The sequence below is a fragment of the Podarcis muralis genome, chromosome 14 (assembly GCF_964188315.1).
Source record: "Podarcis muralis chromosome 14, rPodMur119.hap1.1, whole genome shotgun sequence".
NCBI lineage: Eukaryota > Metazoa > Chordata > Lepidosauria > Squamata > Lacertidae > Podarcis > Podarcis muralis.
In genome coordinates, this window is record NC_135668.1 from 36244716 (window position 1) to 36316387 (window position 71672).

The window sequence follows — 71672 nt, forward strand, 5'->3', positions numbered from 1 at the left end:
TTGTGCCATTTCGATGCTTTTGAGTTGCAAAATGCAAAAAGGAACCAAGTTGAAACAAGAGCACTCTATCCTTTTTTACCAACACACTTCCCTCCGTCCCATCACCTTGACAAAACAATGCCTCAAAACAATGGAAGAAGCCAAACATTGAACATTGAATAACCAGATTCAACAGTGGCTGGTGATCTTAAAATGAAGGCTTTGTTCCATGTGAACTTGAATGTGCTGCCCACCATGGCATATAGAGTCTCAATCTTAGCTGGCATTTTACAAAAACCTAAAGGTCCTAGTCCTCATATCTGCAGGCTAAAGAGTAAAAATGCAGGTGCAGCATCTTCTAAAAGGGAAGGTATGGAAGGGGAATCTGATCAGAACTTCTGGTCAAAAAAGCTTTTCTACACAATCCCTTTCTATGATCCCTGGTCCCTCATACCTTTTCCCTTTCATATCTCCTCCCATTAGTTTCCAGCCTTTTGCCAACATTGAAGGGCAAAAAAAGTTAATTTAAGTTTCTGTAAATTTACCCAGGATGGATAACCTAAGTTTTCTCTGGTGCAGAGTTCAGGTTTTTGATAAGTACATAGCCCTGTTCTAAGGTTAATAAGAAAAACATCAGAGCCCTTCTGGGTCAGACCAAAGGTCCATCTCTTCCTTCTTCCTACAGTGGCCAACCAAATACCTCACAGACCTGCAAGGCTTTGAAGGCAATAATAGCACACCACCTCTGAATGTGTAGGTTATCGTTATTTCAATTTACCTACCTTTCTTCATATAGCACTAACAGCTGCTGAAGTCATTGATGTACTTTCCATGAATGCATCTAAGTTCCTTTTAAAGACATCTAAGCAGTGACCCTCACCACATTATGGCACTGTATTCTATGAGTTAATTGTATGGAGAAGTACTTCTGCTTATCTGCCCTGAACCTCCCACAAATCAACTTTGAGGGATGAACTCAAATTCTAGTACTGAGAGTAAGAACAGCTGCTTTTTAAAGGTTTATCCTACCTTGCCTTCTGTTCACAAACACACCTGTTCATGTGGATAGCCGTGTTGATCTGTCATAGTCATAATAAATAACAAGATGAAAGATGAAAAAATATTTTTAAATAATTCCATTGGCAACTTTAAGATCAACTAAATATAAGCTATGGTGTATATATATACATACTTCTGCTTCAGAGTACCTGACGAAGTGTGTATTACACATGAAAGCTCATACCTTGAAAGCTTATATTTAGTTGATCTTAAAGGTGCCACTGGAATTATTAAAAAGATTTTTTCATCTTGTAATTTCTTACACCTGTTCATGATAGCATCTTAAGCTCCACCCCCAGCTCAGAAATGTGCTTCTGTCATGTGGTTAGAATAGCTCCTTAACCTTCTATTAACCCCAATAACATAAGAGTATGGTTGCAAAGCAAATTCACCCAGACCCAGCAAGGAGATTGTCTCAGATCACTTGCAAATGCAATGGCTTAGTCTAGCGAAACAGTCTCTGGCAGACTGACACGCTGCTTATAAGTCAACTGACCTGGTAAACCTCTTCAGTACCATGCTCTGAGTTGGCAGAAATAATACCTATTACAAGGGAAGTGTCACGGCACACACAGGGGTGAAAACTACCCTGTCCAGCCAGCAGCCTGTCAGGATGACTCTCCCGGCCGCCTTATGGGCCACCTGGAGCAGGCCAAGGAGGAGGAGGAGCAGCCAGCGACATGGCCTATATGGTCCGGTCTGCACCCCTGCACTCCCTGCCATTCAGGTCTCGCTGAGGGAGCTGTGAGCGCATCGCTCCCTGCTCAACTCTCTTCCTTCCCTCATCTATTTTAAAACTATGCTGAAATGGGGCAGCGGTGATGTTTCAGCTACTAAGTCTGGAGCTCTTGGCCCATTTCGAGCAGCAAGCATGTCAGTGACCGATTTGACAGAAAAGCTGGTACAAAATGAACAGCTGGCAGCAGGACTCAAAGAACTTGTCAGGGAAAAGGATAATGAGTTACGCCTTAAAGCACAAGAATTAAAGAAAGAAAAAGAAGCACCTGAAACCAAGATTTCCAAATGAAAGCTGCAAAACAAAGCCAAAGTAATATCCTCAACAACACAATTAGAGGAACTCAAAAAGCAATTATCAGGAGATGAAATCCAAGAAGGAATATCCAAGCAAAAGAGAGCTGCAAGTCATGGAAAAATATTGGTACAATCATACCTTGGGTTAAAGTTGCCTCAGGTTGACTGTTTTCAGGTTGCACTCTGCGGCGACCCGGAAGTAACGGAACACGTTACTTCTGGGTTTTGCTGCACACACATGCGCAGACACTCAAAATGACGTCAAGCACATGCACAGAAGCGGCGAATCGTGACCCGCAGACGCAGGTTGCGTTCTGCTTAGGAGGTGAACGGGGCTCCAGAACGGATTCCGTTCGCATCCAGAGGTATCACTGTACTTAAAAAGAAAGTTGAGGAACTTGAAAAACAGAATGCCCCCCCAAAATGAAGAGCTACAGAAAAAGGAGGTGGCTGCATCTTTGTTCTTGGTCTTCAACTTTCTTGATAAGGTTCTGAATCAGAAATTTCATACTCCGCAATGAAGCCTCCTTTGAGAACTGACCTGCTGGGAGCCTGAAGGGCCCTGCCCTGCTTCTCTCCACCTGGCTTGGGGCGAGGCCTGACAGGCTCCATAAAGGACTGCTGCTGCTGGGCAGAGTGTGCTCCGTTTTTTGTTTTTAATTGCTTTTATTTTTTATCTATGTCATTTTAAATTCTTATTGATATTCATGCTGTATTCCTAGTTTTAGATTTTATGATTTATGTGGAAATTGTTTTCCATTTGGTTGTGTACTTTTTGATGTGTTTTATTTATTGCTTATGACTTTTGTTATGTTGGTAATTATGGAAATCTTGTCATGTTGTAAGCCATCTTGAGCACTGTTTTAACTATGGAAAGGTGGCATACAAATAAAATGATGATGTCAAGGATGGCTATCTTTTCAGAGAAATCTATATCTGACCTGTGTGGCTTTTGTGTAGTTGCTCCCCGCACCCCACCTCCTATGTTCTGTAAAATGCCTAACACACTTGTGAACATTATTAAATTCTAAATATATAGTAGCAGCAATATTGTACTTGAGTGCACCCTGGCCCAGGATCCAAGCACTGTTTACCTGACTATGGTGGGAGCAGGAATCACTGAACACAGCAAGAACATCTCGCCTTTTTCATGTTGATAAGGGGAATAAACTGATAGTAGCTTGGGCTAGATTCTAAATTATAGTTATAAAAGCAGCTGAATGAAAACCAACCTTCCTAAAGAGCAAGTCCAGCTTTCTGCAATTAGAAAAGACTTGTTGATGAAACTTTGAATGATTATTTAGCCAACTCAGACTGCTTTAAGCATTTAAGTAAGGGGGGGGGGGCAGAGAGCCCTTTTAATACCACTGCGCAGTTAGTCTCTAGAAGAACCAAGCTAGTCTCAAAATACGTTTGAGGAACCGCTAAGCCCCCATATTAGGCCCAAGTTTCCATCAGACATAATCAATGTGAGACACTATAAGAACAAAAGAACTTGCTGGATGGGGCCAGTGGTAAATCTAGTCCAGCATAATGTTCTCCCAGTGGCCAACCAGATGCCCTAACAGGAAGTCCGCAAGCAGGATCTGACCACAACAGCACTTTCCCCTCTCCTGTGGTTCCCAGCAACTGGTATTCAGGGGTATGCTACCTGCAACAGTAGAAGTAGAACATAGCCATTGTGGTGCTCAAGGCACTAACAAGACTGGGCACGTGGAATAATGAGGACTGGCAAAGCTCCCCACACTTGTGCACCAGCAATTTGGAGTGTGCCTTAGACAACTAATAATGGATGTTCTTTCCATGCTAATAATAATTAAAGGTTATAGTCTTAAAATACTTATTGTACATGGGATCATACATTTTTACTTACATTTATATCCCATCTTTCTTCCATGATGGAACTCAAGGCATGATGCATGGAGTTTTCAGGCAGCCTCCCATCCAGACACTGACTTCTGCAAGGCTACTACATCCTTTGTGTCCAAACTATGCCCTAGGGCCCATTTGGGCAAACAACACATATATATATATACCTCTGTTTTTTCCAGCTTACAGGTCAATATGTACTGGGATCTACAATGAGATGGAAGACTACGGGCAAGGCAGGAAAATTATAGGTAGAAGCAAAGGTTGGCTGCCATAGGAAGTCAGTAAGATAGAGCAGGCTGGTTCACATACCAAAGCTGCCACCCTCTTCAGAGGTTGACTCAATCAAGAACTAGGCTGTTTGTCAATTAATAGGAAATTCAGGTTGTCACAGTTAAAACTGGGTTGGAGGAGAATGGGAAGGGACAGAGGACTCTTCTTCCTCCACTGACAAATGGTCGAGAAAATTGTTTTCCCCATCAATATGGGAAGGATCAGTTCAATTATATTGGTCATGACAGGGCATCTCCAATCTTCATCTCCTTATTAAGTCTCTGCACACAAGCTTCATTCATAATCAACAGCATGTTTGCATAGCCCTCTACCATCCTTCCTGTCCCTGTCATTCATATTAGATTCACTCTTGCAGAACAGAGGTGCTGATTAAGCAGGCCCTAACCCTACTAGGTTGCAGGAGAAACATCCTCCTGAGTCTAGACTCGAGACTCCTCAACATCTGAGAAGGAAAACAAAAATAAAGCTTTAGATAATATATGCATTTATAAAGCTGCCGTCATCATTTATGACACGAAATAGGTCTTTAAAATGAAGCACAATCTGACAGTAACCTACAGATTAAGAAGTCTGCTGAGACCTTAGCTGAGGCAAATCACAACTTGCTTCACTGTAAGGATACTTAAAAGCGGAGCTGGAGACCCTCTTCATTTTCATGGGAAACCTAAAGTACCCTGGTCTTTCTTCCTCCACAACCCTTGCAACATTTTTGAGATATGCCATTCCCAATACAGTCCAAGAGAGAGAAAGCAGCCATAATTTTCCTTTAAAAAGAGAACTGGAACCATCTTAGACTGGGTATTATTCCAGCAAAGTTGGAATTTGCTTTAAGGATTAAAGTAGATGTTACACCCAAAATATTAAGAAAAAGCAGCCTCAGAAGGCTATGACAGGAACCGGAAGAAAACTAATGTTTATGCATGCGGTTACCGATAACTCTTCCTCTCCACTCTCTGGTTTTTCAGCTCAAAATTGCCCCCTATCTACCTGTTCCCTGCCCCAAGCTGCTTTTCATTAAATCTCCTCTCAGGAGACTGCATGCAACATTCTGCCTTGCACTAAGATAAAGCAACCGAAAGTGTTACTTACACATTACAGTATTTCCTCAAAAGGATTGCTTGGAATTAGGCTTCTAAGGCAAGCTTGGGCAGCTAATTCCCTGCAGTCCCTCTGCACAGAGAAACAGCAACACTGACTGGTCCTGCTTGCTTCCATTTTCTCTCCCCAGCACTGCAGTGCACCTTTGAACAAACACACAGGCAAGTGAAGGCAGCTGGAATCTCAGCTGATTTGTCTTCTTACTTATCCCCTAATTACAGAAAGTAAAAATAAACCTTGCCAAGGAGAACTCGTGTTTCATGCATACTCAGAAGTATCTCAACATTCACCTCTCCTTTTCTTCCCTTTGTATGTAACTTCACAACAATCTTATTATCAATAAACCATGCCCACCCCACAGTGAGGTTTGTGCAGTCCCAGGTGTTATCGTTCAAGGGCATATAAATTTTACAAAATCAAGGTCCTTAATTATTCAGGGCCATATTACCAGAGCAGTTTTCCAGTTACAATGTAGGCCACAACCTTATCAAACTCAAAAGATTAAATGGAGACCTGTGCAGGTTATTCTGCATACTGCAGTCCTGTGCTCCAAAAATATCCAGTTACGAAACCATGTTTCAGTGAAACAGCCTTACAAAGCTGAATATGATCAGAATTCCTCCTTCTGGCCCCAAAAGATCAACACACCAAAAGGGAGGGGCATATTTCATAATACATACTTGAGTTGTACCTATAAAATGATACAAATAAGTTATTAATTTAAGTCTTAATCTTGTTTGAATAAAGAGAAATTTTCATATATTCATGCACACACACACACACACACACACACGTGCACGCGCGCACACACACATACTCTCTCTCTCTTAAAGTGCCCACCCCAACTTTAATTTGTGCCTGCTTTCAAAAATAAGAGCTTCGTCAACACTGTGGAGTTGTTTTGTGCCTGTAGAAATTAAATATTGCTTTGCTTAGCCCTTTGTAATGGAATTCACTTCCTACCCTGAGAGAGGGATGGGGCAGAGATCTACTCATTTATTGCTCATAGACCTGAGAAAAAAATGGGAGTGGGGTGGGGGGAGTATCAGTGCTTACTCCTTTAAGAAAGAAGGCGTTTCTGTGCACTGCAGGAGAAACTTATGTACATTTTTGGGGTCTCTCAGGGATGCCAAAGCATGTTAAGCTAGCTAAATCTAGGTATCTAACCTCAGATATGTTTCCTACTTGAAGTAACCTGGAAACCTTGTTTCCTCCCACCCACCCCCATCTATTTATGTACATATTAGCAGTTTGCATGTAATCCCTGCTACCGAGGCACCTTATGCATCTTGTTAAAACACAAATGGCACTGGCTGATGCCCCGGTGAAACTAGACTAGTTTTTGCTACACATAAGAGACAGCTCTACAGGTCCTAATAGGTAAGGCAACACCAGATAGCTCTACATTTACGTAGAGTTAAGTTGACTGGAAAGAGCCCTTTAAACCATAGGAATCACGTAAAATTCATGCAAAAGTGATAAGCAGTCTAATGCACAGATTTGTTAATACACGGTCCAGGAAAATCAGTCTTCAAGGTTTAGAAGCTGCAAGTCTATTCCCGAAAAAGCAAGGATTTCAAGCGGCTCCCTAGAAACATCTTTGTGTCCAAACTGCTGTTACTTGTGTTCCCCTAGAAGGCCATCCCTAGGCATTCTGCCACAGGACTCTTTGGCTCGTTCTATGGAGCAGACCTGAGGAAAGCATCTCAGCTGAGCAGTTCATTGATCAGTGTTCAGCAAGTTCCTAGATGATGTTATCTAGAAATCAGAGAGCTGCTCTGCGATTGGTTGGAAGATGTTGTTGCTCCACTGAGCTGTGAAAATCCACTGTTGCAGGATTCCAGACTTGTCATGGACCCCCTGGAATAGAAAAAAAGATGAAAGTTAGTGGGTTGGGGAAGGGTCAACAACCAATTCACCTTCACTTCTTCCATGTAAACCCCAACAGGACTGGTAATCTCTCATTTGCTGCCAAAAATCTAATTCCATCTTGAAAGAAAACATTTTAAGTGGCAATCCTGATAAATCCTATGAAAGCTGAAACTGGTAGCAAGATTAATACCATCACCATTTTCCATGCTTACAGCTATCCAGATATGCTTAACTGGATCACCTGGAAGACACATACCAACAGTGGAAAGAGACTGATGGCAGAGCTCTGTTGTCCTGGAGAACTGAGTTCACATGGTGATGCTCCAAAGCAGGGTTAAAAACTTTGGGAGTGCATTCACACTATTGGCACTTGTGAACTACAGGTGTGTTGCAAGCTTTTGTTGTTGTTTAGTCGTTTAGTCGTGTCCGACTCTTCGTGACCCCATGGACCAGAGCACGCCAGGCACCTCTGTCCTCCACTACCTCCCGCAGTTTGGTCAAACTCATGCTGGTAACCTCGAAAACACTATCCAACCATCTCGTCCTCTGTCGCCCTCTTCTCCTTGTGCCCTCCATCTTTCCCAGCATCAGTGTCTTCTCCAGGGAGTCTTCTCTTCTCATGAAGAGAAGAGAAAGCAAGCTTATTATCTGATTAATTGAGCAAAACATTATATTGGATTAAAGGGCAAAGAAGTAGATCAAAGAAAGCAGCAAGGCAGTTATTAGAACTCCTGCTATTAGCTTTCAAGAACCATACCAAGCACGGACTGATGCCCATCATCCCCACATATAACAAGTCATGTAATGGCTCCTCCTGCATCCCCCCTACCTGAATTCCTTGGATGCAAGCACCTCATAGTAATACATGATCTTGCACTTGTGGTTGGAGACCTGGAGTGTAGCCAAGACATCATCAACCCGAGAGAGGCTGGTCCCAGCACAGGGAGTTGGGCTATGCATTTTCCACTGGAGGATATAAAAGCCAGGCCAACGAGTCACATGAGAACCCTGAAAAGTGATAGATAGTGAGAAAACCAATCAGGTAAACATAAAGGATTTATGTTTGATTGGCTTTGTTTCAAAGCCATCTTGGCATCTTGAAACAAAGGCCAAAAACTGAAGTAAAACTGATGCATGCAGGCCAGGGGAAGTCAACAGGTAGAGTCGTTAACACTTTCCAACTAACTGGGTCTTTTTAGCTGAAACAGGGATTTGCAAAGTGTGATCCAAATGCACCCAATCTGAGGTTCCTTGCAAGTTTATCATGGGCTCCTCAATGACAATCTTAGTAATGGTAGAGAAGCTTGCTGGGCCAATACCAATCTTTCCCTGCAGTGTGCAGTCAAAGAATAATATTGGGTGTGTACTGGAATGCACCTTCAGTTCATACAGGGCAATGGTGAAGCTTGGCCAGGGCCCTCCCATGAATTGAGCATGTGACATAAACAAGTTCCAGAACCCCTACAACATGCCAGGGTTCCATTGCAGATTTGCAGGGATTCCTTGGCAGATATTGATATGGGAAGATCTTAAAAGGAAGAAATTTTGAAACCCATTCCTCTGAGACATAGAACTTAATTCTATGCAATAGGTTTTCCTCCTGTGTTTAGTCAACAGTAATAACTAGGGCATTCTACTGGATAAAGTATACTGGGCTTTAATATGAGAAGCCTGGATTCATGTCCAGCCATTGACGTGTTAGAGGCAATTCACTACTATCTCTGGTTCAGTTTTCCATCTATAAAAGGTAAACAGCAGCAACAAAAATAAAATGCAGTGAGAGGAGGTACTTCACTGCACATTTAATATATTATAAAATATGTAACACCCCAGAACTAAGTGCCACAGGAAGCCTTTTTTTCACAGGACAGTTGGTGGATCAAATATGCTCACTAGCAGTTGATATCAAGAAGCTCCTCACCCATGTTGGAATTTCACAGAACAATGAAATGGCCTTATTTCAAAAACTGTTTTGAGTTTGTAAGCCACCCTGGGGATATTTAATGATGGGTACCTACATTAATGTAATTTTAAAAATGAAAAAGGAAGTTCCCAAATATTTATGACAATCAAATTACAAAGGCCAAGCATGAGATCGTAGGCACGGAACCGCAACTGACCTGGATGCTCTCGCCTTCACGACACACCAGCTGGGACTCCACACGGCTATAGTCCACCCCCAGGACCCAGCTCTTGCCTATTAACTGTATATTATCCCCCGCAGTCAAAGCATTTGGCACTGTAGGCTCCTTGCGGCAAATCTCAGGTGCTCTCTTGGAATGGAAGAGGCTGAACACGACATCTCCTTTCAGAATGTCGAAGTCCCAGGTGATCACCGATTCACCTTCCAAGATTTCCACAACTATCTGGATTAGATAACAAACGACAGCATCCATCCTGTTCAATTCAGTGCTGGCATTGTCCCAAAAATCAATTAACTAGTGCAGCAACATCTGGCTCTAAGCAACACAGAAATGATTCTCCTTTTTGGGAGGAACTAGCAAACTCAATAAATATATTTTTAAAATTATTCCAATTTTCTCCTGACTGTGCAGAACCTAAGCACAAGATGCCAAGCCTCACACACTAGCTCTGTATTTGTGGACATGGGGTGCCCCAGTTCAGAATGTATATTAGTTGGGTAGTAGGGCTTATGCCAAAGCAGGGAAATCTTAAGACACAACCATCCACCAGCACTCCTACCAATACCAGACTGAGCACTTCTTAGAGAAACTCAGAATAACTATGAGTAGGAAGAGTAGAGTTTTAATTCTACGAAGAATGAGGTATTTGGAGCATATACACCAGGAATTTGAAGAAATGCTTCTAGACCCCAGGCAATGTTCCTTTCCTTTACAGCATCTCCAAAATCCCACCTAAACCTAACTGCCAAATCTAGAAGAGCACAGAGCATTCACCACATAAACATACTTTTTGGTCTATTACTTTTAACCCTTCTATTGACCAGAATAACTTCCTCATCCTACCTCATGAGGAGCACCTTTGAATATATTTGCAGAGTGATAGATGGTTTCTGTCCAGAGGCGGATATGATCAGAGATTTCAGGCTCTTCGTCTGTTTGATAGAGTGATTTGGGAACAAGGCCACCTTCAGGCACATTACACTGTGGGATGGGGGAGAGATGGGGAGTGAATTTCAAAATGCAGATCAACACTTTAAAACAATGCCAACTGACAGAATATCCCCTGCCATTTCATACAGCACAGCCTCACCTTCCTACTATTTAGCAAGTAAAGTGAGAGAACAGAAACAATATCATCCCCCACCCTGCCCACTAAAGCACCTTTTAACTAGATGCAAACAAGAATAGATATAGCAACCAGATGAATTCTGAAAGCACTTTTATTATTTCTATCTCACTCATTCATCCACATATACATATACATATGCATATGCATATACATACTTTAGAGAATGACCATTATTCAGACTCGCATGTCCTCAATCTTGCTGTCAATGAAGTAGAAGGCTGGCTAATAAAAAGGCTTTGCCAAACTAAGAAGGTAAGAGGGTCTACTGTAAATAGTAGGAAGCCTAGTCCAGCCTAGAAGCCAGACAGCAAAAAATCATGGAAGCATATTCTACATATTTAAGACAGACACTGCAGTCTGTCTGCTGCTCCTTCAAGACGGAACATAGCAGAAAATGGGGCAATGCAGTTATGCAGTTTGTATGAATGTATGCAAACATTAATTTGCAAGGCTCATTTTGGGGATTACGGTTAAAGAGCAAAAAGGCAGATTCTGAAGAATAACAGGGAGTTTGGATCTTCAGTTTGGTACAGTGTGTCTGTATGCTGCTAGATGAGCTAGAATGCACTGTGAATAAATGTGCTGCTCAGTGAATTTTCTGCTTGTTTATTAAAAATATGTACCTAAAATAGCATAGCATTTAAAAATAGCATATTTTTAAATTGTCTAAGTTTGAATTTTAAATTGCTGTAACCTGCCCTGTGACCTTAGGGAGAAAGGCAGGCAAGAAATCAAATCAATAAATAATCTCCAAACAATTAACAAAACAATGCAACAACATTTAATAACACTTATGTTGAAGAGGTCACTCACTCATTTATAATTGAATCTGTACTATGATAAACCATCCAGTCTGAATTTTTACAATAGTTTTGCCAATTGCCATAAACAGTACAAGTGTTAACTGAACTATGATAAATGATTCATAAGGCAAACCAAGCAGTTTTTTTGCCAACTGCCTGAAGGGGAAAAAATAACTCACCAAAGCATCTTGAATTCTAGAAATTTTAGAAATAAATCACTAATTCTGCTCTAAACAGGGTGCCCCCTGAGGCAGGATAGAGATTACAAATTACAACATTGACAATTGAATGGATCTTACATCAAGGATATAGACAGCATTTTTCTTTTGGCAAACGAAGGACACAGAGACAGTAATGTCGCTGCAGGCTACTGAAAACATTTTTGTTAAAATAAGTAATCTTTCCAACAGAAATATTTTGACTTTATCCAAAGGCCCACACACTGTCCTCCTCCACTGTGTAACAACCCAAGTAACACTGTACAGCAAGTACTAATAATAGCAAAAGTGCAGACTACCATGCCATATTTGTATACAGTTATTAAAACTTCTCTAGCCTTCTCTCCAAAACTAAGAGTGAAGGTTATGCCCTGATGTTCATACAGAGCTCAGCACCAACAGGAGCTTGTATCTCAATTGCACACAGCACACTAATAGAACTAAACATTTTATAAGGATGTAATGTAAGATAAGCAAGATAAAATCTCACCAAAGAATTTTGTAGTACACACATTCTCCAAACTTACCACACATTCTCCTCCAAGGAAGTCTGGAATCACATCTTTGTCAAGATAATCCACAAGCCCTCCAGGTCCCTGATAATTGTTGCCACTGTAAATGAGGAACTTCTGCCTAGTGTTCTCATTGATAAAGGGACTCACCTGAAATAGAATGTAAAAGCTATTCTTCTCAGGACTCGTAAAAAAAAGAACGGTCAAGTACCACCAAAAAGCATTTTAAAAACTCAACCCGCAAGCCAGTCCAAACAAGTCACTCTTGGTCTTTAACAAGTCTCCAACTGGAGGAATATTTTCTTGTGAATACCTCCAGAAAAAAGCACTGGGTATTTTAGAGGAAGACTAGAAAGTTACATAAACAAATCAACAGGGCCAAAGTTAATCAGCGCAGACCTTGCATTTTTGAACCCAAGGACTATCCCAAACAAGATATGGCATTATTACCTGTAATACAGTAACTCTCACTGTAAAAAGTGTTTTACAGTTTACAGTTATCTTCATTCTGGCACCAAAATATAAATTCTGCATTAAATAAGTTGCTACTACCTGGACAGGAACCTGAACCCAGAAAAGACATATCCTTGTCTGTCAAAACAGAACCCATAGGCTTGCCATTTTCATTCCTTGGTGGCACCCAACAGACTAGCAATATCTTCTCGTTAAGGCCATAGCCAAGAGTAGGTAGTGTCTCCCCAGCCCATCACTCACCAGAGTCCATAGAACAGGGAACACTCTGGGTGCTCGCACAATCAGAAGCCTTCCCAAGGTCTCTGGGTAGTTTTCTTCAACCACTTCAATAATCCTAAGGAGCGCTTTTACTCCAGGGCGCCAGAGGTGGCGCATGTTCAGCCCTTCAAGGTCAACGAGACAGGTCCAAGATCTGAAAGAGGTGATATCCACAAAGCTGTTTCTCAAGCTACGCATTTGGCATTCAAAACCAGAAGCAACAAATACAATCTTCCTGTATGAGGCTTAACGGTGTTTTCACAAGTGCTGCACAGAACAGTGCATCTGTAAATGGCACTCCCACAAATTTGTAAAGTGTGAAAAAAGCTACCGTACGTGGTTAAGGACCCCTGGATGGTTGAGCCAGTGTTTGTCCACAGACAGCTTTCCAGGTCATGTGGCCAGCAGGACTGAACCACTTCTAGTACAACGGGACACCATGACGGAAACCAGAGTGCACAAAAATGCCGTTTACCTTCCCGCCGCAGCGGTACCTATTTATCTACTTGCATTGGCATGCTTTTGAACTACTAGGTTGGCAGGAGCTGGGGCAGAGCAACAGGAGCTCACTCCATTGCGGGGATTCGAACTGCCAACCTTCCGACTGGCAAGCCCAAGAGGCTCAGTGGCTTAGACCACAGCACCATAGAAGTGACAGGTTCCAGATTAAAATGCATCCTCAGCTGTGAAAAGAATTCTGCTCTGAGGACAAGGCATCAACATGCTTTTAAAAAACATTCTCCTATTGCCAAGGTTTACATGACGCAAAAGAAGAAAGGGGTCATTGCATAACTGGGTGGATACTAACGTGATTGGGCGGCCAAATAGATTGGTGTTTTCCTCACACCTCCTTTGTCCTTCCTCGTTAATTGACAGTACCTGAAAGGAGAACAAAGGATTGACTTCAGTTACTAAGGAACATCCTCATACCTTCTCTAAATTTTAGGCTTTGCAAGTTATGACAAAATTTTACTTAGAACACAGCAAGACCAATTAAGACCCTGTTGTAATATTTCAGGTTATAAATGATAAAATCTCCCCATTGTGTATTGTTGGCATCAGTCTGTCTTCAGAGACAATGGAGTGCCCCTGGGGGTGATGTCAAACCAAAGGGACCTTCTCAGGGCACAAGCCTGGGCACTGTGTATGAAAATCCTGGGGTGCCCAGACAACAAGGCATTCCGCTGATGTGGTCCAAAAGAAAACAGAGCAGGGTTTTCCTTCTCCAAACCTGGGCTACGTTCCCAGATTGATAAGCCCCATCTGCCCCTCATTTCCCTCTAAAGCACATGCAGAAACTGCCTTCTTGAGTACTGGACCTACTGAAGCCTGAAGCTTTTCTAGAGAAACCATGCATAGATAATACAAAGGAAGCATCTCCTTACATGACGAAGGAGTGACTCCTCTCCCAGTGCTTTCACAAGACCTTTGGTGTCCATCTGACCAAGGCGAAGTATGTAAAGTGGCCTTCCATCTTTAAAGACAAAAAATAAACAAAGCAGCTGAATGAATATGTTTTTGCACTGTTTGTGTCCTACTGTACTTAACTGGGAATATTAAAAAATTAAAGGCATGATTGCCCAAGTATGTTCCCATCCAATTTCTTTTTGGAACACAGAGGACATCTCAGGCTGCTTCGCTACATTTGCCAACTTGTGAAATTTATCAACTCTGAAAATGCATGCAGGGAGGTAAACATAGAACAGCAATAGGTAAGAAGTTTAGAGATGCAACACGGAAGAACAGGGGATGGATTCTACTAAACTTTACTGATTACATATGACCATTCCTGTGTTACAATAACACTTCTTGGTTTCTCGCTTGCACGCTTTCAGAAATTAAGCACAGAAGTACTCAGAGGTGTCCTTAGGTGACAGAGTGACAGGTGGCATCGGTCAACCCACATAACATAGTACGTCCCAGGGCACAGTACGCTGGCTTAAAGTGAGCTTCCCACCTTTGTCATGGTAATGCCAACCACCAGTATAGTATTCTTCCAGAAGAGAAGGTGGTCTCCATGTTTGCAGGATGTAGTCTACTTGGTACTGCTTGCGCCAGGTCAGTGACTGGCACAGCATCTCTCGAGCCTTGTCAATGTTGAAGTCACGAGCCCTCAAAAAACGGAGGATATGTTCATCTTTGGGTATCTGAGCAAAAAAAGAAGAAGGCAAGGCTCATCCTATTGTCAAAGGCATGACCCTTTAAAGAATTCCTGCAGAATAAGAACAGCTCATATGTCAAATTTTGAAAACACAAAAAACCAAACTACTATCCTCATTATCAATCTAGAATATAGTGGTACCTCCGTTTATGAACTTAATTCATTCTGGAGGTCCATTCTTAACCCGAAACCATTCTTAACCTGAGGAGCGCTTTCACTAATGGGGCCTCCCGCCGCTGCCGCACCGCTGGCGTGCGACTTCCGCTCGCATCCTGGAGCAAAGTTCGCTACCCAGAACACCTACTTCTGGGTTAGTGGAGCTCATAACCTGAGCGTTCGTAAGGAGGACGGTACGTAACCCGAAGTTTCACTGTACAACTAAGTTTAGGCCCAAGTTATCTGTTTCTTCTGTTCTGTCTAGCGATTGCTGCATTTTAATCACCCAAATCAGGCAGCACCAACACAGGTGGACAACTTGCAAAAGAACTGCTGGAGGAGAGATGTGTAGAGACCCTATAAAGAACTGTGAATAGAGGGGTTTTATATTTGCCACAATTTAGACCCCCTGGGAAACTTACCCAACCTAAGCTGCTGTAGTTGAATGAGACACAGCAGTGGGCAGCCTGATTGGGCTCCATCAACCTTGGTGTCTGCCCATAATGGTTTTATTGTGTGTTTCTGTAACATTTGTCATTGTTTTTAGTGTTCACTGCTCAGAGATATTTATATATATTAAGTGATATAGAAATGGTCTAAACAAAAACCTTGAACAATTTCAGCAATGTGTAAAATAGAGGAAAGACAGGTTTCCTTAAATATAAAAATATGCAGTAGGCACAAGGATACTAGTTCTATAATGATTGCTAAGTCGGATTAATATTTACTTTCACCCAACAGAGAGCCTTTGCCACAGGTGCTTACCTTGCCTTTGTGTGTTTCTTGCAACCACTGACGGAGTCTGATCAGGCAGCTTTCCTGCATGGGAGTCAATTGCCCTAGGTACCTTTCTATGTAATCAGCATCTAGTTTGTCAGCTGAGGAGGGGGAAGAAAACAGTCCCATAAGGAAGCAAGTCAATAAGACCAGTAACATATTTCTGCCAATTATTATTGCTTCCAACAGCAACACTGCAAAACTGCTTCAGTCTTACACAAAAAATGGTGGAATACAATTGCAATAAAATAAAAATTTAAAGAAATCAAAATAACAATAAATGCAAAATACCTAGATGAACTGAAGTGGAATATCACCTTTATTACAAAGCAGCTAAAGGCACTATTTTTACAAGGGGGGAAATGATATTCCATCAGTGCTCACAAAGGGGACTACAGCAGGATAAAACACAAACCCTTTGCTATGTGGGCACTCTCTGGATATAATAGTCAAGGTACTGGAACAAGAGACAAGTAGAAACATTTGGAGTAGTGAGGCAGATATGCACCAACAGGCATGCACAGCCAACCTCTAGCAAAGGGGACTCTGTAACAGGAGGAAAATATCCTGGGCCTGCAGCTGTGCTGGGAGCAAATGGGAACAAACAAGAGGGAGTGAAGGAGGGGAAGGATTTTCTGGATCGGCTCCATATAATTTTTTTGTTTCAGTAGTCCAGAGTAGACCTGATGAAATGCCTTAGGATAAGCAGCTGCCAGACTGCAGGAATGCCATAGTCAAAATTAGGCTCTCCCAAATTATCCAGAACATAAAGATATCTAGTTACAGGTAGGTAGCCGTGTTGGTCTGCCGTAGTGAAAACAAAATAAAAAAATTCCTTCCCATAGCACCTTAGAGACCAACTAAGTTTGTTATTGGTATGAGCTTCTTCAGGTATGCACACGAAAGCTCATACCAATAACAAACTTAGTTGGTCTCTAAGGGGCTACTGGAAGGAATTTTTTTATTATTATAAAGATATCTAGAGACAGGATTGCAAACTATAGGTCAGGCATGAAAAAAGAAAGGAGGGTAAGCTGTGGCATTTGTTCAGGTTTCAAGCTGGAAAATGCTGAAAGCATCCTAGTGAGATAGCAAGGAACTGCTGACTGGCTTACAAGCACATACCATCGGGGGTTGATGCCTCCACAGAGGAGCAGGTGCTGCCTCGCTGTTCTTTGTCACTTCCGTGCGGGGGGGCTGCTGCTGGTACAGTGCCACACTCACATCCTGATGAAGGCCTCTTAGCTGTTTTCCCTCTGACTGCCTGAGGAGTCCATCGGGGGATAAAAGTGATCCCCTGGGAAATCAGTTCCTTTAGATAATGCTCTATCACTTCTTTGCCCTGAAAATTAAATGATTAGAGTTATATTCTCAGTCTATACGGCCTATACAGATTTGTCAATGAAGGATATTTACATGCAAAAGAAAATGTATGCAATGTTTGCCTAGTTAGTGGATGGAGTTATAGGTGTGAATCTAGGTTCAAATCCAGTTTTATCTGTGAACTGTCATATCCCAGCTGTACCCTCTCAGGCCAACACACCCACACCCCACACACTTGCAGTATTGCCTATATTCCCTTTAACAAAATTAATCTGGCAAGTCCAAGTGTTCCATCATTTAGAGACATCTATGCAGCAAACACACAAACACATTTGGATGTATAAACATTATCTCATATTCTCTATATTTAATATGTTACAATGTGAGAAAGGATACCCTGGAATAAACAAAGTAAACCAGGAATAGAAAGATGGTTAATTCTGTTAAAAATATTTGCGTTCCCATTTAGGAGAACACCAAGAGCTAGTGTCTTAAACCTGATAGATCCATCCCAGAAAAGGCAGAGCCTAGGAAGGACATAAGGTCTCATTTGGGCACCACAATTTATCAAACAAGTTGGGATCTTGGAGCTGTGCAAGGTCCAGCTGCTTGAGTCCAATCCAATCTGCTCTCCTGAATTGTGGGCTGATTTAAACCTTCTTTTTGCTGGCCCAGCCAACAACATTCTCTAGTTCTGCTGGCTTGCAGGCAGAGCAGGTCAAGACAATAAAGTGCTTGGAGTTATGCTTGGGCAGTATCTTACAGCAAGTTTTGTCTAAAGTAATTCATTTATTTTATTTATTCAACCAATCACAGCTCACCCGCTTGATGTTGGCTGTGTACTGTTTCATTGCAATTTTCTCCACTGTGTTTTCAAAGCCAAAGAATGACTTGATGTCAAGAGATGCAGATTGTTCAAAGCATGTCCAGTCTTCATTCTCAGGGTGAACCTAACCTCAGACACAGATATGTCACAGTTAGAATAAGTGCAGCATACTCTAGAAAGGCTGTTCATGATAAAGGCAATGAAACCAGTTCTCAAATGTACTTTATTTTTGTCTATTCTCCTTCTAAGAAAACTGAACATTTCTTCTGGTGTAATTGTCAAAAAGGAATAAAGTGTGCAGTTGGCAGCTGAAATGATGACTCACCTTGAAAACTGGTTTATATGGACATCTATTGCCTAGTGTTCCTACTTGTTGGAAACAGGGTTAGCGTGGCATTTGAACTGCTTTGCCTCAAGTCACAAAGTTTTCCTGACACTTCAGGGAGTTTGTAGTTTCTGTTCCAGTCACTGTAGCAGTAGATAGGCTATCTACCCAGTGAGAATGGGTGGAAGATTCTCAGCAAAATACTGAGGAATACTGAGGAAAATATAGAATTAAAGCCAAGCTGAGAATGAACTCATAAAGCTCAGGCTCCATAAAAGTATCCCTCTTTCCCTCTCAGTGGCGTAGCGTGGGGGGTGCAGGGGGGGGGGGCCGGCCGCACCGGGCGCAACATCTGGGGTTAGGGCAAATCCATGGGGTAGGGGGCGCAAATCCACGGGTTAGGGGGCGCAAATTACTTGCCTTGCCCCGGGTGCTGACAACCCACGCTACGCCGCTGTTCCCTCTCCCACTCATCAGAAACAACAATTGGTACGCAAATTATAGTGATATTCCATGAAGTCACCCTCTTTCAGAACTCAAGTCAGGTCAAGAACTAGATGTGATGGTGGGAAACCCATGTGCTGAACAGCTGTAAAGTAGGGAAGAGAACACAATCTCCAAGTAAAAAGCTGTGGGCAGGAGGGGTTGCTGAACCCTTCTGATGGTTCCCTCATACCATTTTTCTTCAAGCTTGAAGATCTGAAATATGCCAGCTAGTAGAAAAATAGTGTGGAGGGGGAAGCGACAGTTGGAAGGATTCAGCACCACACCACCGACCATTTTCACTTGAAATCACCTGCCCAGCTTTTCAGCATTTTGGTAGTGACCTATATTTGAAGACAAAGGTCTGCTTCCTTCATGTCTCATTCCATCCTCAGGCAGCACCTGAGATAAAGCCAAAGAGACAGCAGAATAGAAGTGCCACTGTATTTTTAAGCAGCTGCACACAACACATTTGTTCTTAGCTGTAGAGAAATAGACTGAAATTTAAGAGACCTGTAGGCTTTAGTCACAAAAGGTCACCCAAAGCAGCAGAAGTTCAAAGTCTCTCAGCTTTCAAGAAGCTGCTGTCTTGAATACATGCCAACAAAGCAGATAAGTAAGGTAACACAATCTGAGCTTTTGTTTATCAAACACAAAAGGGTATTTAATTGCTTTCCGAGATAGACTAAGCTGCTCTTAAATGTCACTGGTAGAACCAAGCCATAAACCTCTGCTGCACCAAATATAGGCTTACATGGCAGATGACACACTATTGTTATAACAGCTACCTGGCTACATAGTGGTGGGGTTGCAGCAAATATCACTAACAAAAAATTAAGTGGGAGACATAAGGAAGAAAGAACATGAGGCAGGGAATCTAGGAACTACGTTCACTTAGGGTACAGTTGTTCCTTCTGGTTTCTGCTGCTCTAATTATGAGAGTTTTGAAGTGCACAGCTATATTAAGACAATTGATAGTATAGACCAGAACAGCCCTGTACCAAATTCAGCTCCCCCTACCTTACAATCCCTGGGACCAACATAACAGCAGGCATTTTGCTAATCTAATGTTAGATATTGCAGCTTGGTAACATGTGTGTCAGGCTGGTCAGTTAAGCATTGGCAGAACACAAATGTATGTTCAACTCAAGTGAAAACCACAAACACAGACAGCCTTATAACTGTTCCTAGTAGCCCTCTGCTTATCAACACAACACCGTATTTCATGCATACTGGTCGCCACCGCATAATAGTTGCACCTCCCCTTTTCTGGACCCCCGAAATGGTCCCAGAGCATTCCCCACATAATAGTCACAGGGTAACTTATGCGGCTCCACTAGGCTTCAGGCCCCTTCATTTCCTCCTCCAGCTACTGCCACCCCTGCTCCCCTTGTCCCTCGCCATCTCGGCCATGAGCTCCTAGTGGGAGCAGAGTGGGAGAGAATGTTTCTCCCCATCTGCCTGCTGCTTTTTTATTGTTGTTTCAATGGGAACCAATGTAGGGGGTGGCCAGGCCATGTGCACTGAGGGGAGACGTGGCGGGAGGTGGCAGGCCTGGCTGCCGGCACCACTCGTTTGCTGTTCCCACGGCATTCCTTACCAGAACTTCCTGTCCAAATCTGAATGGCTATTCCGCACTTGCAATGCAAAATATAGAGCGGTTTCGTTCACCATAGAGATTCTGATAAATGAGCGACACCACTGCATGTCAGTAGTCTGGACAAGAGAACATACGCACAAGGGAGGCTTCATTTTTACAGAAAGGTACACTAGTGTCTTTCTGTTTTCTCTCCCCATAACAACAGTTACTTTGTCTCTGGTTCAGGCTCACTCTACCCGTGCCGCTGGCCCGACTCCTTGGATCCACTTGCTGTAGTCCCCACTTTTCCACTCTCACATAATGGTTGCACTTTCGTATTTCCCTACATAATAGTCACACACCCCTTTTAGGAAAGGAAAAATCGTCATCAAAAACGCAACCATTATATGGTGAAATACGGTAGCTCTGGAACTAGATGATTTTTCAGCATCAGTACAGTACTGATATTTGGATCTTAGCTAAAGAGAACCAAGAAAAAATAAAAAATAACAACACAATCCCATCTGAAATGTATGCCTCACCATTCAGCAGCCAACTACAATCCCCAGAGCACTTTCCCTTTTTTCAGTTTAGGACACCTCCAAAAGCAGCAAGCAGAGATAACTTATTTTCTTTGCCAGTATAAGTATAAAGGTTACAACCCTTCAAGCAAACATACAGAGATGCAAATCCAAACTAGTAAAAGCTGCATTGTTACAGCCTACTGTACAAGCCTGAGAATGTTATTCCTAGTAACAATAAGACAGAAAGCACTACTAGAGCCACCAAGATTCAAACCCACCCAATGCACTTTGAAGAGAAGGGAAATCTGATAGACAGAATGCTTACTGAATAGTTACATGTCTCCAGGACAATGACACGGTTGGCAAAAGTCTCATTATGAGCTTCAATCACAAGAGTTCGCTCCTTCCAGTTGACCGTGTTTTTTTGTATGAAAAAGACATACTCTACTCCAGCAATCTGAAAAAGAGAAATAAGATTAGCATGTAAGGACTACAATGGAATATATTACAAGCAAAGCCCAGGCAGCCTTAAGAGTACATGTCTATGAGGAATCTTAGCTCTCACCTTCTTCAGTAACCGAGGTGCATCTACATTCAATTTACAGCTGCGTTCAATTATGTGGATGGCTCCATCATCACTCTTGGATTCAGTAAGGATCTCACTGCCCAGGAAAACAGGGATCTCTGGGCAAGTGGGGAAGCGCTTTTCATAAGCCTGAAACACACACACACACACACAGAGAGAGAGAGAGAGAGAGAGAGAGAACATGTTAATGCTGTAAAGGCCATTCTTCTGTTCTTGGAATCTTCTTGTCCTTTATCACACAACTCTGCAGCACACATCACTGTAATAAATGAAAGTGGGTGGTGTTTGAAAGTTCTTTTTTTAAAAAAAGGTGGATGAATGCCTGTGAACCTGAACAGTAACACACACATGGAATCTGCTGTGCCTTTGCTCACTGAATGCCTGTGCAGCTGTGTGTGATTATTAAATATTAAAATAATATTGAATAAAATGATTATGATGTGATTTGGGCTGAGGTGAAACCATGGTAGAGGTCAGTGGAAGTGTTATATCATGGGTGTTATACTCAGACTTCAGAGTGGTGTAACAGAGTGTTAGACTAGGACCTGGGACACTAGGGTTCAGCATGCCCAGTGGTCAGGGGTGATAGAAACTGGAGTCCAACAATATCTTAATGGCCACAGGTACCACATTCTTCATCTACTTTGACTGGCAGCAGCTCTCCAGGGCCGCAGACAGAGGAAGTTTCCCACTACTTGATACCTGACCCTTCTTTCTTTTCCTGGTGGTACCAGAGATTGAAGCCAAGACCCTCTGAATGCAGAGGATGCGACTACCATTGAGCTGTACCCACTGCCCAAACACAATATGAAAAGTCAGGACAGAAAAACCCTGGATAGCTATTAAAAATAGTAAAAAGATAAAAGAATGTTACATGCCATGCCCAATCTCTGCTGAGTAGTAGTTAAGATTTCAGGGGGTTCCAGGCACTCACTCAGGGTTGTGTTTTCATTGGAAAATCAAGGCACAGAGAAGTCTGTAGTGTCTTAGAAATATGGTTTATTCATATCTACACCTGAAGCCTTCAATGGAGAGAAAGTGCAAAACATTACACCCCAAAAGTGTCCTTTGTTGCTCCTTTTATAGCTTCTGCAAGCTTGGGTCCAAAGCAGCAGCCAGTCATGGCCCCTGGTTTCTCAGTGCAGCCTCTCCTAGCCAGTGCGCATGGAGTTCTCCCTAATTTCCAGAACACCTTGCCAAAAACCTCTGTGTAAGAGGACAACTTGTTTTCCTGTAACATGACACCCATGCTGCCCTGGCAACCTCCCATAAGGTCTTTTGTCTTGTGGATGGCTTTTGCAAACCACAGAGCCTAGGACTTGCCAATTAGAACGTCGGCGGTTGGAATCCCTGTGACGGAGTGAGCTCCCGTCGCTCGGTCCCTGCTCCTGCCAAGCTAGCAGTTTGAAAGCACATCAAAGTGCAAGTAGATAAATAGGTACTGCTCCGGCAGGAAGGTAAACGGCCTTTCCATGCGCTGCTCTGGTTTGCCAGAAGCAGCTTAGTCATGCTGGCCACATGACCTGGAAGCTGTCTGCGGACAAACGCCGGCTCCCTCAGCCAGTAAAGCGAGATGAGTGCCGCAATCCCAGAGTCGTCTGCAACTGGACTTAATGGTCAGGGGTCCCTTTACGTTTTACCTTTTTAATGGCAGGGCCATTATCTCCATCTGCCCCTCTATCTGGCAGAAAAACAAACTCATAACAAGAACTTTTGAAGACTGTTTAATTACTTTTTATTTATATAAAGGATGTATTTAGTAAAAAAAAATGCATTTCTTTCCTCCTCATTTTTTAGATCGACTTTGAGTTTCAAGTAGCAAGGGATTATTCCCCATTGTTTGACTCCCCTGTTGCCCCCAAGTTCCTATCCCATCCTTTGGGGGGTATCGTTTTGTTCTTATTATTGTTTATTATGTATTTTAATAATAATAATAATAATAATAATAATAATAATAATAATAATAATAATAATAATAATAATAATAATTTTATTTATATCCCGCCCTCCCCAGCCGAAGCTGGGCTCAGGGCGGCTAACAACAATGAAAATAGTCCGACATTCTAAAAACATTCATTATAAAATTAATTAAATCAAATTAAAATCAAATTAATGGCAACCATCAAGCAAAATTCTGTGCAGAATGCCGATTGCCAGAGGACCAAAAGGCCTGGTGGAACAGCTCTGTCTTGCAGGCCCTGCGGAATGATGTCAGGTCCTGCAGGACCCTAGTCTCTTGTGACAGAGCGTTCCACCAGATTGGAGCCGCGGCCGAGAAGGCCCTGGCTCTAATTGAGGCCAGCCTAACCTCTCTATGGCCTGGGATCTTCAAGATGTTTTTATTTGCAGACCGTAAATTTCTCTGTGGGACATACCAGGAGGTATGTCCCACATTTTGTATTTTTATGCTGTGTACTTCCCTGAGATCTACGAAGGAAGGTTGGTATACAAATTTAATAAATCATCACCGTCATTTTCTAGCTAAAACACAAAGCCCTTGTGTTATGTAAGATGCCCTTTCCCCAACTGGCTCTTGGAAATCAATACAGACTATGGGAACCACACAACTACTGTTACTGTTTTTTGAGCAGTTGTTGTTAGACTGGCTCATACAAAAATCAGTTGCTATGTGGCAGAAAGATATGTCACAGTAGTAAAGGATCTATAGTGAAGGTCTCCAGAGATAATGCTATGCAGAGCTACTATTTTGGGCAGAATCCCAAAAACAAAGAACAATGGAGCATTTTAAGAAATACACAATAGTCTGTTTCAGGCCAATCGGGGGCTCTGGCAAGCGTGGAATGGCTTATACTGAAAAACTCAATTATGCTAGATTTTAGAACACGTCTTTGGACTTCTATATCCAAGACATTTAACAATCAAGATATTTTGCAGCACAGTCGCTGATCACAACTCAGGCAAGCAGTGAACAGCTGATGTTATATTTAACATGGTTCACCTTTAACATGACAACTTTGCTAAGGATTAAATTACATTTGATGATGCACAAGTTACCATGACCTCTCAACTTTGTGTGGTGCAAAATTCCTGCATGGATCAAATAAGGGGAGAATACTGTAGGTAAGGTCTATATAGGTTTGTTACTCAGGATTTGCTAGGGGAAATGATGATAATAATAATAATACATTTAGGGATGAAAATCTTCAAAAGATAGAGGAAAGTTGTTTCAGCTGGAACTTGAGAAGGAAATGGCATTATGAATAAATGCAAACCCTTTCTATAAAATGAGATGTATTCCTAGAAAAGGTTCTAAAAAGATATACATTAACTCAGCAATTCTCTCAATATATGTGATTTTAAAACAAGATTTGGAGTCCTGCTGAAATTGTGGAGCGGAGCAAAGAGAACCAACTGTATTCTGGCTGATTTTAGATGTCAAACATATCACATGGCAGAGCAAACTCAGTAAAGGCTAACAGAGTCAATGTGCATCTGCATAATTTTCACAAAGTAAGAAGCCCCACATGTGAGACTTCTATGGATCCTAACAAAAATTCAGAAGTGTATTTTTTGATCAGAAAAGTGACTGCAATGACAAAAAAGCAATTATTTTGTTTGGTAAAAACTGAAACACAAATGAACAAAGGAGGACATTAGCTTCTTATTAGCTCTTGCATCCTGCCACTATGTCAAGGAGCTTAAGAGTGGCAGTTAAGCCTTACAGCCATTCTGTGAAAGGTGGCCGTTTGCCCAAAGTCATCTAATGAAATTTGCAGCCAAACAGGGATTTGAACCTGAGTATTCCAAACCTGCAGCCAATGCACCACACTAGCTTTCTTTTAGCCAGCATTTAAGTATCTAGGCCAGTCTTCCCCAACCTGGTGCCCTCCAGGTGCTTTGGACTTCAAGTTCCATCTTCCCTGACCTTTTGACCATGCTAACTGGGGCCAACAGGAATTGCAATCCTAAACATCTAGAAGGCAGCAGGTGGAGGGATATAAGCACCAATTCTACCATCAGAGGACTACTACACAAGCTATTCTTTCATCTTATCATGGTCTATTTTTGCATGCCAGGTAGGACAAGGAGGGAACAAAGCACAGAGGCAGTATCAAGGGCAGCGAACTAGGCAAAGCTTGTTGGCAAGCCAAGGAAAAGAACAAGTTCAGCCAATGAGGATAGCTGGCTGAGAACAGCAATGTACTGTATGTGTCACTCTGTGATTGACAAGACAGTTTCCACTTGCCAGGGACTGCAGTGAAATTTCATTAACTGGAATATGTAATCAAAACCAAGCCCTCGGTCAGAGTTTTATAGTTACCTGATTTGCATCTATTCAAAAGGCCATGGCTAGGTTATTTAATCACATGGGGTCCAAGGACTGAGTTTTGTATGTCTGAAATAGGAGACTACTTCAAAGATTCAGTGTTCTACATTGTTGATGTTGTAGTTGTTGCTGTTGTTGATAAAGTCACTTTCTTCAAAAATGTGATCCAAACCAACTTACAAAAATAGTGTAAATAAAGAACTGTTAAAGTGAAGGCATTCAAGCCTTAGCTGGCTAGGTCATATCACGGCTATATAAATACCAATTCTATGAAAATTCTCTTTCCTATTTCAGGTTTTTCCAATATACATTTCTCCTGTTATGCTTAAAAATGGCAAATTAAATTAATTTCTTTTATTTCTTTTATTTTATTCGTTTTTAGGAAAAAGAACCAGACTCAGTCAATAAATATTTTTTTAGGCACAGGAACAAAGGAGGGCTAGGAATACCCAATCTCGAACAATACTATGCAGCTTTCTAAATTAAATCATTGGCACCCTCATTAAAGGCAAAGTGGATATTTCATGGATACAAACAGAAAGCACCCACACAAGACTATTGGTACATGCTCTGCCCTTCCTGTGGTTGTCTCACAGAACAAGAAAAGGTGGTAGATCCATTCTTAAAAGTAACGTTGATGGTGTAGTGGAATTGGAACTCAGTTTTGGCTCCTAGGCTTTCAGCGTGGATGCCTCTGTTAGATCACTCCTCATTAAAACATGCAGATAGGTAAAGGTAAAGGTACCCCTGCCCATACGGGCCAGTCTTGCCAGACTCTAGGGTTGTGCGCCCATCTCACTCTATAGGCCGGGGGCCAGCACTGTCCGGAGACACTTTCCAGGTCACGTGGCCAGCGTGACAAGCTGCATCTGGCGAGCCAGCGCAGCACACGGAACGCCGTTTTACCTTCCTGCTAGTAAGTAGTCCCTATTTATCTACTTGCACCCGGGAGTGCTTTCGAACTGCTAGGTTGGCAGGCGCTGGGACCGAGCAACGGGAGCGCACCCCGCTGCGGGGATTCGAACCGCCGACCTTTCGATCGGCAAGTCCTAGGCGCTGAGGCTTTAACCCACAGCGCCACCCGCGTCCCAAAAACATGCAGATAAATATAAGCAACTCCTAGATTTCGAAACAAATGGTTTCTATAGAATTAGAGATAAGTTTGTAAGAGCTAAAGCAATCGTAAAATAGGAGCTGGTGGCAAAGACAAAAGGCATAAATTTGTCATGGCTGCAACTGTATCAATGGTGCACTTTTGTAAAGTATCTGGAATGCATGGGTGAGGGCTTCGGAACCTTGACACTTTTTGATTCGCTATGTAGCAGACCTAGCCATGACACAAAACATCTTCCTCCCAGAATCGCAGCACTATAAAACACCTGGCTGCAAATGTTTAACTAGGCAACACTGTTAGTACACAAATTCAACATAGACACAAGTGTACATGTATAGCTGCTATCAGGTTCCATATAGCTGCCTTGTTGAAGCTGTGACCTAGCCTGAACCTGCTTTGTGCAATACCATATTATCACAACACATGGAGATTTAGCTGTAGGCCTAACAAGGAGGAAAAAGTTGTGACTAAATGCATATTTCAGGATGAAGCACAATGCTCAAATGAATACTGTACAACAGAAGAGCTACACAATAGGAATGCTGCTATGGGGACTGTTCCTTCAAGTTATTCAGGGGAAAGTTTCTAAGCAAACAGACCTCAGCTATAGCCGTAAGTCAGTACAAAATGCTTGGTTTTAATTTTAGCAGATGGTAGAAAAGAATTGTGTGTTCTGCAAGTTATGCCAGCTAGGGCATGCAGATGGAATGGGCATGTGCCTATCCAGAGTCCCATATATCAGCATTTTGCTCTCAGCATAATTAGGAACTTCCCATATCTGTATATGAGGATCAACCTGACTATAAATGAAGCTGTCTGATCAACAGTCCTGATACCAATCACAAATATGAAGTCCCCCCCCCCCCCCGACTGCAGGATAATGAGAGGAGCAGGAAAGAAACTGGACAAAGCCTGGCACCTGTTCCGCAATACCCACAGTGACAGAGTGCACTGTCACAACATCTCTATCTTATGGGCAGGATGAAGTTGTTTCCTATGCATTCTACTTGTGGAAAAGTTATTGCCAAGTCTATTTACTCATTTCAACTATATAGCAAATAGTAATGATTAACAGCCCAGATTAAAGTAAAGATAGGATCAGAGTGGCTGCTGGTTTTCCTTACTATTCTATGAAGAAGAAGAAACGTGGGCATTAGAAGTAAAAATTCAAACATATGTTTTCGCACACAAAGTAGCGAAAGAGAAATTGCAAATGTTCAATGCAAAAAAGAGTAATTAATAATAATAATAATAATACATTTATACCCTGCCCATCTGGCTGTGTTTCTTCCCCAGCCACTCTGGGCAGCTTCCAGCAAAATATTAAAATACAATAATTCATCAAATATTAAAAGCTTCCCTAAACAGGGCTGCCTTCAGATATCTTTTAAAGTCAGATAGTTGTTTATTTCTTTGACATCTGGTGGGAGGGCATTCCACAGGATGGGCGCCACTACCGAGAAGGCCCTCTGCCTGGTTCCCTGTAACTTTGCTTCTCGCAGTGAGGGAACTGCCAGAAGGCCCTTGGCGCTGGACCTCAGTGCTTGCTCAGAAACCCTTTTCCTAGTCTTCTTTTTGGTCAGTCTTATGGCTACTTCCTCGTTATTTTTTCTTCAGAGAAATGCATTTGAAAGTTAGTCCTGTAAGAAAAATCATAAACTGGCAAGCAGTTACAAACCAATGATGAGTCAGACACAATGCATGAGAGTCTGGAAATGGATTAGCCTATCTATGTATCTGCCATAACTCCCCTCAACACCACTGCACACATTCCATGACAGTACGCTGCCAGGCCACATACGAAGGGGTCAATGAATACTGTAATCTAGCCCCATATTGTGTCTGAATCTACAATTACAAAATACATCCCTAAGCAACAGTACATTCACAAACCACACAAAGTCATGTTCCATTGCAGATGTATTTCCTATGTGGCTGGAGGGCCTACGGTGCATCTCATGTGCAGAGCCATCCAAGGATACGGTAGGCCACTGGGGACAAGTCTGCCATTTTGACATTCGGATAGGGACAGAGCTCTGTCAAACCACTTTAGCTGCTCTCCACAAACTTCTGAAATCATCAGCTCAAGTCTCCTAACTGCTTCAAAGGAAATTTAGTCGCTAAGGAACTGCTCTTTGCTGCAGGGAGAATCCTCTAACGAATGCAAAGCTTGAGGGAGTAAAAGTCTGTCACATTATGCATATCCAAGTTAAGATTCTGATTTGAGAAACTTTAAATAAAAATTAAAATATTAGGGCCTCCCGGGTCTATATTTTAGGAAGTGGCTGTTTCAAGGAACTAGATTATGTTTGACCTAGATACAGTGACAACTTCTCATAGGATGGATCAGTACAATGTCAGTACCTGATGTTGAGATAAGTATGGGAGAACTAATCCAGTAAATTCATTAAACTCAGCCCCATGGAAAGCACAAAGTATTTGCAATCACAGTGGGTCTGCATACCACCCCTTTAAGCACAGTGTCTTGGGAAAGACTATCAAATCACATGTAGTGTAGCAGTGACTACAGCATCTCTGTTACTTACGGAGTGTGTACTGTTGAAAAACATGACATTGTTTTGTTTTTATATGATTTATTATGCTTACACACCAACAAGATACATAAAAAGAAAATATTTATGTCATTTGTTACAAATTACACCGTTAACCAAAAAGAATAAATTTGTTTAATTGACAATAAATCTTCTTGAAATACATTGACTTCCCATCTTCTCCATACTTCATTTCTAGTTTACTAACTTTTTGCATAAATCTATTTATTCATTTTACAATAAAACGTTATTTATCCTGTATCCTTATTTCTTACTTAGTACAACTACAGAGGTTATTCAAAAGCAGCAACCGAATTCAGACTTCCAGTTGTTCTTAAGATATGTTTTAAGAGGTTCTCATTTTACAATAAATACTTGTTTTGACTTATCCTTCATTCTTTCAGATAATCTGGCTAACTCTGCATATTCAACTAGTTTCTGTAATCATTCTGACATTGAAGGGGCTTTGTCACTTTTCCAATTACTCCCAATTAAAATCCTCGCGACAATGGTGGCATATAGAAAGATATATTTCACATTCTGAGGAATATCAGGTCCTATAATTCCCAGTAAGAACGCCTCTGGGGTTTTTTTTGTGAATGAGGCCCCTAACATTTTTTAAAGTTCTAAATAGACATCATCCCCAAAAGGCTTAATTTTTTACATAGCCACCACATATGGAACATTGTAGCAGTACAACGAAAAACATGATATTGTTGCTTGATTTGGGGGTTGTATAATTTAATTATAAAGTAGTGCTACTGGTTTTAATTTAATTTAATTTAATTACATTCGTTTAACATGCGTAAGTCACATTTGAGTTCATTTTTACAATGAAAGACAACTAAAATAAATAATGAACCCAATTAAGTACAGTACTATCCTGAATGCCCTATTCCAGTCCTCGGGAGGAAAATATTCATTTAAAAAAAATGCTTCCTATAAATCAAAGCCTCATCTCCTCTGAGCAAAAGCATCTATACAATACCCACAAGATTATCATACTGTTCCTTCAAATCTTTCTCCAAGAGATGCATTTCACACATTAGCAGATTTTGAATCATCAGATTGAGAAGTTGCAACACTTGGCACACAGATGGTGAAAACTGCAGTGAAGACTGTTAATACTAACAGAAACACTAATGTGAACCTCAGAACAGCAATCTACAAGAGTGTGTTGACTGAACCCAGAGGCCCAGCACCCAAAGAGTTCATTCTTTATAAGGATCTTTTTTATTTACAGAGTGGGAATACAGTGGTGCCTCGCAAGACGAAAATAATCCGTTCCGCGAGTCTTTTCGTCTAGCGGTTTTTTCGTCTTGCGAAGCAACCCTATTAGCAGATTAGCGCTATTAGCGGTTTAGCGGATTAGCGGCTATTAAAGGCTTAGCGGCTAAAAGGCTATTAGCGGCTTAGCGCCTTAGAAAAAGGGGGGGAGCGCAAAAAATCGCAAGACTCGCAAGACGTTTCCGTCTTGCGAAGCAAGCCCATAGGGAAAATCGTCTTGCGAAGCGCATCGAAAAACGGAAAACCCTTTCGTCTAGCGGGTTTTTCGTCTTGCGAGGCATTCGTCTTGCGGGGCACCACTGTACGTCATTAAAATTGTTTAAAGTAAAAGCTTCCAGAAGGTAGAGATAATAGGATCAACACTTTGGCAAAATATTCCCAAAGATACAAAAGATGATCCTGCTCTTTGGCAGCACCCCAACTTTTATGTAGTCATCCTCACTAGTTGACATTTTCTACAGTCACTTCCTAAAGCAAAATCTCCACTCAAAGTTTCTGTCTACCCGTCTGCACATTCCTCAAGTGCATTTATTGTATTCTTCATAAGAACAGGCTTTAACAATCCATCTGTTTATGTTGGTGAGGAATTGGTGAATTCCAAACCAAAACAACATAGAGATCCAGGGCTCCACTTGCCTAGAAGCCAAGCCCTTTGATATTGTTCCTTTGATATTCTTATGCTCTTTGATACTGGCCCTTTGATATTGTTATGCTCAGAATCACATTATTGCTATTACAAAAATGTTCTCGGGCTAAATCCTAGCACTAAAAACAAAAGCTAGTGCTAGGTGTTGCCTTAAGTTAAATCATTTAAGCAACATATTTATGCTTAACTGTATAATGTAATCAAGTTTCATTTTGGCAGTTACACTTTCTTGTAAGTAGCAATCTTTTTGCAACCTAGGCATCGTGGACAGACTGAACCATGTTTTTCTAGAAGCTCTTGAGTTCACACATGTGATTTAAGATATAGCTGAGGATTCAAAACATTCAGGATTCAGTTTTGTTTTTACCAGAGCATAATCCATTTAGCATGTTAGTTTCACTTTCAATAAATCCAAGGGGTTACAACAGTACATAAGATTGCCTAAGACATTTTGTCAAGTAGAGAAAAATTCTGAAATAAAAAATGCAACAAAAAGAAATGCATCAATATTTGGTCTTTAGAAGATATATGCTACCAAACTTACAACAGATTTGTCTAGCTGCAACCCTCCTGTATTAACAGCCAATTTACTGACAACCACCTGACATCAACCATCTGTGTCTAATGGAGCTGAAGTGCACATAGGTGCTTGTTCTGTTTACCAGTGCCTTTGTGTTGAATACTGCAAAACACTCTACAGAAGGAAGTCAGGGAACTGTCACTTGAGATACCAAATGTACTTGGAAACTTTCAGTGCAATGACAACTGCTTTTGTCATCCACAACTCCACATGTTAATAGAAAATAGTTCATATGCTTGCCTGCCTCTCTCTCTGAACTGCAGCTTGCAGAGAACTTTAAATGGACTAATTCTGCAGACAAAAGTACTAAATGCCCAAAGCCATAACTCACAAGGGATACAGGAACATATGTCTCTTCCCCCTGGTGTGAGTCAGATAGATCTGGTAAAGATAGATGACATTAGCAGAATAGATTTAGCCACAGTTGTTAAGGCTCTCCTTCCAACTTTGTTTTTCAAGAAGATCTGAAGCAAGATGCACAATACACTGGGATTTTCAAAAAGCAAATATTTAGAGAGGCCAGGGATGCCAGACCTGAGTGCAAATGAAGGCGGGGAGAGGAACTGCTAAGTTTCCTGAAGTCACTTGGTTATTTTAATTAAAAAATGAGAGCTGCTCTCAGAGGCATTCAAAATCGCCACCAACATTGGCACAGTGCATTTCTACACCAGATACGGATACAGAGGAGGCAGCAAGATCTCAAAGGTCACAGTTTTCAAAGGACCCCTAAATAAGGCAAAAGGTGGAAGCCAATTTGTACCATAAGGACATAAGAAGAGTCCTGTTGAATCAGACAAACATCCTTCTAGTCCAGCATTCTGTTCTCACAGTAGCCAAGAAGATGGCTATAGGCAGCTCACAAGAAGGATATGACAGCAATAGCACTTTCCTACTTGTAATCTCCTGCAACTGGTATCCAGAGATGCACAGTATTGTCTTTAACAGGGGAGGTAGAATACAGCCCTCGTGATTGATAGTGATATATAGCGACATGAATCTGTCTAATCCCCTTTTAAATCTGTTAGTTGGGGGCCTCACTACATCGTGTCAGAACAAATTTCATTGTTTAACAAGGCACTATATGGAGAACTACTTTATTTTATAGTTCTTGTAAATTCAAAGATTCAGTTTCATTGACTAACCCCAGTTTCTAGTATTATGAAGAAAAAACTTACCTCTATCCATATTCTCCACATCATATATAATGTTATACACTTATGTTCCTTCCCAGCCCTTATTCACCTTTTTAAAAAAACTAAGACTTGTAACCTGTAACTATTGCTCATTTGGGAGTTGCACCAGCCTCTTCATCATTTTGGTTGCTCTTTTTACTTTTACCAGCTCTACAATATCTTTTGAGGGGCAGCAACCAGAACTGTGAACTGTATTCCAAGGGCAATTGCACCATAAATAATAAATTATTTCCAGCCCCTTTCCTAATGGCCCCTAAATTGTGATGTGCCTTTTTCACAGCTACCACACACTGGATTAACATTTTCATCAAACTATTCACCATTATCCAATAATTATTTCCTGCTCAGTCATCAGTTCACACCCCATTTCATGTAAATGTGAAGTTACAATTTTTGCCCCAATATACATCATTTTACACCTTGCACTGAACCACATTTGCCATTTTACTACCCATTCACCTAGTTTGGAGAGATCATTTTGGAGCTCCTAGCAGTCCCTTTTTTGTTTTTACCACTGTAACTTTTACCACAAGTTTACAGCATTAGTAAACTTGACTACCTCACTGCTCACTCCTAACTCCAAATTATTAATGAAAACGTTAAAAAGAAGTGGCCCCAATACAAATCCTTGAGAGAACCACTTCTTACCTATATTCATAGTGAGAACATTCCATTTATTCCTACTCTCTGCTTCCTGTTCTCTAACCAGTTACTAATCCATAACAGTACCTGCCTTTTAATCTTATGACTGCTAAACTTGCCAAATCTAATTTTTTACATTCCTTTCTGATAATTACTACAAATAAATTCAGCACTGGATGACAAAGAAGTTAGAAATATTTTTTGTGAAGTTTTGAAATGATGGTACCTTATGACAAGAAACCCAATTACAGGTTGATCCTACAGAAAGTTTCACCAAAAGAACAGATATAAACCTTTCATATACTGCAAATCAACACATCATAACTCTGAATACCACACAAATCAGAGGCTTCTGAATATTTTTTTGAGCCTCTAAAGCTATGAAGGACACCAGAGAAGTAATAAGAAATACCACTTACCGCCATGACCAGCTCAAATGGGTATTTGTAGACCCTAACAGGAGACTGATATTTTTGCACCATTTTTACTTCACACCTGTAATGAAAGATAACAGAAACCGGTTTTAAAAAAGAAATCTACTCTGAACATCACACAGCAAGCCTAAACATACGCACTTTAGACTCTGCAGTAGAACTGCTACTTGTCCCTTGTGATCAAAGACAGGACAGAAACAGAGGTTCAACTAAGATGGGCCAGATTTCTAATACAGGTACCCAAGAAAAAGAAGCCGTTTGTATGTGAGTCCCCAAATATTATAACCCTTTCCTTTTATCTTATGTTTGATGTCATCATATCACCACCCTGAGACTAATGCTTTTGATTTTAAAGGCTGTTTAAACCAACCACATTCAAATTTGTGCCCAGCTGTGCTAAAGTCATTTGATTTTTAATAGAAAGGGGGGGGGGAGAAAATCCAGATGCAAGCTAGCATACTTTTACAAAATGTTCCATACACAGTTGGGGAAATTACACCATTCTGACAAGTGACTCAAAACCAGCTGGTTACCTTGAAATGAACAAAAAAGCCCTGTGGGATTGACAATACCCATCTCTGCAGTTCAGTTACCCAAACCACTGGAATTCCTCCATCTGCCCCCATCAACAGCTTTTAGCCCGCACACGCATGCCGGTTACAAGAACCCTGAGAAATAATGAATGCACTCTAACAAAAAGCTCATTGAGTTCCATTCTGCAAACACTGTAGGATATGCTGCCTCCACTATTAATACTAAATGCCCAGGCATGCTAGAAGTCCAGAAGGCCTCTAGGTTTAACTTTTCTCACAAATATTCCAGGACTGAAAAGGCAAGCCACCATACAAGCAGTGAAATCAACACTGGGAACAAAGAGCTAATCAAAGAGAGTTTGAGTCAACTGTGGGAAATGAAAGAGTTAAAAACACATAGGTTCTCTACACCAGTGTTTCCCAACCGGTGTTCCGCGGCACAGGAGTGTGCCGTGAGACATCGGCGGGTGTGCCGCGAGATGCCTGGAGGGAGGCGGGCGAGTCGGCGGCGAGAGGCGGGGCGGCGGCGGCGAGGAGAGGCCGCGCCTCCTGCTGCTGCCTGGCGCTCCTCCTCGCAGCCGGCAGCGCTGCCTGGGCGCCTCCGCGCGACTCTGCCTCGCTGGGTTTGGTCTCCCAGCAGAGACGGGTCACACGCGCCCCTCCCTCCCTCCCTCAGCCTGCGCGGAGGGAGAGCCAGAGAGAGGCATCGCTCCTGCGCGCCGGGAGAGGGAGCAGCCGGAGCGATGCCCCTTGAAATCTTCGCCCTGCCTTCTTCTGGAGCGACGGAGAGCCTCTTAAAACTCGTCCGTCCGCTTCTCTCCCTGCCAAGAGGCGTCCAGCAAGCCGGCTTTGCCAGCGGAGCCAGCCTTGGAACAGACCCATCCGTCAAGCGGGGATTGTGCGTCCTCCTGGACAGAGTGTAAGCAACCGGGTTTAATTTGGGTTACGCGGAACTCCAGCGCTCAGGGCGGGAGTTTAGGAAATCCAATCGGGTGGCGCCGCTCTTCCTTGGGACCCCATGGGGAAACACTGGGGACCTACTTCTAAGCAAACGGGTCTACACGTCTCTCTGCCCCCCCCCCCTTTAACCTTTAGCTTCAAAGCCAGAGCAAACCGAGGCTAAATCCGTATTTACATAGGATAGCTTTCGTGCGTCCCTCCCGGCGTGACGCTGCGCGCTGACGTCACGGGGCGGGGCTTTAATGGTGGTGTGCCGCGAGATTTTTTTTCAGTAAACAGGTGTGCCGTTGCCCAAAAAAGTTTGGGAAACACTGCTCTACACCCACCTTCAGGAAGCTCTCCATCTAAAAGCCATTTAATGTTCTTAAGAACTACTTGTACAATTAAGTTCTCTGATAAAGGAGAGGAAAAGAGAACATGGCCATTCATGGCCTTAACTATACCTGGAGTTTGCAAATTGCTTTAATCAGTCCATTAATTTTCAGAAGGTCTCAACACTTCAAGTCCGCTAAGCAACCATCTGAGAATTGTGAAGTCCTGGATAAGAGTTATCACTGGTACTACACCGATAGGAATATCTAAAAGACAGAGCACATATTTTCACTTTTTTTTTCCTTTTCTTTTTTTCTTTATTTTTATTTATTTATTAAAGCCAGTGTTGGTGAGCGCTAACAAGACAGAGTCAAGCTGCAGAAAGCTTTGCTGATATCATATAACAGACACCCAAGCTACAAAAAGTGCAGGGTACCTTACAACATAAGGATGTAAGTCCAGTACTTGGAGTGTACAGGGGACATATGAGTAAGTGCTAGCAAAGTGAAGGAATATTATCTGCAAAATAAATTTAACTGTAGTCTGCCTTGCACTTTCTGACCTAAGAAATTCATGTTACATTCTGCAGGAGGTTCAGCATTCTAAGGAAGCCTTGACCTGCCCTGGGCTATCAAGCAGCTACCAGTAGGTGCTAAAATGATGGAAAAGTATAGGCATAAGCCAGCATTTGCACTTTACTGCACTTTGGGATAATGCAACAAGTAAATTCATACAAGTGTGTTTCATAAGATAACTACTCTAATCTTTTAATATTTTGCTTGCATTGTACCAAGCAGATTATCACAGATTCCTTGCTTGCTTGCTTTCCTCTCTCTCTCTCTCTCTCTCTCTCTCTCTCTCTCTCTCTCATACACACATACAGTACCTACCAATGGAGGCAAGCTTGCTGAGTAAATTATCCCCTTGTTTTTGTTCACAACAGCATGATCACATTTCCCTTCAGCTTTCTAGGGACAAAACCCCCAATTTACCATCTGCCCAGGTAAGAAGAGGCTCCTGCCTTCATTGGATAAGAATGAAATGTATTACTCAGGCCTTGTGCTTGGTAACACTGTTCTAGGGAAGGGGATCCTATTTCCCTGTGGTAACTGCAGACCTGGTCAGGCAACAGCAAGAACAAAAGAGATGACTTTTTATGTTATTGTTCCCCCAGCACCCCTAACTACCTCTGTAAAAAAGAGCTTCAAAAGCCAGGAACTACTGATGCCATCTGCTAATGAGGACTACAAGATTCAAGGCACATGAATTTTTTTAGAATTAAAATCTGCTATATATTTTGGAACATGATTTGGCTGTTTGCATGTCCATTTGTTTGCTCTCTATACATCTGGATGCTTCTTGAGATACTCAGCCTAAGAATTTCCAAAGGGGGGGGGGTAGGTGTTCATCACTGTCTTGATGATTGTCACCATTTTGAATCAATATAGTGAACTGAAGCATGACTTTGGCATGACCTATTTTTTGGCATATGTTTGGCCACTTCTCGAGATACCATCACCAAACTCAGCATGAGAGGTTCCAAAGAGGGGCAGAAAATATCATTGCTGCTTGGACACTGGGCACCAAACATCAGTTTGACAGTACATTGCCTGTTTTTTGACGTAGGCCCAGTCACACCTTGAGATATCATTGCCAAACCTGGCATGAAGGATCCTCAGGTGGGGGTCTATGTTGATGTTGATTGGATGTCATTTTCAATCAAGCTGGTGGACCAAAAGGTGACTTTGGCATGGCTTTGCCCATGGTTTGGCCACCTCATGAATTATTGTTGCCCAACTTAGTACAAGGGTTCACAAGCTGGGGGCAGCAGTCTTCATCAAGGTTTGGATGCTGGGCATCATTTTGGGCATCAATATGGTAGACCAAAACATGACTGAAATTACCTTGCCCATTTTTTTGGCTTAGGTTCAGCTGTCACTCAAGATATTGTTGCCAAATGCAGCATGAGGGCTCCAGAGCTGATGGTGGAACTCTTCATCATGGTTTGAATGCATGGTGCCATTTTGAATCAAGATGCCATTTTGAATCACCTGATTTTTGGTGTTAGTGGTTCAAAGTCACAAACTACACTATCCATTTAAATATCACATTTTTTCTGGCTTCTACAAAATCTGGGCAGCACCGGGCACTCACTTACAACCCCTGCAATGCAAAAATTGCTACTAAATAATCTGTAAAATGGCCATCCAACCTCTGTTTCCAATGACATTATCTGCACAGCCAGTTGTTTACTTCTAGTATCTTCTTCTTTTCCTGGGCCATGACCTTCAATAGGAAGGAGTGATAAAATGACCACCTGTGCTCCAAGTTCCTTCAGCTTCCTACCCAGAATCTCACAGTCCCTTGCAATATGTTGCAAGAAGTTTTACAATGGTTTGGTTCAAATCACAACAGAAGAAGAGAACCCCTTCATATAAATGGCTTAACCACAGATGGTGATTAGGCCTCAAACTGATTTCTGTGGAATAGCCTTCCACAGGCAAGAACCTTTCATAGACAAAAGCATATTTCATGTGTCCAAACCCCTAAAAGTTTAAGTACCCATCCAAAAATCCAGAGACTCTGCATCACCATCTGTGTCTTGTTTCTCTAATGTGCTTCTTAAAACAGCAAATTGAGTTTGCAGCCCTTAGCTAACAGGGCTGTATTGGAAAAGCAATTCCTTGAACAACTGTATGTGTGGAAGTCTGTGTGAGAAGATATTTTTATTAATTTAATGAAAAACTAATAATACAATAACAAGGAACAAAAATGCCCATCCTTCCTAAGTCTAACTTTGCAGCTATGTCATCATCTTTTCCTTAAGTAGACATGGAACTACTGGCCTGCCATCTTCTCAGTCAGCTGCATTCGACTTTAAAGTGACCATTTTCCTTTGCCAGTCCTAAACCACCCTTAATGAATTTGTTTTGGTACTATATTCTGAGAAATTATGGGGTTCCCTGTAAGCTTAGGAGGGGCTTGTCACTGAGAAGCACTTCCCTGCTTACTACCTATCTTCCCATGCAATATGCAGGTAGATTCTAGGGCCTAGGCCATGCTATGAAAACTACAGTTCACAGAACCTGCAAATAAGAAAGTATAGCTGCAGCTGTGATATATATTCCACATTGCAGATTGAAGGCTCACCATTACAGAGTACTCCTACTCATAAAAATGCCTGCACACTAAAGCTAGGTGGTAGGGACTGGGAGAAGGGTTCTAACCAAGCATTCTCCCTAAGATGCTAGCTTCCTATATGCAGAGAATGGGGTGGTTTTTTTTGCCTGAAGAAGCATTCAATCTTATGAGCCCCCACTTGATTCTGAAGTGACATAATTCACGTGGCTTGACAGCAAACTCCCAGAATCCTCTGCAGAAATTCCTCAGTAAATAAGTCAATATGGAAAGTATACCCTCAAAGTAGAATGTATGTAACTCCCTATTGGAGCCTTGTTCAAAAGAGACTGTGCTTACCAATTATGTCTGAATACACAAGAGGCATTATGTTACCCTGTGATTTTGAGTCTACAAGGCAGAAACATTAAAGATTGCTTTTAAAAATACCTAGAGGTCGGTTGGTGACCTAAGGACACTAAAAAGGAGGAACAGGTAATTGCCACATAAGCCATTTACTTTGTGACAAGAAGTCACTTAAGATTGTCAGTCACTTGTCACCATCTTTAAAGTTTTACTTCCAGTTCTGCTTCCCTAAGGCTCATGACTAAGTCTTCTCCCAACTTTACGCATCTAAAAGCACAGCAATTCTTTCCCACCCACACTCTCCTTTTTTCAAGTCCTAGCCCCTATAGTTATATAAGCTTTTTATTATTATTTGAGAAGTCTTGCCTACATGGCAGCAGCAAGTGGAAATCTCACTACTGAATATACCCATTTGGCCTCACCACTGGGAGCTCACATACAAAAAGGCCTTGGCATTTATATCAGCATGAAAGTTGTTAAGCCTACTCAACACAAATGACACTGATCCTACCCAGCAGGAGTTCTTAATCAATGCAGCCAAGACAGCAGAACTATGTATCCACTTCCGAACTAATCCAGCTGTTATGTTTGAAAAAAGTTTATGTTTTATCATCACTTTTTCTCATTAATTACTGAATTCCTATGACTAGAAAACAGCACCAGCAGAGTCATGTGTACCTTTTTCAGATGGAGGGTCGCATTCCCTCAAGGGCAGCTTTCCAGGCCACATGCCAGTGGTGGGCAGCACCAGAAGCAAAAGTGGGCAGAGCAATGGATGGGACTCTAACCTTGTACAAAAGGGTATATTTGAACCACCACAAACTCTGGGTTTTCTATGCACACTCCAACACACATATATATATTTGTTCCCCATCCAAGCAAGCAAAATACATAATTACAGTTTCAGAACACTTTAGAGCCAGGGAAACACAGTCAGAGGACATTGAGCAGGGTCAGTGGGAGCTGTGTCCTGGGCAGAAGGGGTGTGGCCTAGAAAGGGGGCTTGGTCTAGGCAAAGTTCCAAGGGCCAGGCAGGGAGGCATCCAGGTCCCAGGTTCCTCAGACATAGGCTAGATGAAATAAAATCAAATGTATGACATGAAGAAATAGGTCAACTAATCTGGAGTACCAGCTGTGCTGCCTGAAGCAAACATATATTACATCCAGAATACCAACCAGAGCCCCACTTCCAAAATGACACAGAAATATGCTTCATCTCCTGTCTACCCCTCTCCCAGATAGCAAAGACAGAGCACACCCAGGCTAGGGGTGATCCAGCCTATCACAGCTCCTTTTGGCAAGCCAAGACAGCAGGCAGGGACCCACAAGAATAGATAACTTATTGCTTCACTGCACTCCCATGGTGCAATGCTATAGCAACTACCTCTCTTCTCAGGCCAGTAAGCAGACTCTCTCTCTACCTACTGACCTGAGGAGACAAGCCTGGAAACCTAAAGACAGAAAGTGAGTTGCAACAGCAGCAAGCAGAGATAGATAGTCATAAGGCAAATGCAGCAGGTAACTCCCTAAATTAATGTATTACTGTTGTTATCACCAGCAGCAGCAGCAGCAGCAAAGCTATTCTAAATTATCTCTCTGTATGCTGCATAATGCAGGGGTGGAAACCCTACAACCCAGTTGCTTAATTTCATCTAGCTCACTGGATACCCAGGTCACACTGTTGTCAGCCAGCCCAATCCACTTTCAAAGCTCTACTAAGGCAGGAGGCTGTCCAATACTGGGCAGCCTCCTGCCCAAGGAGGAATGCCTTTGAAAACATGGGTGGACAGCCAATAGCTGACAATAGGGCCCCCAGTTGACATCATTCTGTGGAGCAATATTCCCCCAATAGAAAAATGGTTTTCTACTCCAGTATAAAGGTTTGTCTTCCTTGAAAGAGAAGAGTTAATCTTCTCGATGGAAAGACTGCTTCAGTGTGTATGTTTACTCTGTAGCAGCAGCAGCTATTTAAAGCAAGCAAGTTTGAGAGCTGAATCCTTAACCTGGATTAGCTGTATCTTTAACCTGATATGCCAGACCCATCATTTAACTGCACAGTAATTTTTCCCTTGGTACGCAGCAATAATGTCAGAAACAAACTCAATGTACTTTCCAGGCTTAACGTATCCTGTAAAATATCCTACTGATTCAGGAAGAAGAAGTAAATTACACAACTGGCTATGACTGTATGGCAGCTTCTGTAGTCTCAGCAGTACATGGTGGGGGCAAACCTCTGTTGGATACTCTAGAAAGCTGTTGGCAGACACTGAAGGCAATATAAAGCTAGATGGACCAATGGACTGACTTGGTATAAAGCAGCTTCATATGTTGATTTAAGCCATGGGTAGGCAAACTAAGGCCTGGGGGCCAGATCCGGCCCAATCGCCTTCTCAATTCGGCATGAGGACGGTCCTGGAATCAGTGTGTTTTTACATAAGTAGAATGTGTCTTTTTATTTAAAATGCATCTCTGGGTTATTTGTGGGGTATAGGAATTTGTTCATTTTTTATTTTAAAAAATATAGTCCAGTCCCCCACAAGGTCTGAGGGACAGTGGACCAGCCCTCTGCTGATAAAGTCTGCTGGCCCCTGATTTAGGCTGTACTTGAGGAGCAGTGTTTGAACAAGGCACAGATTTTGAGAAATTACTGCCACTACAACACAACAATGGAAGAGGTACATGTGAATGAGAGTGTTGAGTCTGCTTTTCACTTAGGCATCAGCAGCCTACCGCAGAGGGATAACAATTCTGATTAAATAAGCACAGGCAACAGTGATGTGGTACATAAAGGAATCCATCATATGTATATGCACATTTATAATTCAAAGAACTGAGGACAGTAAGTGAGCCCATAGGTAAAGATGACTATTTTTTGGACCTTTCTGTGTTACACAGAAAAATATATATGATCTGGAAGAAATGAAAATGGATATACATATGTAATACTTGCTCATTAAGCTTAAACTTTATTTGCTAACTCAAATACATAGCAAGGCTTACATATATTTTTAGTACAGTGGAACCTCGGGTTACAGATGCTTCAGGTTACAGACTCCACTAACCCAGAAATAGTACCTCGGGTTAAGAACTTTGCTTCAGGATGAGAACAGAAATCGTGCAGGAGGCCCCATTAGCTAAAGTGGTGCTTCAGGTTAAGAACAGTTTCAGGTTAAGAACGGACCTCTGGAATGAATTAAGTACTTAACCCGAGGTACCACTGTACTCAAAATAGTTACTTTCATATTGTTTTTATTCAAACAGTTATTATAAGTATACCTAAGATTAGAGGTGGAGCTGCAAGCTGCTGCACCTTAAAAAATGTTCTGCCAATTAACAGGAAAGAATAGAAGCTGTTAAAGCAAACTATCATACAAACAAAAGGTTACACTATTTTGGCTTAAGTACTTGTAAACTCAACACCATTGTGTATAAAATGATGAATCTCTTCTGTATCTAGTAAAATGCTCATTAATGTATGTCCCTATTATGTTGTTGGCATCTGTCTCAAGAGACAATAGAGTGCACCTCCGGGTGGTGGTAGGACTCAAAAAGCTGTGTTAGCAGCATTGAAATGACCTCCCTGGAGTGCAAGCTTGGGCAGTATGTATGGAGGTCTTGAGCTGCCCAAACAATAAGACCCCGCACTCAGCCTTGCTGATGTGGTCGAAATGTAAATTTGGCACCAGCTTGGCTGCAGGAGTTGCCAGAAGGAGACATACAAGCTATCACCCAACCACCTTAGGGACTCGACCCCAGATTTGTGTATGATTTACCCATTAGCCTTTTCTTGTCCCAAAGATATTCCACAAGGCAGTGGAGGTTCTCCTAGATGGGCTAACCAGGTTGACAAGCCCCATCTGCCCCTCATTTCCCCCTACAGCATGTGCAGAAACTGTCTTCTTGATCGTTGGACCCACAATTAGTCTCATCCGCTCAATCTGCCAGAGCCTGTCTTCGCATGCAGAAGTCCCTAACTCACCAAGGGGTTGAGACCCATCAGCTCTCCTCACCTGGTATGGATGGTCAGTTGAAGCTATTCCCAAGATGTGGCTGCTGTTGCAGGGTAGGGGTCAAAGGTGGACAAACTGCTCCAGTAGGAGCACAACTTGTGCCCCATCAGAGGTGCTGCCCCTCCCCAACACCCCATACATGCCCTCATTATGTAATCAACAGATAGCATAAGGACTAAGTGTGCATTTGACTATTGAGCAAAACTTCATAACCATACTAGACTCTTAGACATGCTTCATGAAACAGTTGTGCATGCTCCCAACAGTGTAGATTATTGCCACCGCCATTGTGCTCTGAAAGCTTTCTAGAACTTTCCAAGTGATCACTGTTGGAAACAGAATGGAGGGCAAGATGGACCTTTGATCAAATCCAGAAAGCTTCACTATCAACAAAACTAACTGTCCTGAACCAGTATACTTTATATACTAGAAAGAACAAGCATGTTTTAAGTTTCTTTCTAATCAACAACTTCCAATTTTATACCTGAATTTTGGGATATGTTTATTTATTAGGACATTTTTACTCTGCATCACTAAGAGACAACCAGTTAAAGAATTAGGGGGACTGAGAAGGGAACCTAGGGATTCAAAGAGTGTTTATTAAATGTTCAGTTCATCTTTCTAGCAACCCTGTGAAGTTAAGTTGCTTGGGAAGAGAATGTATTAAGAGGAAGAAGGGCTAAGTGCTTAACTTCTATAAAAAGAGATGCAAGAGTTCAAACTTGACAGTATCAAGTCTGGAAGCTCTTTCCAACTCCATTTGATGTTCCTAAAGGTCAAGGAACTCAGTAGTCACCAAGCAGAAAATAATATACACTGCATACCCCCCCCCAAAGGAAGAACTGAGATTGAACAGAAATTGCCTATATAACATATATTTAGTGCATACTGCAAGGAGCAGCATCAAGAATGAGGCCTGATTATTTGCTATTGTTAGGGGCACCAAGCTATTGACAAGTATTTTTGGCCCTGAGAAGAGCCTGTGTGTGTGTGTGTGTGAGAGAGAGAGAGAGAGAGAGAGAGAGACCATTCAAAACCAGCCACCTGTCAAATTATTTTAACTATTAATAATATTAATAACATTACCACAAAACTGCCACTGAACAATTTAACTGGAGATTCTGGGTATTCAACCTGGAACCTTCTACAGGCAAAGCAGGTGCTCTACCACTGAGACCCACCCCATAGGAGAAGTAGAAAGAGAAGAGTGACGGTTTGTGGGTGGGTGAGAGCACATGTATTTGTGCAACAGGCATCATTCAAAGCCAGCCAACTGTCAAATTCCTTGTTCTCCTAAGAATCTGACAGGTGGCCAGCTTTGAATGGTGCCTCAAAACACACACAAAACCTCTTTTCATAGGGAGATGGGGAAGAGCTTATTGCAGCTGAGTGGCAGAACACCTTCCTTGCATGCAGAAGATCCTGGGGTTCAATCCCCAACATCTCCAGGAAGGGCTGGAAGAAAGCCCTGCCTGAAACCTTGGGAAGCTGCTGCCAGTCCATGTAGACAATATAGAGCTAGATGGACCAATGAGTCTGAGTCAATATCAGGCGGATTCCTGTGTTCATCAGGAGCACCCATAGCTGAGCGGCAAAGCAATTGCTTTGCATGCAGAAAGCCCCTGGTTCAACAGCTAGCATCTGCAGGTAGAGCTGGGAATGTCCCCTGCCTGAAATCCCCAGAGAACTGATGCCAGTCAGTGTAGATAGTACTTGAGCTACTTTGCCCAATGGTCTAACAGAGTATAAGGCACCTCCCCAGTGCTTTTTTCTGGGGGTACGCAGGGGTACACATACCTCTAAACATTTTGTGAACCTTTGTACTTTTGTCCATTTACTGTATTTATTTCCCCCAATTTGAACTATGAAATGGTGATTTTCTTGGGTCAAAATGAGAGTACCCCTAAACATTTTTCTAGGAAAAAAAGCACTGCACTTTCCTATGTTTCTGCGATGGGGAAAGGGAGGAGATTATTTATTGCATTTATTAGTAGCCTCCTAGAAGATTCGCTACAGGGGCAACCTGCAGTTTTACAAACCAGAAACTGCTAAGGTGAAGCTCCCAATGGTTCTTCCTCATCCTTCTGAAGCCTTTTGAGGTTGCATACACACCATACTTTTAAAGCACACCCTTGCTTCTAAGGAATCCTGGGGGGGGGGGTAGTTTACCCCATTACAGAGCTACAATTCCCAGCAAACTATAGTTATTGTCACACTGTGTCTGTGCCTGTTAAACGGGCTTTAAATGTGCTCTCATTGTATGCAGACAAAATGTATTGAGCCCCATTGGTGGCTGGGGTGAAGGGATAATGGGGGGTGAGTTAAGATAAGAGAAAATGCCCATCTGTAGTCGGAATTCTATTTCTATTCGGGATTATTTCTTGCATATTTCGAATATTTAAACCCCCCTCTTCCGCCCTAAAAGCGAGGGGTAAGGAGGTGTCGCTAAGGGGTGGGGGGGGGAAGACGTGGCCCTGTCAAAATGGGGGGGGCAGTGCCCTCAGCTTGTCAAGGTGGTGGTGGGGAGCACCCTAGGCCTGTCAAAATGGGAGGGGTCGGCAGCACACAAGGCTTGGTTGGTTTTTTTTTTAAAAAGGGGGGTGGCAGCACCCTCAACCAGAGCCATGGGAGGAAAAGGAAAGATATCCGGCCTCCCGGTTCCCACCCCCCTCTCAGAGGATACTCACCATCATTCACACCAAGGAGAAGCCGAAAGAAAAGCCCGCAAGCAGACCCAGACCCAGCGCTTCTGCCGGCGCCGGCGCCATCCTCCTGGTCCTGCCCAGAGTGGTGGGAAGGTGCAGTTTACCTCAGCGCGACGGTTCCCCTCAAATGAAGGAAAAGCGGGGAGAGGATCGGGGGGGGGGGAGGGTGAAGGGGAGGGGGTAAGGCGGCGAAAAGGCCGGCCGGCGCGCCTCAGCCAATCAAGAGCCCGCCAAGCTCGCACGCGCTGCGGGCTCCCGCGCCCCTGCGATTTCTTGAACAACTGACTCCCCTTCGCCGCCGCGGCTAAGCGCCACGCCCACTGCGCGCGGCCGGGCCACGCCCACCTACGAGAGGAGAAGAACAAGGAGCGAAGGCGGCTTGGCGGACTCCGCCCACAGGCTGCCAATCTTCCGAGAAAGCCCGCCCCTTCTCCTCTGTCCAGGGGAAGGTGGTAGGTTAGAATTAGATCGAGCAGCCGTAGCGCTGCGTGTGATAAGCAATGAATATAACGATCGGAAGGTTCGCAATCCAGAGCGAGCTTGCTTGGGAAGGGGCACAGCTCAGTAGGAGGATGTACTTATTTATTTTATTGTGTTTGTGACCCAGATTTTTCTCCCAAGGACCTCAACGTGGGCATACATGGCTCATATGCCAACTTGAATAAAATATAAAAGGAGGTGGGGGCGGGGAGGCAGGTGACTCATGCCCCACACAATCGATTACACGAAACGGCACCCGCACAACATTTGTATGGCAATGTCTATCAACTTGGGGTGGGGTGACCCCCTCAAATATTTTATTGTGGGTCCAAAGGCTCCTATGCACATTTAATCCCCATACCAATACTGTGTGGTAGGTGAGGCTGAAAGGGTGCGATCGGCTCAACATCACCCAGTGAGGTTCATGGCCAAGTGGGGATTTGAACCCAGGTCTGTCAGGTCCTCCTCCGACACCCAAACCACCACACCCAGCTGGCTATCTAGTAAAGCAACTCCTTTTTTCAGGCGGAAGGCCCTGGCTTCAGTTCTACACATCTACAGTAAGGGTTAAGAGAGACTTCCTGTCTGAAATCCTAGAGCTGGTGTTTAAATGTCTTTGCTGAATTATGAAAAAGCTATCAGTGGTTGTGGGATGGTGGTTTCTGGACAATCATCTGCATTCCTGCTTCTCGGAAGATGTCCTTTCTGAAAATGTGAACCATACTGTTTAGGAATTTCCAGAGGGGTAGCCATGTAAAGCTTTGTGGCAACAAAGACAACTCCTTAAGAACAGCATATCTTGTGGCACATTAAAAATAAGTACAGTGGTACCTCGCAAGACGAATGCCTCGCAAGACAAAAAACTCGCTAGACGAAAGGTTTTTCCGCTTTCGATTTGCCTCGCAAGACGAATTTCCCCTATGGGCTTGCTTCGCAAGACGAAAACGTCTCGCGACTTTGTTTTCTTTGTCTAAAAACAAAGACATGTTTTGTTTATAAAGTTAATTTATTTTCCCTTCAATTTTTGAACTGCTCTTTACAGTATGTGTGACTTTAAAGAGCAGTTAATAAACTGTTGTTGTACCAAATTTGGCTTTGTTTGGACTTTTTTTGACCATAGGAACGCATTAATTGATTTTCAATGCATTCCTATGGGATTTCGTGCTTCGCAAGACGAAAAATTCGCTAGACGACAAAAATTGCGGAACGAATTAATTTCGTCTTGCGGGGCACCACTGTATATTATGACATAGGCTTTCATGGGCTACAGTCCATTTCCACCAAAGCTTATGCTGTAATAAATGTGTCAGTCTTTGGCCTGGTTCATCCACAACACTAACCTCAAGTGGACCCACAAACAATCAAACAAACTATGGCTTTTCTTCTACTTTCAAGCAGTTCTTAACTCATGCTTTTGTAGTTGGTGAGCATCTGGGGTAGGGTGGCCCAACGAACCATGGTTAGGGGGTTGGGTTCACATATAATGCCAAGAAATAAATTAAAAAGCTATGGTTTGTAAACCAACAGCAAACCATGATTTCAGATAGTGGTTTGTTGGCTATAAACAAAACACAATTCACCTGTGGGGCAAGGTTTGGATGATCAAACAAATGATGGTGGCTTTCAAAAACAAAGATGAAATAACTCACCCACAGTTTAATAAACCATGGTTTGGCATTGTGTGTGAACCAGGCCATTCATGTGCCACAATACTTGTTTTTTATGTACTGGGAAGGAAGTTCGATTGAATGCATAGTAGCATGGCTTCTCATTGTATACAACTATATTTCTTTTGTCTCATTATTGTTTGTCTGCAAATAAATGTTGCAGGTTTTTGAAACCCCGGTTAAAAACAGACAAACCCTGCAGAACTTCTTGTGCAAGGGGCAACAATGGAACAAATGAAATGAGTGTGTACACAATGGAAAATGATGCTTCTGTCCTTCTTAAATACTGTTGACTGTCTCCAGCCTAGGAAGGAGAAAGACAAGCTGGTGTGTAAACACTACAGGTAATTGAGACTCTTTTATATATACAACCTTAATCCCAGTCTAGTTCTACCTCCACTGTGAGAGGAATCATGCCTCTGAATACCAGTCACTGGGAATCACAGGTGGGCAGATTGCCCTTGAACGTATGTCAAGCTTGCAGGCTTCCCACAGGTGTCTAGTCAGCCACTGTGATAGACTAGATGAGTCATTGACCTGACTCAACAGGTTGTTCTTATGTTTGCAGATGTGAATCAGTGAATGCTCCTCCCTCAGGAAAGAGAAAGAGCACCCAAAGGGAGGAGGATATGAAGCAGGGCTGATGGGGAGTGTGGCTCAAGAGGCTGTGTGGCCTAGGGACACATGAAACAGCATTGCACCCCCATTGATCGAGCCGCAAACTGTTGGTGTATGTTTTAGTGGCAAAGGTACACCAGAAAAGATTTGATATATTCAAATGCAGAAACCACCAGAGTTTGAAGTCTGCAATTTTGAATATTCACAACCACTTATATTTAAGAAACGGGACCCACATCTTTTGCTAAATTCATCCTATTCTGTTTCATTTTGATTTTTTCACACATTTTTAAAAAATTGCATTGAGTTTATCTGTTTCTCTAACTATATACTGTAATGTTGTAAGCTGCTCAGGGATTGTGTGGTGAAGGGTTGGGAAGGAATCTTACAAATAAGCTATTAAAATACAAATATAATATCAAGGTCTTACAAACTGGGCCATTTGAAACTCCTGCCCCAGGCTTTCTTGCATTTTTCTTGAGACTCTCAGCCAACTAACAGCACACCCATTTGCAAATTCAGCAATCTCAAAAGCTGTATCGTCATTTTATTTGCCAGAACTGTGTTCTCACATTATAGCTCTACCATATTATTTGCTAATCACATAAAAACCACTGCCTAATTTTTATTCTCTCCCCACCTCTCCCAAGCCTGCCCCTGCAATTTTTATTCTTTTTACAATGAATTGCCGTTGAGATGGGCCAGCTGGGAAGTCTTCCTCAGTCTTAATACAGTATTTGATGCTCCGTGTTGCTTTCAGTATTTTGTACATCTTCTTTCAGGGACATCTACCATACAACCATCTGGTTGTCTTCTCCTTAATCAAGGGACACAGTTCAGATACGTCTTTACAATCGACGAGAGATTCATCCAAAGACATCTATGCAGACCTAATACAAATGACTACAACACCCTACAGCCTGAAAAATGTACTTTAGTTTTTCATAAGAAATGCAAACGGCCTCTGGGTAGCCCCTCAGCAGCAGGCTGCTGCTCTTGTTGCTATAGGCTACTGGTTCTTCAGCCCTCTGCCTGGGAAATTCAGACATCCTATGGCAACACTTTCCCCCAGGTATTCTTTCTTGTTCTGAAGCTTCAGATCCAGGGGGAATAGCCTCATGTGCAACAATCCAGAGGTAGCCACCAAGAGGACTGAATTGTTACTTAAAGCCTTGGACATTTGGGTTAGGAGAGTCAGTCGTCTTAAGAAGAGAAACATTCGTGGGGTTCTTCTCATCAGCTGCACGCTGCTCCTTTTCTGCCTCCCAAGCAGTGTCCAGGCTCAGAATATACAAAATGAGGAATAGGAGGAGCAGACCGAGGCTGCAGACTTATGCAGGCTTCTCAGAGGGACCCTTGGAGGTGCTTGGAGGCTGCGGATCGCCATTGATGCTTTCACTTGGAGGAGGAGGAGGCCACGTTGTCTTCTGGTGGAGATGGCTGGAAAAGTAAAACAGGCGTCACTCCGGGGCGGGGTTTGGGGGCAGGAGATGGAAGTGGAAAGAACACACGGGAAGAACAAAGGAAGCGGGAAGGGATCCTGGCTCAGCTCCTAAGTTTACAGCCAGGAAGTCCTGATGTGAGAATGGGCCTCATGGGAAGAGATGTTTACTCTCCGTGCATCTTTTCTGATTCTACAGATGCACTATTTGTTTCATTTATTTAGTATGGGGATTTCACACCCCACTTTATAGTCTCAAAGGCAATGACATAATGAAAAGCACAATAATATTAATCAAGTCAATAAAAATTATTTAAAAGAATTCAAAACAGTGTAAAACAGATTGAGAACATTAGCTCTTAAAGCATGCACACCAAATCATACCACAAGTGATCTAGGAACAGTTTATGTCAGCTTCACCAACTAATTAACATGGGATTTGGGGGCAGGAGGATTTCCCAGTGCACTGAACCTCATGTAGGAACCCAGCAAGAAAAGGTGACCCGGGCACATCCAGTCACTCAGGGAAGAAACCAGGTAGCGAGAGGTTTTTCTCTTCTCAACCTTTGTTGGAGGAAGTTGCTTACTTGCAACTATCTATGGTGCAGCAACTCCTGCCTTGCATCCTGAAATCAGATCATACTAGGACAGGCACCTGCCAAGGCCCACAGCTTTCCAGTCCCCATCCAATGTATCAGAGCTCAATTCAAAGTGTTGGTGTTGACCTTTAAAGCCCTAAACGGCCTTGGTCCTGTATACCTGAAGCAGCATCTCCACCCCCATCATTTGGAGCATCTCTGAAGGAGCATCTCCACCCCCATAGTTCGGACACTGAGATCCAGCTCCGAGGGCCTACTGGTGGTTCCCTCATTGCGAGAAGTGAGGTTACAGGGAACCTGACAGAGGGCCTTCTCAGTAGCAGCGCCCGCCCTGTGGAACGCCCTCCCTTCAGATGTGAAGGAAATAAGCAGCTATTTTATCTTTAAGAGACATCTGAAGGCATCCCTGTTTAGGGAAGTTTTTAATATTTAATGCTGTATTGTTTTTAACACTTGATTGGAAGCCGCCCAGAGTGGCTGGGGAAACTCAGCCAGATGGGTGGGGTATAAATAATAAATTATTATTATTATTATTATGGGAAAGGGCTATAGATCAGTGGTAGATCACCTGCTTTGCATACAGAAGATTCCAGGTTCAATCCCTGGCATCTCCAAGTAGAGTTTGGAGAAATCCCTGCCAGTCAGTGTAGGCAATACTGAGCTACATGGACCAATAAACATAAGAACATAAGAAGAGTCCTGCTATATCAGGCCAGAGGCCCAATAATAATAATAATAATAATAATAATAATAATAATATTTTTTTATTTATATCCCACCCTCCCCAGCCGAAGCCGGGCTCAGAGCGGCTAACAACAGTAAAATGATACAACATTCTAAAATCATTTCATTATAAAATTAATTCAAATCAGATTAATGGCAACCATTGGGCTTTAATTTGTGGCAGCTCTTGTGGTTGAAGATATGCATTTGTGTCTGTGCAAAACACGCTCAACTCGTTGAAGTCAAAGTGATTCAATAGTCCAGCATCTTGTTTACACAGTAGGAAACCTCAAGCAGGACCCAAATACAAGAGCACTCTCCTCTCCTGTGGCTTCCACCAACTGGCATTCAGAAGCATTATTGGCCCTGACCATCTGACCTAGTGTAAGGCAGCTCCCTGTGTTCCTAGCCCTCCTCCTTGCTGACACTTCCTATTCTCCTCCCATCTGCAAAAGAGCAAGCAGTGGCAAGCGTGAGGGAAGATGGAGCAGTATCTTCCACTTGTCTGTCCTTCTGCCCTCTGGGCAAGTATGTCAATGGGGCCTGGGAAGAATAGGAGAGTCTGCATAGGGCATTTGGCCAAGTCCCCACCCCAAACATGGATCTGGAAGTGTGTGCAGTTTCTAATAGTCTGTGACACACACCCACACATCAAATTTTTGTTCATATCAACAAACATCTCAGAGGTCCAAACTGCAAGCAGCTGATCTAAGTCTCAGGGGACAGAACAAATGACATGGGTGTGCTGTTTTAGGAAGCTGTGGGTGGTCTGGCAGATCATCCGGATATGAGAAGAAGAGGACTGTTTGATCTTTAATAAACTGGATGCATTTTCAACCACATTTTTGAAGAGCCTTTAATAATTCAGATAACTGGCAGGGGGTGCAGGATGGGGAAACAGACTTCCATCTTAGAACTAAGATTAGGGGATGGTGTTTAGCTGGGTGATGGAGCACCGGCTTTGCATGTGGAAGGTCCTGGGTTCAATCTCTGGCATCTCCAGAAAGGGCTGGGAGAGATTCCTATCTTAAACCCTAGAGAGCTGCTGCCAGTAAGAATAGGGGTAACTGAAATAGATGGACCAATGTTCTGACCCAGCATAAGGCAAATTCTTATGTTCTTATAATCAAGTAGAGGCAGTGGTGCAGGTAGGTAATGTCAGACCCTGGACTCATTGGTCTTACAGGGAAGTTGTCTCTTGGTAGCAATACTTACTTCAAAATGTGGTGAGCTGGCACTGTTGCATTTGGGACCTTCTCTGCTCATTCTGCTGAGTGGGACCCCCATCATCTGCCTGAAATCTTGCCATGTAGCACCATTGGTTGTAGGATCATTACCTGGTGCTTTGAAATCTCAGGTTTGTTATGCCATTACCGAATCCCTGGTCTTCATTTCCAATGGCAAGAATCTAAATATATGTAACTGCATTGAGCTCACATTTACTTCATGTTACCTTTGCCTCTCTTCCCTTCCTGCCCTCTCACCATTACCAAATGCTTTTATTTGTTTGTTTGTTTGTTTGTTTATATTATTTGGACATTGGTCACTCACTACAAAGGAGCCACTAAGCCGAAGGCATAGCATAGAAACCAAAAAGAACACATTTCAATAATACAACTACAAAGACCATCAAGAAATCCAGCTAAACAGCAGAAAACAGTTATAAATGAACAGCAAAATTTGTAAGTATTATGCTGTAAAACTCCATATACACAGACGGTCCAGTGCAAATGGTAGTATTTCTTCTTCATTTCCATAACTAGACTATGCAAGCACAGGATTTAAAATGGGGAAGGGGGAGTAAGTTCCTAGTCCATCTGGCTTTAGATTTCCTGGTGAAATTTCAGAAGTCAGTCCTGGCTGCTACATTTCTTTATGATACCATTCATGCAACAGATACGTATGCTTTGGAGAGGGAGGAGAGTAAGAGAGGCAGAGACTCTGATAGGTGATTTGAAGAAGCTGCATAAACCAGAGATGGCTCACAACTTCCTGTTGAAGAAAATGTGCCAAGATACTCACTCTTTGTAGTCAGGGGTGCTGTCACCAGCTGTACAGTCATCCCAGTCATACAGAAAAGCTGTCAACCCAAGTGAAAGAGTAAAAGTTCAGAAAGCACTGTCACATCAATATAAAACAGGTCTAAATTGGTATTAAATGTTATCAGTTCTTAAATCAACAGCTGAACATCATAAATTAGGATCTAGTCAGGTGACCAGCAACATGGTGCACACATAGCCACACCCCCAAAGTTCTTCTCCTGCTCAGATTTTAATCTAAGCCACAGAAGATCTCAACCCCACTCTCCTCCCAACCCACTGGCCCACTCTCCCACTTGGCTCTAAGCCCCTTCTCAAGCTCCACCAGGGTGTCAAAGCTGGGAATATATGTTCCATTGTACAGTTGTGTTCATCTCCATGAAGCAGGGGTGTGAGTATTGTTCTGTATCCACCTATTCTCAAACCTTAGGTAGAACTAGGGCTCAGTACCTGAGCTGAGTCCTGGAATATGTGTGGCAATGAAGATTGGATGCCCCTGAGCATGTGTAGAGTACCTTTGCTGCACCACTAGCCAAAGCCATCAACAGTCATACACCTGAGAGGCAGGCTTCCTGTGTGTGTGTGTCTGTGTGTGTGTGTCTGTGTGTGTGTGTGTGTGTGTGTGTGTGTGTGTATGCACAAACACAAATGGAGCAATGGAGCAGCTACTTTCTTATCCTGCGTCAGCTGAGTGGGAGGATTTCAACTGAAGGAAAGAACCAAGCAAACACATATTCCAGTGTGACTTCAGTGTTCATACACAAACACTCCCCCAAGTGGCATTGAACTGCATTACAGGGAAGGAACTTCCACAAAGGGGGTTCAAAGGGCGGCTGACATTTGAGTAGGGAGCTGAATACTTTCAGAACAGCATTAAGCCCTCAAATTCATTGGCTTATCAATTAAATCTCAACTCACCCCAAATACACGAACCCCAGTGATGTAACTAAGTTTTCTAAAAGTGGACTTTTGAGTGCATTGCCTACAAATTGAGTCAATTCGTATGATTCGTCTTTTGTAGAACAGGGCATAGAATGTGCTGTGAGGTTTTGTACAACTTGGTTTGGGAGTGTTCCTTCTTTTTCTTTAAAGCAGCTTTCAAGTCCTAGGTAGGGAGAACCACTACAAAAGATGTATGCAGCAACTGGTGAAAGGGCAGGGCTTTCAGCGGCTAGGAGTATAGCTTCAGCACCTTGGACAGGGCACCCTTGATTAAAGGCTGGGAGGGATCTTCTGGGCTTAATCAGCTACAACTTAATCTTGGGATGCTTCCAGACTGTTGCTAGTTTCCAGTGGGTGGTTCAATTGCATACTAGCAAATTCAAGTTGTGCAATTCAAGTTGGTTTGGCACACATTTACAACAAACCCTCTTCCTCCCCTCCAAAATATTTTTTTCTCTCTTATTCATAAGGTATGGGAAATGCATTAGAAAAGTGTGAGATAACAATTGGTGGAGGCAACATCATATAACCTCCCCCAAACAATTAAGAATGAATGTTCAATAAACAGCTGATGTCATTGAAACCTCCCTTCTCAAAAAATAATTAGGATGAATGGTTAATAAACAAGTTGTCTGGAAGTGACCTTGGAAAAGACCCCTGTTCAAAATTGCCTATAGAGATTTGTGTCTCATGTTTAACAGCCCCATGTCTATTACATGGGCTGCCCATGCATCAAGCATCTCAGCTGCTTCCTCTCTTGGGTTTGTATGGGCAACCTTTTTCAGTCCATGGGCCACATTCCCTTTGGAAAAGTTCCTGGTGGGGTGACATATGCCAGTGCTGGGTGGGGCCAGAGGCTAAAGTGGGTGGAGCAACAAATGTAAATTTTACCCTTTTAGAGTAGACTAGTTTCTCTGTTCTCCATCCAGAGAAGCAGGAGGCATGATCAGAGTTCAAGGAACACAGCACCAGCCACGAATTGGGCGTAGGAAGCAGGGCCAGTGAGGGGTGTGGCCTGGGGAGAGTTCTGAGGGCCATATAGAGAGGCTTAGAGAGTCATATTTGACCCCCATGCCTGGGATTCCCCACCCCTGCTCTAGGGAGAGACTTCTAAATTTATACATAAATTTCCATACCACCATATCAAAGAAAAGTTCTAACCAAAGCAGGGTTCATAAAATCAAAGGTTAAAAACATAAAAAGTCAAAGATTGACAGAACAGAAAGCTGGGTCACATGGCAGGGTAAGTTTGTGTAAATAAAAACGCTTTAAGCTAGTGCCTGAACCTGAACCCAGAGGACACCTGCTTAATGTACAAAGCCACCAAATTCCACAATAACAGGGCTGCTTTCATTGCACCTGCCAAACTGATGTTATATGGGACAGTTTGCAATGCTACTCTGGAAGATCTCAAAGAACAGGCAGGAACACCTTAAATTTGACCCAGTAGCCAGTGGAGACTGGTTCACTGGGGTTAAGATGACACTACTCCACCAGCCTCCAATTGCTCTCAGCCAGCCCCCACCTACCCACATTCTCACTTACTACCAGTTTATGGGCTGGTGTCTTGTAGAACTCAGGACCGAGGAGGATGTGGAGCAACCTGGAGTTAGTTGGCTGCACGTGCCATTGGCCTCTTAGCTTCTGCATTACCAGTTCCAATCGGCACTAGCCACCAGTGCCAGCAGCATGTTGGCAGCCAGTACCAATTCTTCATCAATGAGATAAACCAGCTCCAAGCTGCAAGGAACTCACCTTCCTTTGTGGCATTAGATGACGAGATGGGCTCCAAGAGTTCTTTTGCCTCTGCTATCAACAAGCCTGCAAGATCTGGAGGTGGAAGAGGAGCTTCTGTTGTTCTTCCTGTTTTATCCTCATCTGCTTGACTGTCAGCTCTTACAAGAGAAAAAAAGATCTTGTTTTCCATTTTTCTTTAAGATGGACATGCTAAACAAGCAAGGGAAGTGCCCCCACCATCCTGACCTGGTTTCACTCTCATCTGAGCCACAAACTCACTAGGTTGCCTTTAGCAGGCCACCACACTAAGGGGGGTGGGAGGGCCTTTTGCAGTCCAAGGGCTGCATGCCCTCGTGGGCAACTTCATGGGGGGGGGGGCACATGTTGGTGGTGGACAGAAGAAGCACAAAAAGCGGCCAGATCAATGAATGTGATTCTTAGCTTTGTACAGTCAGCTACATCCCAGTCACACAAAAGCCAGAAGTTTTTATGCATGCACAAACACACAAACATCCCTACCCCTCCACCCAAGCAAACAGGAGGCATGCTCACAATTCAAAGACACCTGACACAAGCAACTGAGGAAGAACAATTCCCACACGCCATTCTTACCTCTTCTCCTCCGGTAATGTGCTAGATGTGCTCAAAAGCTTATGGGCATTCTGTGTGAAAACAGAAATGGAGTGGGGGGGAATGGCTTTCAGAATCACAGGAACAAATCTCACATCAATCACAGTGCAGTTTTTTATTTATTTTGTTGAGTTCATTGTCAAGTCAGTGCCCTGACTTCTGATCACAAGTAGTCAATCCACAGCAAAATAAACAATCTAGACAAGTCAGTCAAAGCCATTTAATGTTGTCCCCATCTTCAAAAAGGGGTGGGGGGAGAAGACGCAGGCAACTACTGACCAGTCAGCTTGATGTCAGTACCAGGAAAGCTCCAGCTACGAAAGCTGAGGCTGCAGAAGGGGCCAGAGACCATTTTGCGGTCAATCCTGGAAGACCTGCTTCCTGCCTTATAGGCAATTTCCACTTGGCCTGAGAGGGCAGGGCCCTGACTGACTCCAGCTACAAAAGCCGAGACTGCTGGGGCACTGTTTAGGGGGTGGGTTGGCCGAGAGTGGGCGGCACTGCCACATCACCTGCACAAATAAGAGCAGCTTCCTATTGTGGATCTCCAGGCGTTTCCGCGTGACCTCAGACTTTCTCAACTGCCCGTCAACCAGGGACAAGCGCCTTTTCAGCTCTAGGACATCACTCTGTTTTGGAGAGAGAAGCAGAAGAGGGTAGAAGGATTGAGACAGAAGAAGATGTCTTGGGAAAATAGGCTTTCCCATGGGAGAAAGCATGGGAGTTTAGGCAAGGACTTCACTTGACAGCCAGCAGGATGGGCTGCCATCCCTCTCCTCATCTTTCCCAGTAAGAACGTTATGACTGCCAGGATTGTCTTGCCCCATATAGGCTCACTTGACCAACTCCATCTGCCCCCACACTCCAGAAAATTACATTTTCTATTACCTCCTCTCACTGCAGACTGACCTCTGCTTCCGAAACCTGTTTCGTCTTCTTCCCCACCAGCTGAGTCTTCAGCTCTGTGATCTCAGCCTCCAGCAAATGGATCACTTCTTCGTAATCTTGCTCCGCGCTGTGGGCTTGCCGCTGGGACACCTCTGCTACCTGCAGCTTGTTATGCAGGGTTCGGTTCTCTGAGAGGAAGCCCAGTGCCTTCTGGGAATGGGGGAACAGAAGCAGGATGTTACTCCCAAAGTGCAACAATCAGTCCCTTCCCTTTTCCTGAAACCATATCCTTTACATGTCCATCAATAATACTCCGCATCACGAGGACCAGATTTATACCGAAACTAAGTAAGCTACAGCTTCTGAATAAATTTTAAGAATCCCACAAACACTAAATTTCAAGTTTTACACAACTGGTCTAAAAAGAGACAAGGGAAAACAGACATTATCAATGTAGCAGAATTATTCCTTTGTCGGGTGGGGAAGGGGCTATCAATCTGAATGATGCCCTGATTCCCTTCCAATTCTTGGGGTCCCATACCTAGCGAGGGTTTAAATCTCAAGAGAGGATTCTATTAGGAATACTAGACAGACAAGTTTCTTTGTAAGACAATGACCTTAGCGGGCCACTTAAGTGTCCTCATCAGCATCCCAAAAAGATTAGCTAAGTTGCAAGAGCTACAACTAAGAGATGGTTCCCTCCAGGCTAATGTGTAGGCCTTTTCTCCACCACACTCACCTAGCTGCTACCTAGAAGAACAATGCACAGTGTGTATGAGAGAGAGAGAGCTATGCAAAAAGCAGGCTGGAAGCTAGACACAAAGATATACTTGATCTGTGATGGATCCACAGCTTTGACTAATGGAGAAGCAAGATCTGTTCGGGTGTTAATGCTGTGAGACCCCCTCCTCCAAATCTTATGCTCAGGTTGTATATATGTGTAAGTAAAGCCATATATCATAAGGACACCACAGTCTCTGCTGTCTCTCATTCCAGGAAACCAAACCTTGGGTAAGCCCTGGCATTCCAGGAATCTCTCACCACTGGGGTGACGAGTAGCAATATGTAATTGCTACAACATTATTTGTCACATTGTGCTTATAAATCTGTATAGAAATAACTGATCTGCTTTTCATATAAGCTAAGGAAGAATTAATAAAGTATTTTCAAGTTATTTTTATTGCGAGGTATATGTTTTAGTTAGATAGTTAGGTATTAGTTGCATTTTTCATCTGGATTTCTGCATTGTGACCTGTGACTGCAATTCTGCCCATCTGAGGAAGGACCACAGCTAAGTAGTATAGCATCCATCTCCAGCAACAGCTGGGAAAGTCCCCAGTCTGGTACCCAAGAGAGTCGCTGCCAGACAATGCAGACAATAATGAGATAGTAGGACCCATGGTCTGATTCAGTATAAGGCAGCTTCCTGTGTTCTTGTTAATTACCTGCACAAAAAATGCCAATGAAAAAATCAAGAGTGTAATCAATCACCCAGCTTTTCACTGACCTGGTTCAGTCTCTGGAGCTCATCTTCCATGGACTTCTTGTTGCTTTCTACCTCCTTCAGGAGAGACTAGGAGACAGATTGCAATGTCACAAACTCACCCAGCCAGCCAGGCAATACTGCCCAACCCCAAAGAAAAACACTGCCCTGGACAGATCTGCAACTTCACCATCCATTTAAAAAATGCATGCAGAAATCCTCAGGTTCAACTGCATTTCCAGGAAAGAATAAGAATAGTCCCCTGTATGAAACCGCCAGACAATACTGAGTTAGATGGCCTTTCTTAGTATATGGCAGCTTGTGGCGTCTTTCAACATTTGTGAGCATGGCATCAACATGCGTGGAATCAAACCCACCTGGGTGAGCCTCTCACCTTTAACCTCCGGACTTCTTGCCGCAGGTCTGTCATTTCCAGCTGTAGCTGCTCCAACTCTTCACTGTCATTGCAACTGACGGAGTCGAAAGTCTGTAAGTAAGGATTTCCAGCAGCTGTGTTACTCTTGTTGCAATGAAAGTCACAAAGAGTCTTGTGGCACCTTAAAGACTAACACACTCATTATGGGTGTTTCATTTCCTTCTGATCTCATCCCCCAAATTGTGTACATAATCATGTAACTCGGAATAACACTTCATGCAACTGATGAAGTGGACTGTGGTTTTCAAAAACTTGTGCCATAAAATTTTTGTTTGCGCCGATCATTGCAATGCATCCCCAATTATTATTACTGCATAATTATAAGGTTATTGTAGAATGTTCGAAGGATGTATGGCCATGAGGGGGTGTGGACTATGACGAAAGGACTATGCATGTCTTAATTTGGCACTGCACTACTGGCTATCATTAAGTAAGCACACACACACACTTCAGAAGATGGGCACAGTTCCCCAGCTGGGAGCAAAGGAAGAAGAAACTTTGGACTAGCCCAAGGCTGACCAGAGAATGGAAAGCTGATGTGTCCAGTAGGGTGGCCACTTCATGCTGAGTGAAGAGCACTGAATTGGAATTGAGGCCAGCCTCCTCGAGCTCCTCTGGCAGCAGATCCCTCAGGGCTTGGAGGAAGTCTGTGATGGAAAAGGAAAGGGTTAGAAGAGGTGCACAGTGGCAAGAGACCGATGAGATCTCTTGGTGCAGCAGTAACTCTGGTATCCACAGTAGGTTATTTCAGAAACAAATCTAAGCCATGGTTTTCAAAAGCTGAAGTTTAGTCTCTAAGGGATGAGTTCTGTAGCAGGCATACAGGCCAACCAGGAGCTGCCAGTTCCTTTCCTTCATCACTTTCCCTGATGCTGTCCCAAACAGTGGCATCTGGGAGTAGAGCAATGTCCCAAACCATAAGAGCCATGTCTCCAAACCATGGGACAGGAGCTGAATCCTACAACAATAGGATCCAGAATGCAGCAGTCTGATTGGTCTGCAGGAGCCACCCAATCCAGCTGCAGGTGGAAGTGAATCAGCGACCTGATTGGCCTACAGGAGGAGCCCAGAATTAGCCAATCACGCGGGGCCCATTGTGTAAATAATGTATATATAGCTAGATGTTTTGGGGAAAAGTTTCATTCATTGCTACTATGAGCTGAATAAAGAGCATGAAATTCACACTCGATTCTGAGTATATTTCAGTCTCAGATCCTGGTTATTGCACATGTTCACTCATATCTCATACACCATCACCTTGTTTTGTTGGACAGTGTTGGTTTGGTGACTTTCCCCCCTTTCATTCCTCTTCCCCCTGCCAGTGGCTGCGATGACAACAGTGGGAGTGCAGAAAGGCCTGCCTGGGCCACCTGCCTGCCCATTCATTCGCTCTTCCCATTTGCCCTACAGGGGAGCTCACTCAGGGCTTCCCAGGCTTCCCTCGCTGGCTGCCCACTCAATCAGGGTTGCCATATTTCAAAAAGTAAAATTCCTTACACCCACAAAGTTATTGAGCTTTTTTTAGGAAGCCCCCAAATTGTTGAGCTTTTATAATCACCAGAAATAGTGGTTTTAAGCCATACATGCCCCCTGCTATGATTTTGTCCTTTTTTTATAATGTGTTTCCTTGGGGGAGGGAGTGACTCCCTGATCCAGGAGGTGCTATATTAACGATGGAAACTTCCAGAATTGCATGAACCTGGAAAGAGCCGTTTACAAAACTGAACTACAGAGGGCAGCACCTCTCTACTTTTCGCTAGCTGCTGAGCAAAGCTTTTCTCAGATAGTATTTCCCTTGCCTACGTTTTCTGGCTACAGTTTGGGCCAGCAATGCTTCCTACTGCTCTAGCTAATTCCATCAGTACCCCCCCCCCCCAATTTCTTCATGGGAGTGGAAGAAAAATAAAATAAATACTGTATCAAGTCCACACTGCTGAAACTCACCTCCATAGGCTATTGTCCCCTGAGAGTCAGTTGTCAAACTTTGCCGCAACTGCCTCTTCTTCTCCTCGTTCACATCGAGACTTAAATATTGCAGCATCTGATTTCGGGGAAAGAAGCAGCGAATTTTGCAATGCAGAATTCCATGGGGAGAGGGATTGATTATTAAACCAGTGTTTCCCAACCTTGTGCCTCCAGCTGTTTTTGGACTACAATTCCCATCATCCCTTGCCACTGGTCTTGCTAGTCAGGGATGATGGGAGTTGTAGTTCAAAAACAGCTGGAGGCACAAGGTTGGGAAACACTGTATTAAACAACTCTGGGAACTGTAGCTCTGGGAGGGGATCCCCTAAGAACAGTCAGCCCCCTTAGCAAACCACAGCTCCCGTAATTTGATGGGGGAGCCTTGACGGTCCAAAGCGGCGTCATAGGGTGTCGTGTGAATGTGGCCTCTGTTTTGAGTGGGACTTTCTTGTCAGACTCACCAGTTCAAGTTTGCCGTCCTTGAGGCGAATGTGAGGATCCAGGGCCACTTTTGGCTTGGTGGCTGGAACCGCTCGCTGGTTTGAAGAGGAAACAGGAGCTGTAAGACAAGAAGTCACCGTTCATGTACACTAGCAATGCAAGGATGCCTGCTCCTTGCATTGGGTGCTAAAAAATAAATGACTGTTTGCACTCTGCTTTCTCTCCCTGCCCCCCCCCCCCAATTCCTGTGGTGCATAATTAAATCCCCACTTGCTTTCACATGCGGGGGGAGCGGGGAGGCAGGCAAAGAAGAAGAAGAAGAGTTTGGATGTGATATCCCACTTTATCACTACCCTAAGGAGTCTCAAAGCGGCTAACAATCTCCTTTCCCTTCCTCCCCCACAACAAACACTCTGTGAGGTGAGTGAGGCTGAGAGACTTCAAAGAAGTGTGACTAGCCCAAGGTCACCCAGCAGCTGCATGTGGAGGAGCGGGGAAGCGAACCTGGTTCACCAGATTATGAGTCCACTGCTCTTAACCACTACACCACGCCACGCCACGCTACGCTACACTACACCACACCGAGAGAAGGGTAAAGGACAGGATCCAGGAAGAAATGGGCTGGGGTGGAAGTGGCATTGGTAATGCTTGTATTGTTACTGCAGTTTTTCTTTGCACTCCAAGTCAAACCTAAACCCGACAGCACTACAAAGTTAACGGAAGAGTTTCTGCTTACAATCTAGAGGTTAAGCAGAGCAACCGGCCCTGCCAGGGGGCTACGAACACCAGCTGGCCCTGCTGTTGGGCAGTTGTGTGTGGCTGATTGTCTCCCATTGTGGAGAGCTGCCTGGTGGAAGGTCACCCTGAAGGCAGCTCCTGATGGCCACCCCGCTGCACCTCTCAGGTGAGGAGGAGGGTGTTTCACAGGAAGGTTGGAAGAAGCGGCATAGGAGCCACCCTCACAAGCATAATCCAGCTAAATCCTGAGCTCCGCCAGTCCCTGCCAAGCACAGAAGGGCTTTGTATGTGGCCTGAGGGAACTGACAGGGTTTGCAGGATTTGTCACCCACCATTCAGCCCAGGCGGGTTCAAGGACAGAGCAACTCCCCCTCTGCCTCCTTGCTAATCGGGATTAACTGGGGGTTTTGCTCATTAGATCAGAACACAGATTTCCCAGGTGCACCTAAAGGCCAGCTGGCACCCATCTCCTCTCTCTCTCTCTCTCTCTCTCTCTCTCTCTCTCTCTGATAGCCCACTTCTGTCTGTGGCTAGACCGAGGTGGAGTCCTACCCTGACTGTGGCAGAGATCACTCCAAATATAACTCAACCAATATAATGCAACCTTTCTTTGAACCAGCAGTGCCCGTCTCTGTTGAGGGCTGCGCTCACATGAAGAAAGGGTCAGGTTGGGAAACAAAATGGGCAGCCAGATCCAGCCACTTAACACTGTTCAGATGGAACCTGGGAAGGGCCACCTTCAGGAGGTAGGGATGGACATATCAGTCAAGTTTAGTTTATCTTAGTTTCTCAGTCCCCCACCCCAAACTTCAGTTCTCCACATTTTCACAGCAGTTTGCGATTTTTTTTAAAAAAATATAAAGAAGTCCTCCTGAAAATCCACCAGCAACTTAGAAAGAAATTCTTTGTTTCCCTGATCACATCTAGTTTGGCCTGTTGCCTAGTCTTCTCCTTACAAGCTAGATTTCCATGTGTAGATAAGAACAGTACAGGAAAACAATCTACAATGTGCAGCCTGTCCCCCTGAGGTCTGCAGTGGTACAGTCCAGGAAGGACTTCAGTGGCTTATTTTAGCACACTGGAAGGAGTGATGGGCTGATTTATTCCACCGGTTCAACATGCCATTGAGGAAGTCCCCCTACCGGAAACGGTGAGCTCTGGCGGACAGATGTCTGGAGATGGAGAAGGCACAGGGAAGGGACTGTCGTGTCTGCTCTGGAAAAGAAGAAATGCAACAGAAGACATGTTGGACTGGGAAAAAGCTGAGAGCCTGAAAGGCAAAAAAGAGACGCAAACGATTCCCTTGGGGCCACTATAAAGTGAAGCCATTTGAGCAGCCACAAAGGGTCTTCAGCTTCACAAGTGTTGGTGTGGAAACAGGGTTGTATTCAATGCTAGTCCTACTCAGAGTAGATTCATTAAAATTACTGAACACGACTAACAGATTCTTTAATTTCCCTGGCTCAACTCTGAGTTGGATACATTCTATACAGTCCAGCAAACTGAATAGGCAAGTGAATCTACCTATAGTGGGGATTGGAAACACGGTGCCCAAGAGCACAAAAGTACACACCCTGAGGTCCTCAGAGCCTCCTGACCCCCCTGAAATGCTAGCGGAAAGAAGCATTCTCTCTCTGAATGGTGCCCACAACAGTTCCTTCAGTCTGCAAATGTGCCCACTGACCAAGGTTAGAGCCTAAGGTTTTGCCCACCCTGTCATTCTTCAGGTGGGCTGTCCAAGTTTGCTTGCATAATATATCTCTTTCCCCTCACCAAATGTGTGCTGTGGGTTGGGAAGGAAGGAAGTGTATTGGTGATGGCATGGACATTAGCCAATAGGCACTGTCACAATGGTAAACCACACTGAAGATGTGGGGTATTTCCCCCCCCCACACACACACACCAGAGCTTGCTAAAAGACTAAAAACAAGTTGAGTCTGTTTGCAGAGCAGAGAAGGATCTTTCAAGCAGCCTTTGCCACTCTCAAACATCATGTGAGTGTTTGCTACCTAAGAGAAACAAGCAGAAGAGCAAATGTGTTTGTGATCATAAGGGCAAGCAGAAGAAAAAGTCATGTTGACTTTGGATGGGGACCCTGAATACATGACACTAGAAGTGGCTCACCAGATGAGGTGGGGCTATGATAGCATGCCATCAGGGGTATCACTGCTGCTTACTAGGAGAAAGGCAGAGGAGGGGTGAGGTCGCATGCTGCAAGCTCACAGGTAGGAGTGCTGGATTGGCTGCATCACTGTGCTGGCACCATGTCACCTTCCCCACTGCCTTGCTCTTCCTGGTAAGCAACAGCAGCCCACTTTCCAGAGAGCCAGCAAAGCAGCTCTGCTTCACCTGGTGAGCCACTTCTGACTACAACCACAGACCAGTTTGTCACAACATTTGTCCATAGCATCCTGGGAACTGCAGCCTCAAAGGACTATTGGAGAATTTTGTTTCAAAACTCTTGTCTTTTCCTCATTCGGAATCACAGTTCCTAAATTTATGGGGAGGGAGGGAATATTTTGTGGCGTAGACTTGGTGCTTTTCATAGTAAAATCCCTGCTATCCAAGGGGTGGGGGTGGGGAGAGGAAAGCTTGCTAGCAATACTACCAGGAATTCCCTGCCCTGTCTAGGACCCTTCTGTCAACAGGAGTGTGCTCCAGGCAGCTCAGAAAGATCCCACTGCAAAAACAGCAAGCTGGCTATTTTTAAATAGAAGAGACATCATATGGAAAGCTCTAGACAGCACCCTCACCCTGAACAAGGAGAGGGCAGGTGGGCCCAAGCTGCTATATGCCACCTCTTTCCCCAAACAAGTAATCCATGAGGATTATGGCCAAGATCAAATCCTGTTGGAAATGGAGAACATTTGGGTGAGATCTTCGTGAGTTCATTGAGTCTCGCCACCTTACCTCAGGGGACCTCACGTGGACTTTCAACCTGCAAGTGCCCAGGCCGTTCCCCACAGCTTTCGTCGGCAAGGAATGGGTGCTGTTGTGAGCTGAGAGTCCGGGATGGAACCGTCCTCTTCCGGAAATAAAGGCCACTTCAGTGTTTCCCTCATGTCTTAAAATCAAATGAGAAACCAATTTAGAACTAAACAGCCTCATACCTGGGAATTCTGAGGTGCCAAAATATCGGTACAGTTTTGAAAGGTTCCGTCTGCCATCTTGATTCAAAATGGCGGCCAGTTGTAGCCAAACACAGACAAAAAAAAAAAAAAACTCCTCTTCCCTGTGGTGCTGCCCCATGTGGCTTTGTGAACATGTGTGTGGACATTGCAGCCTGAAGGGCTGCGGAATTTCTGTTCCTTGAAATATTGTCAAAAACGAGCATAAGCTTGCAAGGGGAACATGCTTCAGTTGCCTGGAGCCAACCTCATTGTAGACACATTTTTAAATGCAGTGCACTTTTTAAAAGGGGTACTGAGATTGACATTTTGATCTGGAAGTGGGAATTAAGGCAGCTTTGGCTATCTCAATTCTGTTCAACGGCATAATCCATGAGGATTATGGCCAAGATCAAATCCTGTTGGAAATGGAGAACATTTGGGTGAGATCTTCGTGAGTTCATTGAGTCTCGCCACCTTACCTCAGGGGACCTCACGTGGACTTTCAACCTGCAAGTGCCCAGGCCGTTCCCCACTTGCGGTTTTTCCAGCACCACGTCATTAGCATCCAAAGGGCTTTCAGAAAGTCTCCTTTACCTGAATTTTGTTTTTGCAAGAATCCTTTTGGCCTCTTCATATGTTGCCCCCACCAGAGAGTCTTTATTGACAGCGATGAGCTGGTCGCCTACCCGGAGACGGCCATCCTGTAAGAACACCAGAGAAGGATATCTCTGTGAGATCAAGCTTCATGGAACATGGAGGAGTGAGGTGAATCAGGACCACATTATTTCCTCAGTCGTCCTTCGCTAGAGTAGTTAACCTTTATTGGCCTGAGGGTCACACTCACCCTTGACCAACCATCTGGTGGCTGCATGCTGGTGGTGGATGTGGCCACACCGATCCACACATTTGCACATGCAGCACACACATAACACACATGTAGAGATGGCTAAGCTGAGGAGAGAGGCTATTGTTGCCTACTTCACTCATCACATGATCAATCTGGTAATCGGGGAGGTGGAGATTTGTATCTCTACCAGGGTGAAGAGGTTTAAACTGCTCTGCTCATCACAGCATTGTGTCTTTTCCCCCCTTTTACCACCATCCCCAAAACTGGTGAGGGACCAGAACTATCTTCTGGGAGGGTACTTGATCCCGTCCCTGAGGATAGGAGTTATCTATTGCTGTTCAGTCTGCTTAAAACTCACTCAATGGTGAGTGGGGTCAGAGGAAGAAGTGGGTGGAGCAGTGGATGTGGGTTTTCCTTTGTGTGGTTGGCTAGTTTCTACACACGCACACGCACACGCACACACACACACACACACACACTCCTTGCTGAGGGGCTGTGGACTCAGAAGAGTCCCAAGGGCTTGATGGAGCTTGATGGAGAGGTGGCACATGTCTTGAAATATAGCAGTGCCACCCTGAAGCTGTTCAAATGCTCAGCTCACCCTGTAACAGTCGCCTTCTGGTTGCACCTCTTGGATGTAAACCATGGGTCCATCCGGCCGGTTGGCCCCTCCTCCGATGGTCACACCCAGCCCAGAGGATTTTGCTATGGAGATGCTCTGGATCCCAGATTCGATGGCGCAACTGCAAGGGAAGAGGGTAGCAGGTTAGTGGAAGATGTTAAGAAGAACCTGCCGAATCAGGCAAGGAACTTGTATCCAACGGCAACCAGCCATGAGAAACATAGGGAGAGGCCTACTGGTCCATCCAAGCTCAGTAGTGTCTACACTGACTGGCAGTGGCTCTCCAAGGTTTCAGACATTATATTGCCCAGTCTCTCCCAACCCTACATGGAGACGCCATGGATTGAACCCAGGTCCTTCTACATGCAAAGCTGGTGTTCTGTTATGCTGCTATTACCCTTCTGATTTGTACCTCTTAGAGGCACACAAGAAGAATATGAGGGCAATAGCCCATCCACAGTGTTTCTCTGCAGCGTCTGGTACAGTTGTACCTCAGTCTAAGAACAGTCCTGTTAACGAATGATTCGGGCAACGCACTCCACAAAACCGGAAGTAGGTGTTCCGGCTAGCGAACTTTGCCTCAGAAGACGAACAGAAGCTGACCGGTGGAAGGGCACCGGGGGGTGGGAAGCCTCATTGGGGAAAGTGCGCCTCAGTTTAAGAACGTTTTCGGTGTGAGAATGGGTTTTCAGAACGAATTAAGTTCGTAAACGGAGGTACCACTGTATTCAGCAGTAGACTGCCATTGAACATGGAGGTTCTATGGCTAGCCGTCATAGCAGGAGGCAGGAGGCAAATCACATTCAGACTACAAATTCACCTAATGACCTTTTGGCTCACATAGTCTCTGTTGGGATTGGAACTTAACAGGTTAAGTTTTTCCCATGGTGCCACCATTCTGACGTCAGTTTTCGAAGGTGGGAGGAGTTTGGGAGGAGTTTGTCAGTCTCACTCTGTGTTGTGAGGGGAAAAGAGCAATTTGGTAATGGCTGCAAGCAGTCCTGGATTTTTCTGAGAAAATGATGAAATAAACGGCTGTAAATAGACAAACCTGTGCTCTGTGTGTTCGTCTGCAAGCTGAGCCGAAAAACATGACAGTTTTACACCGCTGTGTGAAACTCTGCTGAGACGTGACTGAAAGCTCCGTGCGGAAGTGTGCCGGGCGGCCATAAATCGCTAATCGAGGATCGCAAATCAATTAGCGGGAGGCACGTGAGATTAAACAGTCCAATAGGTTATGGGTAACCTAAATCACCGATCGTAAAACTGTCATTGGTGGCTGCCGAAAGCTTTGATCTGCGGTGTAAAGCAGAGAAGCACGGCAGGAGAACGGGAGGCCGGAATCTGAAGCAAGCAAGCAAGCTGAAAAAAACGCAGAGATTTGCCTGTGTTGCTGAATGCTGTGGAGCCAAGGAGCTGAGAGCAGCAGGGAATCGTTTCTCCGGACGGGTGCTGGATAAGCTGTGAGTAAGCTTGGGGCCCCTTGGGAGAACGGGAAAAGATGGCGGACGGCCATGATTCATTCTCCGTGCCTTTTGAAAAACTAAACGGCAAGAATTGGGCAGAATGGAGTCGAAAGCTGAAGGCCTGGCTGGTAGCCAAGGGTCTGTGGGAGGCGGTCTTAAGGCCTCCACTGCCTCAACCAGCCGCCGGAGCTGCAGCTGCAGCAATTGCAGATGCGCATGCCTCGCAGAGGAGAAATCAGAAAGCCCTGGGAGCTATAGTGCTCAGTTTGGAGGGTTCAGAGTTGCCCCATGTGGAGGGGTTGGACACTGCGCATGAAGCTTATGCTGCTCTTGAAAGAGTGCACCACAGGACCACGGCTGGTGCAAAAATCCACACCACCAGGCGTTTGTTTGAAATGAAGCTGCGTCCAGGTGGGGACATAAGACAGCATGTTACAGAGATGCTCTCTGTGTTTAATGAACTGCGGCTGTTGCAGGTGAACTTTACAGATGAGCTGAAGGTTTATATTTTGCTCAGCTCTCTGGACAAAAGTTATGACAATCTATGTCTAACTTTGGAGTCTATGAGTCCGCAGGATTTGACTCTGGCGTACGTCACGGGACGCTTGACTGACGAACAGGAGAGACGCCTAAGGGAGGGCAAGTCTGGCGCAGGCAGCTCCGCCGGAAGCAAGGGGGGGGCCAGGCCAGATGAGAGCTCTGTTCAGGCTTTTTCCATTCGTCGGTGTTATACGTGTGGGTCCAACAGCCATCTTAAAAGAGACTGCCCACAAAGGGCGAGGGCAGCTGCACAGGAAGGCTTCAAGGTCAATCAACTGAACTCTCATGGGAACCAGTCGGGTTTCCATGGCAACAGGCCTGGGAAGACAGGCAGGCGTGCAACTGAGGCTGGTGGACGTGCCAGGAGCCAGGAGGAGACTTATCAGATCACGGCTAGTCTGGCTTTGTCTGAAGACAGCTGTGAGACAAGCTCAGAGTTAAATCTTATCATTGACTCTGCAGCTAACTGCAATTTGATTCCAGAGACACCAGCTGTCGAGAGGTGGAATTGCAAGGCAATTCCGGCTGGGAAAACTGTACTTTTTGCGAATGGACAGAGAGGGAATGTCAATAATTATGTAAATGTGCATGTGCTTGCTTTACAGGAGACGATGGAGTTTTGTACCGTTCCTGGGATGCACCACTGTCTTTTATCTGTGCCTTATTTACTGAAAAAGGGATTTAAGGTTTGTTTTCAGGATGATGTGTGCACAATCTCCAAAGGAGGGAGGATGCTTGCCAAGGTTAAAAAGGGGCAGAATGATCTCTTCATTCTTAAAACGCCTCTGGAGGGTGATGGGAAGGTTGAGAAAGCACAAGCACTGCGTGCTACAATTCCCAATCATGATTCATGTGTCCATGCTTGGCATACACGAACAGCTCATGGTTCTCTAGAAGAACTACAGGTGCTGCCGGAGGTTTCCAAAGGTTGTCACATCGCAGAATGTGGATATGCTATAAATTGTGAAACTTGCAAACTGGCAAAGGTAAAAGGATGCAGTTATCCAAAAGTGGAGAGGGTAACCACGAGACCTTTTGAACTGGTCCACATAGATTTGTGGGGTCCTGTAAAGGAACCAAGTCTGGGGGGGGCCAGGTATCTGCTGACGGTGCAGGACAATTTTACACAGAATTCATGGACCCATGGTCTCAAATCCAAAGATGATGCAGCACAGCTGATCAAAAGATGGATTGAGGAGGTGGAACAAAGGTTTTCCACCAGAGTGCAAGCGGTGACCAGTGATAGCGGAGCCCAGTCAACAGGTTCTGCTTTGCAGAAGTTCTTTCGCAAGAAAGGGATACGTCACTCAGTGACTTCACCCAATCAGTGGGGGGTGGCAGGGCTGAGACGCCAGGCTCTGGTTCAGGCTGCACAGGTGTTGCTGAAAGATTCTGAGTTGCCTCCAAGGTTTTGGCTGGAGGCAATCAAGTATGTGAGCTTCACCTGGAATCGTACCTACAATACGCTAGTAGGTGACACACCTTTTAGATTGTTGCATGGCAGAAAACCCCAGATTCATTTTTTGCGTATGTTTGGTGCAAGTGCATCTGTGCCGGTACCTACTGCTTTGCAGGGGCCAGATGGATCCAAGTTCCGGAAAATGATCTTCTGTGGGTATGAGCCAGCAGCGAGTGCATGGAGGTTCGCATTTCCATCAGGTGATCAGAGTAAGTTACTGATCAGTAAGCACGCTGAGTTCTATGAGCAGGAGAAAAGGTCAAAAACTGCTGTCCAGCGTGATCTGCTCTCAGAATGCCTATCTGATTCTGAGGAGGAAGGAGAAACAGAGGCTGATCCCGATGATGAGAACCAGGTACACGATCAGGGTTCAGAATCCGATGATGATGATCAGATCGCTGACCAAAGTCAGGAGCAAAGTCAGGAACAGGAGGAGGTATCTGTAGTTTCTCCACAAGATGTAAAAAGAACACCCAAAAGCGAGCCCAGTTCTCCTGTGAGTGTAATGGAAAGGATTCGAAAACGTTTTAAGTCAGAGGGGGAATCCCGTGATGCTGAGGACACATCTTCTGGTGGCAGTG

The 71672-nt window shown here is 43.8% G+C and overlaps 2 protein-coding genes and 1 pseudogene across 5 annotated transcripts in view; 1 reads left to right on the top strand and 2 right to left on the bottom strand.

The window, feature by feature from the left end:
• The first annotated feature begins 336 nt into the window (after nucleotides 1-336).
• Nucleotides 337-2714, top strand: LOC114584688 (uncharacterized; annotated as a pseudogene).
• Nucleotides 2715-2862: 148 nt separating this feature from the next.
• On the bottom strand, nucleotides 2863-46468 carry SEC14L5 (SEC14 like lipid binding 5). 4 transcript variants are annotated; one of them, XM_028705793.2, is made up of 17 exons: nucleotides 46203-46467; nucleotides 36154-36288; nucleotides 34203-34278; nucleotides 21461-21610; nucleotides 21221-21352; nucleotides 17980-18108; nucleotides 16961-17177; nucleotides 15824-15936; nucleotides 14699-14888; nucleotides 14127-14215; nucleotides 13550-13620; nucleotides 12724-12895; nucleotides 12025-12159; nucleotides 10191-10328; nucleotides 9324-9569; nucleotides 8033-8211; nucleotides 2863-7191 (listed from the first exon to the last, which is right to left on the bottom strand). In XM_028705793.2, exons 3-17 carry the CDS (start codon nucleotides 34263-34265, stop codon nucleotides 7086-7088), a joined length of 2130 nt encoding a protein of 709 aa, XP_028561626.2. In that variant the 5' UTR covers nucleotides 34266-34278; nucleotides 36154-36288; nucleotides 46203-46467; the 3' UTR covers nucleotides 2863-7085. The 4 variants fall into 4 exon arrangements, with proteins under 4 accessions (XP_028561626.2, XP_028561627.2, XP_028561628.2 ...); XM_028705794.2 differs by lacking the exon at nucleotides 36154-36288; XM_028705795.2 differs by lacking the exons at nucleotides 36154-36288; nucleotides 46203-46467 and adding an exon at nucleotides 36037-36122.
• A 3047-nt stretch (nucleotides 46469-49515) lies between these two features.
• The window catches only part of LOC114584653 (syntaxin-binding protein 4-like), a 44956-nt gene continuing 22799 nt past the window's right edge, over nucleotides 49516-71672 (bottom strand). The window contains 15 exon segments of the mRNA XM_028706684.2: nucleotides 49516-50425; nucleotides 53771-53828; nucleotides 56485-56624; nucleotides 57079-57128; nucleotides 57609-57725; nucleotides 58006-58194; nucleotides 59492-59557; nucleotides 59862-59954; nucleotides 60423-60550; nucleotides 61848-61944; nucleotides 62330-62427; nucleotides 64190-64262; nucleotides 65958-66111; nucleotides 66752-66858; nucleotides 67606-67747. Coding sequence (XP_028562517.2) covers nucleotides 50317-50425; nucleotides 53771-53828; nucleotides 56485-56624; nucleotides 57079-57128; nucleotides 57609-57725; nucleotides 58006-58194; nucleotides 59492-59557; nucleotides 59862-59954; nucleotides 60423-60550; nucleotides 61848-61944; nucleotides 62330-62427; nucleotides 64190-64262; nucleotides 65958-66111; nucleotides 66752-66858; nucleotides 67606-67747 — 1621 coding nt within the window. The 3' untranslated portion in view covers nucleotides 49516-50316.

Excerpts from the sequence above, each read along its gene's own strand:
- SEC14L5 (XM_028705794.2), bottom strand. The coding sequence starts at position 34,265 with ATGGTGCAAAAATATCAGTCTCCTGTTAGGGTCTACAAATACCCATTT. Across the intron at positions 15,937-16,960 it reads GGAGGCATCAACCCCCGATG|CTGACAAACTAGATGCTGAT; the intron begins GTATGTGCTTGT and ends CCCCCTCCTCAG. Across the intron at positions 13,621-14,126 it reads AGGAGTCACTCCTTCGTCAT|GTACTGTCAATTAACGAGGA; the intron begins GTAAGGAGATGC and ends TTCTCCTTTCAG.